At 39.7% G+C, this 67,938-nt stretch overlaps 1 long non-coding RNA gene and 1 pseudogene across 1 annotated transcript; both read right to left on the reverse strand.

The window, feature by feature from the left end:
* Positions 1-11,630: 11,630 nt before the first annotated feature.
* LOC127493948 (uncharacterized) lies at positions 11,631-60,312 on the reverse strand. Its single transcript, XR_007924576.3, has 3 exons — positions 60,249-60,312; positions 37,111-37,158; positions 11,631-12,308 (listed from the first exon to the last, which is right to left on the reverse strand). It is a non-coding gene; the product is annotated as an uncharacterized LOC127493948 (long non-coding RNA).
* On the reverse strand, positions 18,724-19,449 carry LOC149127111 (ribosome biogenesis protein NSA2 homolog pseudogene; annotated as a pseudogene).
* Positions 60,313-67,938: the final 7,626 nt, after the last annotated feature.

The following is a 67,938-nucleotide window of genomic DNA, read 5'->3' on the forward strand; positions in this document are numbered from 1 at the left end:
AGCCATGTCATGTCGCTGGCTTTTAAAAATATTTCACATTTTCATGTACTTTTATCACTGGCGTATTTCTGCTCATGTTAAGACCCGAAAGTAGTCAAATATGGTCATTCAGTAATAGAGTGGACACTTTTAAGTTATCAGTGCATTTTCATCAAAATGAGCAGATTACTGGACATCTTTTGAATAGACTTAGAGGAAACAATCCCCAATAAGCATAAATGCAATCTTGGTCATGAAGAAATGAGCCAAAATATTATTACCAGTAATTATTTTATTGTCCCTTTCTGAAAAGAATCTTTGGTTTCATTGATGGCAGAAAAATCAGAGACACCTTTGAGATTACAACACAAGCAATGACAGGGACAGATTTAAAAAAATTACAGATGAATTCTCCAGAAATGTAATGAAGAAAATTTTAAATCTATTTCTCTCCCTGAAAACATAAAACGAGTGTTTCTCCCCTAGTGTAGCCGATAAGATGTGTTTCTATTGTGTCATTACATTAAAGCATTTGTACTTTAGCAAAATTGACTAAGGAAGCAAGAGAAAAAATCATCTATTCACTGCTTCTAGAGCAAACACACAGGTAATTGAAGCTATGAATCACAACTGCTTCCAATGATGAGAATTTTATAAAGAATGAACTTAGAAGAAAATGTGGCCACATTTGCTATGCTTGGTTAACTTTTAGTGTAAATTCATGGCTTTTCTAATTGTAAACATTATTTTTTAAAATTAGATGTGGATAGTGCGATGGGACTGTGATAGAAATTTGTTGGCATCAAAGTGATCCAAGAATGGCTAGTTCCTTTCCTGATTAATAATTCTGTGACACCAAATGAATTTCAAATCACATTTGATCTTCTACTCCTTCTTCCATAGGACATGAGCAATAATAACTATATGCTAGTGTTAGGAGGATTCAGTTACATCCAACCATTTATTCTTTAGTTGACATAGGCAATGAGTAAATGTTACTCTATCTATTTCTATGAGTGACTTGCAAGTATTAGTCCAGATTCTCAAATAAAAATATAGGAAAAAAGCAAAAATCATCATAATATAGGACAATTTTAATTAAAATATTGATGTTTTCTATAGTTACTTAATCATCGTTGATAGGCTAGTGAAACATCATCCTTAAAAAGAAAAACAGCTTTTAAAATTATGTTTTCAACTTAGATCTGTTGTAAAATAAGTAGTCAATGGCTTAGGATAATATTTATGGCTTAATTTCTTTCCTTTTAAACATTTTAAGCATTCTGAGAATCGATGCCTACATATGGTATTAATGGCTGGCAGTTATAAATGCTTCTGGATTGATTTAATCACACTAAGCCCCCATGGCCTAACTCAGAGAAGTAAGCATTCTCAAATATAGGGTCAGGAGCTGGCTATTTACCTGCTTATTAAGACACCACATCCCACATCTGAGTTCCAAGGTTCAATTCTCAAGTCTAGTTCCTGATACCAGATTCCTGATCAGGTGCATCCTGGGAAGCAGCAGGTGATGATTCAAGCACTTATGCCCCTGCCACCATGTTGGGGACTGCAATGGAGTTCCTGGCTCCTGGCTTCAGGGTCTCCCATTTCTGGCTGTTATGGGCATTTTGGGCATGAATGTACATGTTGAAGACCTCTCTCTCTCTCTCTTCTCTCTCTTCTCTCTCTCTCCTCGTTCCTCTCTCTCTCTCTCTCTCCCTTTCAAGTAAATGAAAATAAGTAAATAAACTTTTTTAGTGAAAGGCATATTGAGAAGAAAAAGAAAGATTTTGGGGGGCTAGGAAAGTCTAATGAGAATGAATGGCTCGGTGGCTAAGAATTGTTCATTACTTTTTTCATTCTCTGTGTCAAGTAAAATCGCTCTTACATGGGGAATCCTGGAAGAAGGAAACCTTATGAAGAAGGAGCTAAAGCCAAAACAGATGAGCACATCTTCCGATTGACACCTCTCACCTCACCATTAGCTCTCTCCTCTTCGATTCCTTTCATCCTGGGGCTTAGGGAGCTTGCAAAAAAAAAAAAAAAATTGCTGAATGGCTGCCAATAACCATGAAACAAGGCTCAGATACTAACAAACAGGCAAATAAGCACTAAGCAAACTTTGCCCCGGTTTTTAAATGGGAAGAAAAGATATACACATAACTCTCTAAGTAAACATTTAGAGTTAATTAGCAAAGGAAATGACAAGGAATGCAGCCACCCTGGATTTAGTAAGGAGCAAATCATTCCGGCCTATAGTCTTTCTGAGTTACTACAAGAGAATTACAGCAAGAAATAGCTCATTACCAAAATGGAGATTAGAATAATCATCTTCCAGAAGAAAAAGGATTAATGAGAATAATAAAAACACCATTTAGATAGCACATTTATTAAATAAAAGACTATTTTTAAAAAGGTATTGGGTACCAGAAAAAAAATGTAAGCATAATAATCCTGTATTAAGCTATTCTCTGAAATTCAGTTCTCTTTCTTAAATTGTTCAGGAAAAAAAATTCTTTGCTTAGACAGATTCTTTCAGAATGTTTATGATTCACAGTTTTGTTTATTTCATTTTTGCAGGTTACATAAAATTTAAGGAATCACGACAGACTTCAGTAAGATACTAAAGTAAAAAATAAATGCATAAATTCAACAACATCTGTGAAGCAAAACGGACACCATTTAGAATGTTATGGGTAATTCACAATAGCACCAACCATATATAATTCTTACTAATGACAGCGATTAAAATGTGTAAGATTGGGGCCGGCGCCGTGGCTCACTTGGTTAATCTTCTGCCAATGGCACCGGCATCCTATACGGGCGCTGGCTTCTAGTCCCGGTTGCTCCTCTTCCAGGCAGCTCTCTGCTGTGGCTCCGGGAGGCAGTGGAGAAGTGCTTGGGCCCTGCATCCACATGGGAGACCAGGAGAAGACACCTGGCTCCTGGCTTTGGATCAGCGCAGCGCTGGCCATGGCTGCCATTTGGGGAGTGAACCAACGGAAGGAAGACCTTTCTCTCTGTCTCTCTTTCTGTCTATAACTCTACCTGTCAAAAAAATTAAAATTAAAAAAATGTGCACAATTAACATGACAGAGAATCTCTACTGAAGAACTAGATATGCATGAGTATTCAAAGATACAGTCATGGTCTCGAAAGGGAAGGCAACTCAATGCTTATGTTAATTCTCCCCAAATGTATATACTATGTATCATTTTAAGTCTCATCAGAATTTCACTTTCTACCTAATGTAAATGATTCTAAAGTTTAACTGGAAGAAAAATATATAACTGTGTAAGAAAATTCAGTTAAGAAATAATGAGGATAAATTTCTCTGCCATATAGTCATTTGTATTTTAAAAGTATAATAATGAAAATATACAGCAGATGATAGAAACAAATAAAAGCTCGGTAGAGGTTTTCTCTACGTTACAATCATCATCCTCATTGCTTATATATGTAGAGTCTCTGTTATGAGTCTGTTACTCTTCTGAGTGCTTTCATGTATGAGGGAGGTCCAAAAATTTCATGGAGGGACCCACCTTTGGACTACTGGTTAAGGCACTTGCATCCCATACCAGAGTGCCTGGGTTCGATTTCTGGCTCTGGCTCCCAATTCCAGTTTCATGTCAATGTAGACTGTGAGACACACCAGATAATGGCTCAAATAATTGTGTTTCTACCACTCACATGGGCAAGTGGATTGAGTTCCCCAATTCCCATCTTCAGACCAATCCAGTCCTGGACCTTGTTGGCATTTGGAACTTGAACAAAGGGATAAGACCTTCCTTTCCTCCTTTCTTCCTTCTTTCCTTCTTTCCTTCTTTCCTTCTTTCCTTCTTTCCTTCTCTCCTTCCTTCCTTCCTTCCTTCCTTCCTTCCTTCCTTCCTTCCTTCCTTCCTTCCTCTTCTTCCTCCTCTTTCCTCCTCCTCCTCCTCCTCCTTCTTCTTCTTCCTCTTCCTCTTCTCTTTCTTCTTTCCTTCTTTCTTATCTGTCTCACTCCCTGTCTCTCAAACAAAAAAATTTTCATAGAAAATCAAATTCTTTCCATTCAAACTCAACAAGCTTTTTGAATCCCTCTTGTACAAACTCATTTAATTCTTCTGACAATCCTGAAACCTATTCTCACCTTGTTTTTACTCTGTTTTTCAGTATGATTGTTTAAGCCTACAGCACAGAGCAAGTATGAATCTAATTAAGGAATTAAAGGGAAGAGTTGACATCAAGGGGATGGAATCAAACAAGAAAGCTTAGACAGGGATTTAGCAATAGAGTTCATGGTTTGATCTGGAAGTTGGGACAGCCACATAACCTCCAATTTCCACCCTGGAAGACTATTTTAGTACCTTTGGTGATTCACATAGAAAATGGGGCAACCAGACATAAGTTTACTTGTGACCACAGAGTACCATTCCTTGGATACTCATAAAAGGGCACTGACAGATGTCAGTGGGGGATCTTGATTGGTGAGGTAAACATATCCAGATGGTGCAGCACTCATGGCTGTGTAAGAAATCTCAGTCTAGTGACAAAGTCAGCAAAGGATTATGGAATTTGAGGAACAACCTCCTGGGACTTGTCTTCATAGACCTGTATGTGTCATAAAATAATCTAAATTTTCAATAATATCAATGATACACATAGTTTGAAATTTAAAAACAAATCATGGAATCCAAATGTCTCTCCCCTCTCACATCTTGTGATGAAAGTGTTTCATCCCTCCTGTCTTTCAAGAATTTTAATACCACTTAATAATTCTTAGCATTATACAATCTACCCAATTCAACACTGGTTTATGGGGCATATGGCTATAGTGAGACAAGTTAAGGCTGAGACTCAGAACACAGTATGTGAGTAGTGGGTTGTCTTTATATGAGTGAAATTTTGTTTTGTTGGTTCTAGTATCCCACTACTATAGGCTTAACATGACAAGAGAAAGAGGAGAGGCTCCAGTCAAAGTGAAGTGAGAGACAACACCAAGAGAAGGCATACACCCCCCACAATCTCCACAAGTACCGAGTTGAGGAGACAACAGTGATCTCAGGAAGCCAGAGAAACCCAAGACATAAAATCACGTGTGTTTATATGTTAAAATATTCTTGGATACTTACCTCATGGTGGATGCCATTTGCTTCTCCTTTTTCTTATCTCCCATTTGATGTTTTTCCTATGAACAGGCATCATTCCCTGGATCCCCAGGCCTTAGTTTCTATAATACTGCCTGAAATGTTCACCTTTCCTGGACTCTCAGAGCTGATGTTGAAACATTCCCTCTCCATAACCCTGCTACATGCAGACATGTCCACAGACATTTTTGTCAGCATTATTCATAAGGCCAAAAACTGGAAACAGTTCAAATGCCCACCAATAGGTGAATGTTTTTTTTTAATGTGTTATGTCCTTACAGTAGAGTACTACTCAGTTATAAAAAGAAAAACCCTGGTACACACATCAAAAATATTATAACAACTGAAACATATCTGATAGAAAAGACTACATATGGAATGCCCAGAAAAGGAAAATCTATTGAGATGGAGACTAGATCAGTGTTTACCTAGGGCTGAGAGATGGAGAAAGGATTGTGTAGACAGGGGCACAAAGTAACTTTCCACAAATGATAGAAATGTTCTAAGACTTAGATTCAGCTTTATAAATTTGCCAAAGTTATGAATTGTAAAGGTACAGTGGATAAATTGTATGTTGTATATGACAGGTCATCAATTCAAGGAAAATGCATATTATGAAAAAACTATGTCTGGAGTTAAATATTTTTTCTGAACAAGAATAATCTCATACTAACTTGTTAGAAAATGTTAAATTATATTTACTTTAAAGCAACAAGAAGGATAAGACATCAATTTGAAAAGAATCATTATCAGAGCAATCTGAATTCAGCTAAAATTAAAGCAAGAACAAACATTCAACTGATGGTGCAGCTTGGATGAAAGAATACGAAATTATTGATGTTTTACAAAAACTATTTTTATTATGCCAACACAAAATTAGTGGTTGACAAATAGAGAATTTGTTTTTGGAAGGATAAAATGATGTTGAAGATAAAGACCATAGCAGCATATCATCCACATGATTTTTCAAAAAAAAATGGATCATGCTATAATTCAAAGGGATCAATGCTTAACAGAAGAAACATTAGCCAACACCACAGACATCTCAATTAGCTCAGCAAACACAATTCTGACTGAAAAATTAAAGTGGAACAAACTGTCTGCTTAATAGGTGCCAAATCTCTTTGACCAGATCAGCTGCAGACAAGAGGGGAAATATTGAAACAAGTCGGGTTGTAACAAGGGTTAAAATAGGTTCCACCAGAAGAATTCTGGGCACAGAGCCCAGTGAAAGCAATGACCACCAATAGGTGGAAGCAGTCTGGTCAAGGCAAAAATGGGCTGGTAAAGAGCAAAGGTCATGACAAGAATTTTGGGGGAAGATCACTTGTTCACTTTCTGGGGGATCAGAGAACAATAACATCTGCTTATTCCAAGAGAATTTTGAGAGCATTAGCCAAAGTTTTAACAGAAAAGTTCCCAAGAAAACATCACCAGAGAATCTGTCTCCACCATAACAATGTACTTTCTCATTCCTCTCATCAAACCAGGGCAATTTTGTGAGAGTTTAGATGGAATAATCAGTCCTGATTTGGCTTTTTATGACTCTTTTTTGGTTCCTGGTCTTAAAAAAAAATCTTTAAAGGGGACCCATTTCTTAAATCATGGTAAAAAAAAAAAACTGTATTGTCATGGTTAAACACTCAGAAATATCAGTTTTTTAGGGATATATTAAACAGCTGCTTTAATTGCTTACAACTTATCTTAAACTTGATGGCGCTTATGTTGAGAAACATAGTTTATACTTTTTTCTGATAATTCCATTTTTCCATGAGGTTTTAAAAATCCTCTTATAATTTTATCTAAAGAAGACCGCTTTAAAAATGAATGTGGTAGTGATATCTATAGACTCTGGCATAGGGCCTCCTCCACTACAACAAACTTCGCAGCATAATCCCCAGGTCAACGTTGGCTTGAAGATTAGGGAAATGCAGACAATGCCTGATGGCAGGATGCAGAGAGTTATTTTGTGCTCTTGTGGGAACTATTAGCAATTCTTGACAAGTCCTTGGCATAGCAAGTGTAAATCCCTGTCCACAAACTCTTGTACGGAAGAATGATCACATCCTTTTTCTCTGTAACCCAAATCAATTTCTCTTTTCAACCTTCATCCTGCCTAGCTGCTAAAACCATTTTCCTCAGTGTTTATTGGTTTTAAGAATTCCCACTTCTTTCTCATCCCTAGAGTTAGGCCATATGGTCTAAACGTTGGTGGTAGAGGAGTCTTCTAGTCCTTCATCATCAATCTGCATATTTCCAAGGGCTCTATCTACACGGCCCATGCAGACCATGAAGAATACCTTCAGCTGTTTCAGGGCCACCCTCAAGCACAAGAATCTTTGCTGAGAGGGCCTGTGGTCCTGCCTAGACTCAAAGTTGCAAGTCAGTGGTGCAGAGGTTGCATCTGGCCTGCAGATGTGCTTTGTTTGGCATACTCTGTGTTTTAAAAACATTTAAGCCAACCTTTAAAAGTTCGACGAGTTCACTAAAAAAATAAAATTTCTGGCTTCTCTTGGAAAGCAGAAAAACCAGCAAGAAGGAGCCACCTTTCCACGTGGCAACAGTGGCAAGAGCTGAAAAGGGGCTGTTCGCTTTTCTCTCCTGCTTGCAACAAGGCTATCAACCTCATTCTCTCTCCAACATCGAGGCAGGGGCTAGCTGACATCATTCAAATATTTGCAAGTTTGTACTGTGTGATCCCTACCAGCTATTTACTGTGCCAACTGCCTTTGCCACAGTGGATGTTTGAGGTGTTCTGAGGTTTCCTTTACTGCCTCCCCAGGGCCACCCAGTAGACTGAGTGTTATAGACTGAATGTTTGCTTTCAGGTATCTAACTGTAAGGACTTATCAGTTATATGAACAAATTCCATCTTTTATTTAGTCAAAACACAATATGCCCAATGACTTCATACTCTCTGTACTGGTCTGGTGGCATGGCTGAGCTGTTAATGCTGGAAGAATGTATAATTATGTAACTAAATGCCAATATACCCTGAAATGGGAAGGATGGCCTCCAGTTCAGAAAACCCTTGCCATATATTGGGGACGCATGCACAGGAGCAGATCCAAAAATCCAGGCAGGGAAAGTGACTGTAGTCAACGCACATTCAAATCGAAGTCTTCAGGAGAAAGCCAACAAAAACTCCATTTCTGGGGCTCACAATAAAATAGCAAGGAGCCAGTGTGCAGGTAGCCAAGCACACTGGAGGGCACGGAGGGCTCTGCTGAATGCACTGAGATGCACTGTAAACATTTACAGATTGGAAAGCAGAGGGTTCTATGTAAACAGCCATGAAGGCCCAGTAACAAAGAAGCTGCATCCTGGTACAGAATGTCTTCAGGCCACAGAAAGGAGCTCTCTGGGCTGCGACATTGTGACAGAATGCCGGGCCAAAATGGAGGTACTCACTTAGCTGCTGGCTAGACTTACCGCCAGAGCATGGGGGATCTGATATCTGAAACTCATTACATGCTTACTAGTTCTCACTCCAGGGTTGCCTTCAAGGATTTTCCCTATTCTTGGTAAATTTAACTAATTTAAATAAATAAGTAATACTATTTCCTCCCAGCTACCTGGAGTGAACCTTCTAATCCCCCTGACTTTGGAAGTTAACATTCTAAGCCTCTTCAGAATCTTGCCTCCACAGGGTCCAGTTGTTTGGGCATGCCATGGCTCATATACACAACTCCAGGGACCACTGAAGGAGTCTTCCCTAATCACTTTTCTGCAGGATGATTTCTTTACTAGCAAAACTTTGGGCAATCACTGCACATTACTCAAAAATTAGTCATTGAATGATCAGTCTCTAGTTAACAGACAAATATTGTTATACTCATTTAAACACAAATGGCACAGAAGCAAACAAAGAAAACAAAAACAATTTATAGTTCTCTGGAGAGGGAAGAAATGTGTCAAAGACAAAGTTGTGGGAAACTAATAGTGCTACAAAGCCATTACATGTCTTTGGGACTGATATCTCCAGAAGTCAAACATAGCAAATTTATGAGTTGTTAAAATAATGCCGGATTTCTGTACTGTCTGGTAACAGTCTAAAAGCAATCGTATTAAATGGTATTTTCCAAAAAAAAAGAAAAATTAATCAATCAGCCAAGGAATAGCAATCATATCAGCAAGCCCATTGCAACATCCAGACATGCTTTCTCTTTGGAAATTAAAGATGATAAGTGCAGTGGCCAGAAATGAATACCCTGTTGTTTATTTCAGATTTGGTGGAGGTAGGGATGGCACCGTGTATTGAGGAAGACCTGTTTTTTCCACCCCTGAAGAGATCTCTCTTTTCCCACTTTTGCCTTTGTTCACATACTAGATGGACTGTGATCAACCAGACCCCAGCCTTTCATCAGAGGTCTTGCAAGGCACTGGCTCTGGCAATCAAGATGAGACAAATCCAGCCCAACTCATCTCTGATCCCAAAGGCTCGGCACCTCCTCCTATCTCTGGTCCTCAGTTCAAATGTTCCCAGCCCAGCTCCTGGCGTTTGAGCAGCATCTGGATGATGCACTAAATGTCAGTGTGGTCCATGGTGAAAGATTCGCTGGGAGGCCAGGAGAACAAGGGAGGAAACAGACAGCTGAGGAGGAGGGCAGCGTGTGAACTCGCTTGCTTAGGCGCCTGGCAGGGTTCCCGGCATCAGACTACAAACTCAGTAAGAAACCATTGGAAAAGATTCAGCCTAAACATACCTCAAACAAAAGGCAGAGCCACATCAGAATTAGAAATTCTTAGAACAATATGATAAATGACTTTTTTTTTTTTTTTGACAGGCAGAGTGGACAGTGAGAGAGAGAGACAGAGAGAAAGGTCTTCCTTTGCTGTTGGTTCGCCCTCCAATGGCCGCCATGGCCGGCGCACCACGCTGATCTGAAGCCAGGAGCCAGATGCTTCTACTGGTCTTCCATGGGGTGCAGGGCCCAAGTACTTGGGCCATCCTCCACTGCACTCCTGGGCCACAGCAGAGAGCTGGGCTGGAAGAGGGGCAACCGGGACAGAATCCGGCACCCCGACTGGGACTAGAACCCGGTGTGCTGGCGCTGCAAGGCGGAGGATTAGCCTAGTGAGCCGCGGCGCCGGCATAAATGACTTTTACTGCAACTTATATCACTTATTATACAGCTTCACAATTAATATAATTTAGACTTATGCTTTCTAATATGGTAGGCACTACTCAGACATGGCTATTTAAATGTTAATTAGTTGAAATGAAATAAAAATAAAAATTCAATACCTCGGGCCAGTGTTATGGCAAGGAAGGTTAAGCCACCTCCTGCAACACCACTGGCATCCCATATGAGAGCATTGTTCGGTGTCCCGGCTGCTCTGCTTCTGATCCCATTGCTAATGCTCCTGGGACAGCAGAGGAAGATGTCCCAAATACTTGGGCACCTGCCACCCACATGAGAAACCTGGGTGGAGTTTCTGACTCCTGGCTTTGGCCTGTCCCAGCCCTAGCTGTTTTGGCCATTTAGGGAGTGAACCAGCAGTTGGAAGATCTCTCTCTCTCTCTGTCTCTGTCTCTCTCTCTCTCTCTCTCTTTCTCTCTGTCTCCATCTCTGTGTGTCAATCTGCCTTTCAAATAAATAAAATAAAACTTTAAAAATGATCAATACTTCAGTTGCACATATATTTCTTTTTATTTTCTAAAAAGCATTTATTTCTTTGAAAGGCAGAACAACTGAGAAAGAGGAATATGTATACAGAGGATGAGAGAGAATTAACATTTAATACCATTATGTGCTATAATAGTATTTTATGTACCATTTAATTTGAAAAATAGGTGAAAAGTGTGTGCTTCCCCCTAAGAATTTACAATTCAGTTGTGAACATGGATATAGATACATAGAGTATGACATCATAATAGAGTCCCAAGACTGAAAATCAGGGAGACTATAATTAAATCTTTATTTAGTTTTGTGGTCCTCGACAAGATACATAATCTCTCTTAGTCTCACTATCACATCTGTAAAATTATTATAAAACTAGGATCTACCTCCTTACTTTTCCTCCAAGAGAGAATTTTCAGGTCTAATCTTTAAAGATGGATATATCCTTTGAATCACTTAAAGGAGTTAATAAATCAGGATACAGTCCATGCTGCTAAAACTGATCTAAATTTATCAATTATGTTCATCACGTCCCATCTCCACCATCCGTTCTAGATTTTGTTTTTTTAACTTTTGGCCAGTACTCTGAATGGTTGACAAATTGTTGTAACTTGCCTGAGACTGTAATACTTCTGGGATTCAAGAGTCAGTTTTGAATCCCATTTTTCCTGGGACAAAGGTATACCATGAGACGCAGGACTTTCAGTGTTTAAACTGACAAAGTCTCAGACAAATTGGGGTAGGTTCATCACTCTTTTGGGGTAACTCAGATGTTAAACCTCAATAATAAAATAATGAAAAAAGTAACTTTATTTTTTCCAAGTACCATCCTATAGTGAACATTAATGTAAAATATTGGTGTTTGCATACTTTGTGCTACCAATAAAAACCAATCAGGTGTAGGCAAGGAAAGATTTTATTTAAGAAGACTATTGCAACAGGGAGAATAATCTGACCATAAGATCCTCTATAAGACACATAAGCACCTCAAAGGTCAGACAGAAAATTGGAAGTACAATGAACAGGTGACATGATAGGAAAGTTGCTCAGTGAATGTTTTTCTTTGCAGTCAGTCACTTGTTAGGAGAGGTTGCTTAGAAGATTGCTTGCAGTAGATACTTGTTTAATCTCAGGGACAAGTCACAGGTCAGAGACTGGTAGTAGACAACCTGACTACAGTTTGTTTAAGCTAAGTTAATTGATGGAGATGAAGAGTTCAGCTAACCTGTTATAAGCTAAAGAATGGAAATTTCGAGGATCTTTGATTTGGTCATAGGTCAGCAAGGGACTTCTATGAGTCTTATCACTTTGACAATGATGGTTCTTTGCAGGAAACAGTTTTCTAGAACACTAAATGATGTGTGGGTTGAGGGGTAATTATCACCGTTTTCCAGATGCACAGGGCTCACTTAATGATCTTTCATCATTGAACAACTCAGTGAAGCCAAGCCAGATCTCTTAAGGACTCTTGTCGGTGTTGTTCCTTCAAAGTCACTTAAATAATCAATGGTGTGATGGTGCCAAAGGTCAATTGTTTTACAATCCTACAGATCAAGGCATCCTAAGAGACAGAAACCTAAAAAAAAAAAAAAAAAAAAAAAAAAGGCATTAACAGAACCAGGAGCTGAACACGGAGGGTATTCAGTCTAGTAGATTCCAAGAGATCAATGAATAGAAATCCCATGTAGCACTGCTCCTTCAGTATCTTGAGACTAAGATGTTGATGTCCTTGGCAATGCTGTCATCAGTGATGGGTACCTCTCTGAGGGCATGTCCAATACAAGCAAATTATCTGGCTTCCTTAGTGACCCAGACAACTCATCTATAGGGAGAAATCTGGTCCGGTCACAAGGCTTTTTCATGTTCTGTCTGGAAAGGCCAACTACAGAAACCATAGAGTCCCTATAAGGATCTTGGTAGTCAAGTTTTAGTCGTGGTGACACCAAGAAAGAAGGGTAGGAGAAAAATTGGAAATGCTGATTGAAATCTTATTGTCAGATGTCAAAGGATTGAAATTTGGGGGATAGGTTGAAAGTTTCTGCAAGGTAACATATTCCAATCCAATTTATGCACCAATTAATTCTACAGGACAAGCTACAATTTACAAATCCTTCAGTTACTTGAAATTTACAAAAAAGATACAAAATAGATAAAAGACAATGAATACAGCAATTAACTCTACCAGACAAGAGAGTTTATAAATCCTAAAGTTACTTGAAATTTACACACAAAAAAGATATAAAACAGATAAAAGATGATGAACAGGAGGAGAGTCTGGTAACTCAGACATTTAGCTCTGGGGTAGTAATAGTATTGAAGGAAAGCTTCATAAGAGTCGGAGAACTCAAAAGGCTTCCATAGCCTTGGAAACTCATGACTGGAGCATAGGGAGATTACCGATGCCATAAACAGGAGTGTCAATTTGTAAAGTCAACAACGGGAGTCACTGTGCACTTACTCCTCATGTAGGATCTCTGTCCTTAATGTGCTGTACATTGAGATCTAATGTTATAACGAGTACTCAAACAGTATTTTTCACTTTATGTTTCTATGTGGGTGCACACTGTTGAAATCTTTACTTAATGTATACTAAACTGATCTTCTGTATATATAGAAAATTGAAAATGAATCTTGATATGAATGGAAGGGGAGAGAGAGCGGGAAAGGGGAGGGTTGCGGGTGGGAGGGAAGTCATTGGGGAGGGGGGGAAGCCAACGTAATCCATAAGCTGTATTTTGGAAATCTGTATTCATTAAATAAAAGTTAAAAAAAAAGAAGGAAAGCTTCTCTATGTAGTGATCAGTTTAATAGTTTGATCCACATACTTCTTCAAAGAAATCTTCTTCCCCAATCTTTCAACTTTGCTATCTACAAACTCTTGTTTTTTTCTTTCTTAATTTTTTTAAAAAAATTATTAATACAAACAAAACAGATTTCATACGTTACACAGGTACAATTCTAAGAAGATAACCATACTTCCTTTCCTCCTTCCCTCAATCCTCCTCCTTCCTTCCTTTCTCTTTTTCTTTAATTTTTACAAAGACAAAATTTCAATCCACCCTGTAATCACAAGGCTTCCATAATACATGTGTCACTGAGTATCTAGGTTACTTATGCTTTCTGATCATCAAGTTCAGTTAGCATGATAGCATTCATCCTGGGCCAACACGATGTTCCAAGGGAAGTCAAGACAATCAAGATTCCTTCATTTTGACAAAAAGAGTTAGTACTAAAACTCTGAAGCAGAACAGTGAGTAGAGTCTCTGCCACATTGCTATATAAAGTGAACTTTTCTTGTATGCTGCCTTACTTAAGGAAAAAAAGAGAGAATGTGTTGCCCAACAGTTGCCAGAAGCCTTGCTGATCTGCTCCAGCAAAGAGACCACATCTGGTAAAGCAGCTGTCATTTGCCTACAATCTGATTAAGTTTTTTCCATTCCCAATCTGTTTTCTAACAGGGCAGGAAATGAATATTAGGGTTTTATCAGTAGCTATCTATCCCAATTATAAATTCTAGAGCTAGAGAAATAATGGCCAGTTGAATTCATAGACAAACTTATTCCCCAACAAAAAGGACTCAAAGCCATTCTTCAATAATTATTAGGCATCTGTAAGTCCTCACTCTAAGCAAAGGATGAGGATGACAATGTCAACCCAAAACTCTAACTTGAAATACATAGCTATTCTTTTTTCTGACATGTGCTATTACTCTATAAAGTCCAGGAGAAATCACAAACTATTGTATGCAAGGCAAGTTCACTATGGCATATGAGCTAAATGTGTATGTTTTGGGATTTGTTTCAAGACTCACCAAGTACTAGAGGTTTATTTTCTGTATCTCTGTGCTAATCCAGAAATACCATAATTATTACAGCTTCATTATTATCTATTAGAGCGTGTAAATTCCATGAATATTCTGGACCTTTTGATCTTTCATTTAAGCTTCAAAATCAGCTTGCAAACTTTTGTGAAAAAAATGTAACGTAATTTATGATGGATTTGCTTTTTTGAGAGTCATTGTTTACATATGAAACAGTAGTTTAAGGTTTTGGCAGCTACAAAACAGAAATTGTCTTGGGATTGAGGCAAGTGAATAAAAATTGAAGAGAATAAGGATACAGTTCTGACAACTGATAATTCCCTTTGCAAAGTTTTTACTGTTTTATAATAAAGGTAAACTCTTGGATGGATAGATAGATAGATAGATAGATAGATAGATAGACAGATAGATCTTTTGAAAAGAAAGGTTATAAGGGAAAGCATGAAGGGAATATAGCTTTAAAACAAACGTTGAAGGATTATATTTTGGTTTTCATTATCAATCAGCTAGAAAACTTTTAAGGTATTTGAAGATTGGAGGAAAGAAACAGAAAGGGTGAAGAGAAGACCATAAACACTGTAGAAAGAAATAAAAGACTAAATCAATGAAAAAACTATTCCATTTTTTCTATTTAGGAGACTTGATAAGGTTATGATGGTACTACTTCCCAAACCGATGCACAAATTCAACACAATACCTATCAAAATGTCTGCATTCTGTTTTTGCAGAAATTCATAAAAGATCCTGAAAAGTGTATGAAAATTCAAGAGACCCATAATACCAAATTTTTTGAATAAAAGAACAAAAGTTTAGGCATCATGTTTCACAATTTCTTTTCTTACTTAATTAATTTATTTGAAAGTCAGAGTTACAGAGCAAGAAGGGGAAAGAGAGAGAGAAAGAGAGAGAGAGAGAGAGATCTTCATCTGCTGGTTCACTCCCCAAATGACCACAACGACTAGAGTTGGGTCAGGCTGAAGCCAGGAGCCAGGAGCCAGGAGTTTCATCACAGTCTCCCATAGAGGCAGCAGGGACCCAAATAGTTGTGTGGGCTCATCCTGCGAGGCCCACACTGTCAGGATGGTGGAGTGACAGCATTCTTCAACAAGAAGCATCAGAGACAGTTTCAGTGAACATAAGCATAAAAGCATAAGCTTTTATAGGGTAGGCAAAGGGGAGTAGCTAGCTCAGGGTAGCAACACTAATTCTATAGGATAAAGCCAATACTGTTGCTGCCATGCTTTTCCAATCAGCTTGATAGTCACATAGCCCACGTAGCCTTCCAGGCAGTCTTATGGGTCTGGGCCACACCCAGGAGCTGTTTATCTAGCTGACAGTTACAAGGTCCAAAACAGGAAGCAGGGGTGGGGGAAATGTCCCTGGCATCCCTGCCGCCTGCCAGCAGTCAGGCCATATGTGGGTCTCAGTGTGCTGAGTCCTCAACCAGGGTTTTTCCCAGTGTGGCATGGTGTGCCATGCGCTTTTGACCTCCTGCATTGGCTAGGCAGGCAGTCTTTCAGCCAGGCAAAGGACCACCCACATAGTTGGGCCATCTTCTACTGGTTTTCCCAGGTTGTTAGCAGGGAGCTGGATCAGAAATGGAGCAGCCGGGACACAACCTGGCACCCATGTGGGATGCCAGCATCACAGGCAGCAGCTTTACCCTCTACACCACAATGCCAACTCCACAATTTCAAAACTTAGTACAATGCTACAGCATTAAGAGAATATAGTTCTAACATGAGGATAGACATAGAGACCAATAGGATAGAATTTAACTAAAAAGGAAAAGCTCTCATATTTATAATTAATTGTTTTTTCAACAATGCTGCTGAGACAGATCAATGGTGGCACACTGGACATTCAGATGTGAAAGAGTAAAGCTAGACCCTTCCCTTACACATGCACCCAAAAATAACACCACATGGAAGCTAGACATAAATGTAAGAAACACATAGCAGAAAACACAGAAGTAAATCTTAATGACCTTGCTTCACAAAGTCCTTTTAAATATGCCATCAAAAGCATAAACAACAAAAGAAAAACTAGACAGTTGGACTTCATCAAAATTAAAATATTTGTGTTTCAAATAACAGTATCAAGACAGTGAAAAGACAACCCTAAACATAGGAGAAGATGAATTATATCTCAATAAAGCTGTTTTAAAAAGGATTTTAAAAGAAAATACCATGACCTAGGCACTGAAAAACCTTTTGCCTGGTATCTCACCTGTATCAGGACTTGTCTCTCAGTGTCAAGTCCCAGGCTTACTTGTGTATTCAGCCATTCTTTCACTTTAACTCTCACAGCAATGATGAAATGTAGGAACCAAGGACAGCTGTTTCTGTACTTAACTTTCACTGTGAATATTTATCTGGGTCATGTGAAAATGAAAAGAGCTCTAACTCAGAATTATATTAGACTTGGAGAAAAATTTGAAGCATATCATTTACTTATTTTCATAAATAAAAATTGGCCACACAATTACTATGCAATTATTCTGTAATATAGCATATATATAGCTGTTGGGTTTTAAAAATCAATAATTCCCCAATACAATCCCATCAAGGTTGCATGTACCAATGCCATTTCACTAGTCCAAGTGATCAATTTCTGTTCACAATTGATCACACTGATAGGTCTAAGAGTCAAAGGGATCACACAAACAGATTAGTGTCTGCTAATACTAACTGATATAATCAAAAAGTGAGATAACGATCCATCATGGGAAGCGGGATACACAGCAGACTCATAGAATGGCAGATGTCCTAAGTAGCACTCTGGCCTCAGAATCAGCCCTTAAGGCATGCAGATCTGGCTGAAGAGCCCATGAGAGTATATTAGGCATGGAAAGCCTAGACACTCTGGAAAAAAAAAAAAAAAGACCTAAATGAAAGATCTCCACGAGTGAGATTCCAGTGGAAAGAACAGGTCATCAAAGAAGGAGGTACTTTTCTCTGAAGGGAGGAGAGAACTTCCACTTTGACTATGACCTTGTCCAAATATGACCAGAGTCGGCAAACTCAAAAGGCTTCCATAGCCTTGGCAACTCATGACTAGAGCCTAGGGAGATTACTGAGGCCATAAACAAGAGTGTCAAATTGTTAAGTCAACAATAGGAGTCACTGTGTACTTACTCCTCATGTGGGATCTGTCCTTAATGTGTTGTCCAATGTGAAGTAATGCTATAACTAGTACTGAAACAGTATTTTACACTTTGTGTTTCTGTGTGGGTGCAAACTGATGAAATCTTTACTTAATATATACTGAATCAATCTTCTGTATATAAAGATAATTGAAAATGAATCTTGATGTGAATGGAACAGGAGAGGGAGCGGGAGATGGGAGTGGTGTGAGTGGGAGGGAAATTATGGGGGGGGGGCAATGTAATCCATAAACTGTACTTTGGAAATTTATATTTACTAAATAAAAAAACTATAATTCCACCTATAATATTCTCAAAAGAGAAAAAGACAGTTCATTTCTTAGATCTGTTTTATATAGGTAATAGGTAATTAAGTTATATATATAGCTTGTAAAATATTGCCTCCAGGTGGTAAATTAACTTTGTTTTTAATATTAATATTTGAGGGGCTAGCATGGTGGCACAGTAGGTTAATCCTCCACCTGTGGCTCCGGCATCCCATATGGGCACCAGTTCTAGTCCCGGCGGCTCCTCTTCCAATCCAGCTCTCTGCTACGGCCTGGGAAAGCAGTAGAAGATGGCTCAAGTCCTTGGGCCCCTGCACCATGTGGGAGACCTGGAAGAAGGTCCGGGCTCCTGGCATCGGATCAGCGCAACTCCGGCCATTGCAGCCAATTGGGGAGTGAACCAGCGGATGGAAGACCTCTCTCTCTTTCTCTGCCTCTCATTGTCTGTAACTCTACCTCTCAAATAAATAAAAGCTTTGAAAAAAATTAAAATTTGAATAAATTATTCATTCTGGAGTACTAAGAGAGTAGATTTCTTTAAAAAAATTTTTTTTTACCTTTATGAATAGTTCTCTTCCTGATTGCAGGGAGGTAAGGCTATTTGGTAGTATACAGAAATATCACAGTAATCATAGTTGTTCCACTTAGTTTATAGTCTTCAATAATGGTACGGGCTTACTTGTGCAAAACTGCTGCCAAAAAAGTAAGACTTTTTATGCATCCTGCATCTTCAAGCTTGTTAGTAACCTAAGCATATTTCCCCTGTTATCACCTTGCCTTCTTGGGTCATAAGACCCAACTCAAAGCAATTTCACCTCAACGACAGTAATAACACTCAACATTGTATAAAGTGAGGATGATGAATCCCTTTTACACCAAATATTGACAGGTAAAAACTGGCTTTCAGTTCAGGATGTATTATACAGGCCTTCTTGAAACGTAACTCCATGGGCCTAATGAATCATTCTTATTTAAGTGGCTTCCATGTAAAGCCATCTTCAACAAAGCCAACCTTAGCAACTATTCTTTTCCATGGCTTCTGTTTTCTCTCTCCAGTTTAAATAACTTTTAATACTTCTGTTTCTCCCCCGGTGGAAACTCTAGACAGGAGGGTCTTCCCATTTTCCTGCTTTCTCTTCTAATGTGTATTTAATCATACTGGAGAGTACTTCAGCTAAGGTTCGCCCCTCTCTGTCCCACAGATTTGCAAGGACTTCTTCCTGTGGGAGTCTTTCCCTTGTTCTTTTGTTGGTGTTTTCCTTCTTATGCATCTTGATTGTGTTTCTCATTTGTATTTTCTCAGCACAGCACTGCTTATGGTAGACTTTGGCCTTCAGACCACTAATCTTTGTTTCTCTTGAACAATCATGAGCCCCTTGACTTTCCTTTTTTCTCTTCTTCTGTGATAATCCAAATAATACCACTAGCATTTGATGTCTAGTTCAATATATTCCTCTTGTGGCATGGCGCCAGCCTTAGGGCTACTGGGCACAGCCTCCCAGATGTGAAGAAACTCCCCCCAATTTTTTTTCCAAGAGAGTAGGCTTTAAGAAGTTTCCAAATTGGCCGGCGCCGCGGCTCACTAGGCTAATCCTCTGCCTTGCGGCGCCGGCACACCGGGTTCTAGTCCCGGTCGGGGCGCCGGATTCTGTCCCGGTTGCCCCTCTTCCAGGCCAGCTCTCTGCTGTGGCCAGGGAGTGCAGTGGAGGATGGCCCAGGTGCTTGGGCCCTGCACCCCATGGGAGACCAGGAAAAGCACCTGGCTCCTGGCTCCTGCCATCGGATCAGCGCGGTGCGCCGGCCGCAGCGCGCCGGCCGCGGCGGCCATTGGAGGGTGAACCAACGGCAAAGGAAGACCTTTCTCTCTGTCTCTCTCTCTCTCACTGTCCACTCTGCCTGTCAAAAAAAAAAAAAAAAAAAAAAAAAAAGAAGTTTCCAAACTTAAAATACTTAAAATATCTTTTTAATTATTTGACCAGGATTACTAATACTCCCTAAAGACCTATTCATTTTCTAATTTGTTGATTTTCATTATTTAATATACCAGTGGGAATACTTTATCTTTGGCCATGTCTAGACTTACAGATGGTTTTGATAAATTCATTTGAAAAAGAACTGAGTTCAGGAAAATGGCCAATTAATTTTTTTTAGATCTAAGCATATTTTTGTCTAAAGAGACCCCACAAAATCATCTTGATAGAATTATTCGCCTCTCAACTGGTCACTTTGGCACCATGTAGCCCAGAAATTTCATGTCATTATCACAAGGGTCTAATAGTAAACAGATTCTTGCGTTTGGGGGATGGAGGGAGGCTTCCTTGTAAAGAATCAGATTAAATATTGCCAGAAGAATGTATCTATCACTTTTATCAGGAAAGTCATATCCAAAACCGAAGAACTTTATTTTGAAAGGAATAGGCGATGCTGAAGAGGCCACCTAGGAATTATTCTCTGAACTAAACACTGAAAAATTCTCTAAAGAGGGACAAAAAATACACATGAGGAACAAAGATGCAGTTTTCTCACATGGCAGGAAGCAATGTTTTATTTGCTGCTGCCAAAAGATAAAGGTCAGAACATAACAAGACTCACCGCACACCTCTCTGCAGAGACAAACAAGATCACCTCTTGTTCGCTTTATCCGACCTTTGCCTGGATTCCAAATTGAGAATCCATGTGCATTACTCACTATCGTGATCCTGAAACGCAAATGTCACACTGTTCCTTTATGCATTCGTTTATCCAGCAGATGTGGGAATAAAAAGTAGTTGAGCATCCATCTACTGTATGATAGTTGAAAATTAGTGAACAATTCATGGAAATTCTGCGGCATAAGGAATTGGGACCTACTGAAGTTATGTAATCCACCCAATGAGCTACGTTCTCCTTAGCGGCAGAGCCAGGATGGAAATAGTTCCCTCCGACAGGGAGGGCATTTGTTTTACTTTGCTGACTTATTACCTTAAAGATATTCTGTTATTGTAATTACAATATATTTTATAATTCACAAAATGTAAAGAACATTTCATCTAATACATAGGTTTAAGAGTTGGTAACACTTAACTCTTGCTTTAGATCTTTGTTGAACTCTTTACTTAGTGTAGGGTTAATCTTATGAGCATAAAGCAAACTGAAAATAGGTCTTTGTAAAAATTAAGAGTGGGCAGGCTGGCGCCGCGGCTCAATAGGCTAATCCTCCGCCGGCACACTGGGTTCTATTTCCCTGTCGGGGAACCGGATTCTGTCCTGGTTGCCCCTCTTCCAGGCCAGCTCTCTGCTGTGGCCCGGGAGTGCAGTGGAGGATGGCCCAAGTGCTTGGGCCCTGCACCCACATGGAGACCAGGAGAAGCACCTGGCTCCTGGCTTTGGATCAGCGCAGCATGCCGCTGCAGCATGCCAGCTGCAGTGGCCATTGGAGGGTGAACGAACGGTAAAAGGAAGATCTGTCTCTCTCTCTCTCACTGTCCACTCTGCCTGTCAAAAAAAAAAAAAATTAAGAGTGGGAATAGAAGAGGGAGGAGGAAGAAGGGTAGGAGTGTGGGCAGGAGGGAGAGGAGGTTGGAAGCATCACTATGTTCCTGAATCTGTATATATTAAATACATGAAATTAGTATACCCTAAATAAAATTTTTAAAAAATACAAATTATGTATTACAGATGCAACTATCACTCTAATTGCATTCTTTCCCCTTTCTGGCTTCCTAAAAGCATCCACTGCCATGAAAACATTTTAAGTAATTCCTATGCATGTTATGTTAGTGGCTTTGTATTTATAGATACAGTAGTAATTCTTGTTTAAATTTATAGAAATGGTACATTACAAATCTGCAACGTCCTTTTTCATTTCTTATCTAACATACATTTTGATATATGAATATTTTATTATTTCTTTTTCAACTAACATTATATTAGCATATATTTTAAAACTTCCAAATGCCTATGCTTTTGCTATTTACTTAACACTTTACTGTTCTTTATTTCTAATTTTTTTCACAGTTTCTATGCTTGTTTTTTGTGGTTTGTTTTGTTTGTTTTTTAAAGATTCATTTATTTATTTGAAAGAGCTACAGAGGGACAAGGAGAGACAGAGAGAGAGAGAGAGACAGGTCACCCATCCGCTGGTTCACTCCCCAGTTGGCCGCAATGGCCGGAGCTGTGCTGGTCCGAATCCAGGAGCCAGGAGTTTCTTCTGGGTCTCCCACATGGGTGCAGGGGCACAAGGACTTGAGCCATTTTCTACTGCTTTCCCAGGCCATAGAAGAGAGCTGGATTGGAAGTGAAGCAGCCAGGACTCGAACCAGTGGCCATATGGCATGCCAGCACCGCAGGCGGCAGCTTTACCTGCTATGCCACAGTGCTAGCCCCCCTATGCTTGTTTTTTAAAAGATTTTGTATGCTTGGGAATCATTTGTTCCCTAATCATTTTGTGTACATTACATGCATGGCTACTACATTGTTTTGTTCTAATCTTCTGTATTGATAGAAATTTTTGTTTGCTCAAGCAATTAATTTTCTAAATTACACTTAATAAAGTTACAAATTTCTGATTGCATACTTATCAGTTTCTATGTATAATTTGTGCTTTATATGCACATTTGAGTGTGTTGTTAGGATCACATAGCATCATAATACCTTCTTTTTTGCATACAATGCTCTCAACTGTAATAATGTATTTAATGTAAAATCCATTTTGCTTGATCATCTTTCTGTAACACTATCAGTATATCTTTTATAAACAAGGTATAGCTGAATTTTGTAGTTGTAACCAAGTAGAATTCATGTGTTTTAGCCTGTGTTTTCATCTGCTTGTATTTATTGTGTTTGTTCATAACAAAAGTATTACCATATTATTGTGCACTGTTAACAATGGTTTTCCTTTCCCTTTTATTTTGCCTCTGTTCCTCTAGTTTATTAGTTTGATGATTTTCTTTAATTCTATTTTTCATAATTTAAAAAAATAAACAGTTGACTTGCATGGCTTTAAATGAAATTAATACCTCTGTTCACCTACTGATTAACAACTTCCAGTTCCGCATATTGTTCATATTGACCACAGGCCATCACGTGGACTGGGAATCAATTTCTCCCTGAATATAAATGCAAATGTAAAGGGACCAGTGCTGTGGCATAGCAGGTAAAGCTATCACCTACAGTGCCGGCATCCCATATGGCGCCACTTCGAGTTCCGGCTGTTCCACTTCCAATCCAGCTCTCTGCTTAGCCTGGGAAAGCAGTAGAAGATGGCCCAGATGCTTGGGCCCCTGCACCCACGTGGGAGACCCAAAAGAACCTCCTGGCTCCTGGCTTTGGATCAGCGCAGCTCCAGTTGTTGTGGCCATCTAGGGGTGAACCAGCAGATGGAAATTCTCTCTCTCTCTCTTTCTCGCTCTCGCTCTGACTCGCTCTCTCTCTCTCTCTCTGCCTCTCTGTAACTCTGCCTTTCAAATAAATAAATAAATTTTAAAAAGAAAAGAAAGTAAATGTGAAAGTAGCTGTTCAAAGATGAGCAGACATATAAAATGGAGACAAAACCCTGGTAACATTCCAATGTATAGCTTTAGCTAGCTCCTTGGGTCCAGTGAAATCCTTTTCTTTGGGTTCTTTAAGAAAATAGTACATTATAATAAACTCTGGTTTTGATTAAATTTGAGTAGAATTATATATGTGTTTGATTTCTGTTACTTAAAAACTGAAATATAAAGCAAAAGAAATATGGAAGTGAAAAATAAGATTAAGTTTGAGATAGAACATCCAAATAAAATTAATACTTTGCTGCCATGCACAAAATTTCTGGAGGTGATCCAAAATTTAGCACTAATTTTTCTAGATGCTAAAGGAAAGAAGAATTTAATTTCATTTTCAGGATAAATCAGTGGGGTTGACACTGTGGTGTAGTAGGCTTAGCCTTCACCTGCAGTGCCAAAACATCATATGGGCGCCGATTCATGTCCCAGCTGCTCCTCTTCCAATCCAGTTCTCTGGTATGGCCTGTGAAAGCAGTAGAAGATGGCCCAAGTGCCTGGCCCCTCCACCAGCTTGGGAGACTCAAAGAAGATCCTGTCTCTTGATTTCAGATCATCCCAGCTCCAGCTGTTGCAACCATTTGGGGAGTGAACCAGCAGATGGAAGAACTGTCTCTCTCTCCCTCTCTCTGTAACTCTACCTCTCAGATAAATAAATAAAAATCTTTTGAAAAAGTAGCATTGACCAATAATTAAAAAAAAGATATAACTGTGTCCATAACATAGAAAATACATTAATTTTGAAAACAAACATAGGTTATCTAATGACTAACAATTCGAAGAAAATATCCTACAGCTAACCATGAAGCAACTTCCATGTCATGTGATAAACTTCATAATCAAAAATATTCCCAGGATGGGTGTTTAGGGTCAAGGACATCTCTTGGTTACACCTGCATCCCATATTGGAGTTCATAGTTCGAGTCCTGGCTCCTCTGCTTTAAATTCATCTTCACACTAATGTACACCCTCGGAGGCAGCAGGTAATGGCTCAAATAACTTGGGTCTCTCCCACCCACATGGAAGAGCTTAATTGGACTCTTGGCTTCAGCCTGATTCAGTCCTGGTTTTTGTAGACATTTGTAGAGTGAACCAGTGATAGAAGCTCTCTCTGCCTCTCTTGCTACCTTTCCAACTAGATGAAATAAAGAAATAAAGATTTTACAATATTTCTAAAATATCAGTGAGTTGTAGCTTTGATTACTCCCATGTGAATTAATGTGGCACATGTGATAGTATGAGTTGAGCCAAGATGAAGTTAGAACTAGATCAATTGTTATCATAATCTAATTCCTGTTAAATTCAAATGGGAGAGCATTTAAAGTTTTAATTGTAAAAATTCTAAAGCCTCATTTAAGAGATTGATAAAGAAACTGCATTGGAAAGTTTAAGTTCCATGAACAAAAACTCAAATGCTTTATTATCAGGACACATTTCTCAGAAAAAGAAACACAAGCTTTATTTTTATCTAAAAAAAATTTGTATTCATACAAATACATAGACAAATGTTTGATTAGGGTGCCTAACTTTATTCTAAAAAGAAATATTTCAGAGTATTTAAAAGTATAGGAATCTCTCTTTAGTATGTATCTGTTTATCTATATCATCTATCTATAATCTAAGAAAGAAGACTATGTAAAGAATGAAAATAATAATGAACTTAAAATATTAAAATATAAAATTCTTTTTTTTTTTTTTTGACAGGCAGAGTGGACAGTGAGAGAGAGAGACAGAGAGAAAGGTCTTCCTTTTGCCGTTGGTTCACCCTCCAATGGCCGCCATGGCTGGCGCACTGCTCTGATCCGAAGGCAGGAGCCAGGTGCTTCTCCTGGTCTCCCATGGGGTGCAGGGCCCAAGCACTTGGGCCATCCTCCACTGCACTCCCAGGCCACAGCAGAGAGCTGGCCTGAAAGAGGGGCAACCGGGACAGAATCCGGCGCCCCAACCGGGACTAGAACCAGGTGTGCTGGCGCCGCAAGGCGGAGGATTAGCCTAGTGAGCCGCAGCGCCAGCCTAAAATATAAAATTCTAATACAAATGTTAGAATTGATGTGAAAAAGTTCAAAGGAAAATTTATAACTCTAAATAATATCAACAAATATCAGGAAAGAATGAGATTAATTTGCTACAGCTTCAGTATTATTAAAATTGTTTCCAGGATTAAAACTCTTAGATTCATTTATTTTGAAAGATTTTTTATTTTTATTTGAAAGTCTGAGTTACAGAGAGAGGAGAAGAGACAGAGGGAAAATCTTCCATCTTCTGGTTTATTCCTCACATGACCACAATGGCCAAGGCTGGACAAGGCTAAAGCCAGGAGCCAGGAGCTTCATCCAGATCTCCCACATGGATTCAGCGGCCCAAGCACTTGGGTCATCCTCTGCTGATTTCTCAGGTACATCAGCAGGGAGCTGGATCAGAAGTGGAGCAGTCAAGACTCGAACTGGCATCTATATGGGATGTTGATATCACAGACAGAGGCTTAATCTGCTACGCCACCACACTGGTCCCAACTTAGATGCATTTTTAAAAAGCTAAAGGAACATCTACTTCAAACCCTAATAAAAATAGCACTAAAAGTGGAAAAGTACAGAACAATCTCAAATATTAAGTCAAAAATAATAAACAAGGCATTATTAGGTGATTAAAAATATTACATAAATGGAGCTTGTTTGAAGACTGCAAAGATTATTCATTTCTAAGAATTATATTACTATAACACATAAAACTTGATTAAAATGCTATTAAAAGGTGATAAAATTCAGTGTTTTAAAGAAAATTATAAACAGATAAGACAAAGAAATGCAAATTTCTCCTAGCTGTGTGTGTGTGTGTGTGTGTGTATGCTATACACAGATAGATAAACATATTAAACTATGGCTCAATCTATCTAATGAGTTATGGTATATGTCAATACAAAAGCTAGGATAAAATTTTTTAAAGATTTATTTATTTACTTGAAAGGCAGAATTACATAGAGTCCGAGGCAGAAAGAGAAAGAGTTCTTCCATCCGCTGATTCACTTCCCAGATGGCCACAGTGGCCGGAGCTGTGCCAATCGGAAGCCAGGAGCCAGGAGCTTCTTCTGGGTCTCTCACGTGGGTGCAGGGGCCCAAGGACTTGAGCCTTCTTCAGCTGCTTTCCCAGGCACATTAACAGGGAGCTGGATCAGAAGTGGAGCAGCCGAAACTCAAACCAGTGCCCATATGGGATGCCAGCACTGCGGACGTTGGCTTTACCCACTAAACAGAGTGCCAGCCCCCCAATCAGGATCAATCTTAGGAGAAAAAAAACTAAAACTTTCCTTTTAAATTCAGGAACAATGGAACTACAATCATTATAAATTATCACAGCCATTTGAAAATTTTGGTATGGAGTTATCAGACAATAAAGGTATGTAATTGAAAGACAGTAAGAATAAAATTTGGAATGGGAGGTTAATTTTTCATTTTTATAGTAAATTTCAATTGCATACATGAAAAGTACCCGGAGGGCCAGCGCTGAGTCATAGTAGGCTAAGTCTCCACCTGCAGCACCGGCATTCCATATGACACCTGTTTGTGTCCCAGCTGCTCCTCTTCCGATCCAGCTCTCTGCTTATGGCCTGGAAGGCAGTGGAAAATGGCCCAAGCTCTTGGGCCCCTGCACCCACGTGGGTGACCTGGAGAAAGTGCCTGGCTCCTGACTGGCCCAACTCTAGTCATTGGGGTCATTGTAATTCAGTAGCAACTAGATAGAGGATAAAGGAAAGACAGGATTTCCTTCATAACAGCAAAAAACAAATTAACTGAATAAAAATAAATGTAATAGAAACACACAGTCTCTACATGACTATCTGTGTTGTGAATCCCATCTATTCTAATAGTGCCAATAGCAAGGTATAATTCAATAGGATGCAGTCTACCACTCTTCCCCTTATATCAATGTGTTTATGAAAACTTCTTTATTTCATATGCTTTATTCATCATGATTTCTTCAGTTCTTCTTGCCATCCATCCATCCACACACTCATGCAGGCACCTATAAAACAACTATATAAAAGATTACATTTTGCATTAACACCACAATGTAAACGTGTAAATAAAGTTCATGGGAAATTTTTCCTTCAATTCAGCATATGACTCTGTCATATATGCATAATTGCTCAAAGGAAAGCAAAAATCTTTTATCTGTTGTCAATGTGACCCAACAAAATTAACAGCATTGATATACAGAATTACAATGATTGAAGACTGTCAAAATGTATCTATATGAAAATAGATAGTATGAACCTGTCAGGGAGAATATCAGGACAGAAACAACTATCATCTGACTTCATAGGAAACCAAACAGGAGATCAAGTAAATGACCCAGAGAATTCAAAGTCTTGGTAATAGTTGCCCTTCTCTTACTAACTCCAAAACCAGCCCTTACCAATTCCACCAACTGACGGAATTCTGGCCGGCTAGTCCACCAGCACTCTCTTACATTGGCCACAATGTGTCCCCCTTAGACAATGAGAAGGAAAAAATATGAATTATTATCTATGCAAACGAAAATGAAATTTTTTTGACAGGCAGAGTGGACAGTGAGAGAGAGACAGAGAGAAAGGTCTTCCTTTGCCGTTGGTTCACCCTCCAATGGCCGCCGTGGCCGGGGCACCACGCTGATCCGAAGCCAGGAGCCAGGTGCTTCTCCTGGTCTCCCATGAGGTGCAGGGTCCAAGCACTTGGGCCATCCTCCACTGCACTCCCTGGCCACAGCAGAGAGCTGGCCTGGAAGAGGGGCAACCGGAACAGAATCTGGCGCCCTGACCGGGACTAGAACCCGGTGTGCCGGTGCCGCAAGGCAGAGGATTAGCCTATTGGGCCGCAGCACCGGCCCGAAAATGAAATTTTAAACTTGGAAATTTCATGACTTCCTGAACAAATGCTCCAACCATATTTTGATTGCTGGCATCACTGGAACACCATTTTTCCTAATCAAGGATGAGATTTCTCCCCCTTGTGAACAATAATGGATCTTCCATTCACCAGGGAGCAGAGAAGGGACTGTGAAATATGGGCCAAATTTTTTGTTCTGACTCTAAAATATTACACTATTGAGGAAAATTAACAGTACTTTTAGAAAGCAGGGCTCTCTGGGGCTTTCCATAAGGATTTATTTCTCTCATATCCCAGCCATAGTTTTCTGTGAATCTAGGCAGTCTTTCCTTATTTTGGCTATTATACTTTTATACATTATGTATGTACTTATGATAAATTACATACAGTTTAATATTATAATATGTTTTATTTAAATTATAACATTGTGTTTAATTTATATAGTATTAGGCTTGTTAGATCACTTGCAACACACAAAGTCCCTGCAGCAGGAGAGAAGAAAAATGTTGAAACTACCTGGCTCTTAATTTCTTATGTCTGGAAGAAATACATGACACTTCTTCATACAGGCCATTCAAAACAGCACTGTCACACGGACTCATCCCAACTGCAAGAGCAGATAAGAAATGATGAGGGGAGAATGGGTACTGAGTTAATGCTAATGATCTGTACTATAAGACATGCTCTTGGTTTAAAAGATAAAACTACAAACTGAATATCTTTTTAGCTTTCAAGATATCAGGTAAATTATTCTCAGAAGTCAATGTTGATTTTTGTGGAATAAATGAAAATATCTTCCTCTCAAAAGCAACTTTCTGCCTAAAAATTAAAAAAATCTCTCCCTGTACATGATAAAATTCTCTAGCTGTAGCCCTACTTAAGACAATGGGTATTGATTACAGTATTCAACCAAAAGTATTAAGTAGAACAAACCAAAAAAAATACTAAGAGGGATAACATATTAAGTTGTTCATCAACAGTCAGGGCAAGGGCTGATCAAGTCACCGTTTCTCATAGTGTTCATTTCACTTTAACAGGTTTCCTTTTTGGTGCTCAGTTAGTTGTTATTCTTAAGTGCTGAAACTTAACTGAAAAGTGATCACTGTTAAATATAAGAGTGGGAATAAGAGAGGGAAGAGATGTGCAATTCGTGACATGCTCAAGCTGACTTACCTGAAACAGTAGAGTTAGAAACATACCAGGGGATTCCAATTCAATCCCATCAAGGTGGCATGTACCAATGCCATCTCACTAGTCCAAGTGATCAATTTCTGTCCACAATTGATCATAATGATAGGACTAAGAACCAAAGGGATCACATAAACAAGAATAGTGTCTGCAAATACTAGCTGATAGAATCAAAAAGGGAGAGAACGATCCAACATGGGAAGTGAGCTACACAGCAGACCCATAGAATGGCAGATGTCCTAAACAGCACTCTGGCCTCAGAATCAGCCTTTAAGGCATGCGGATCCAGCTGAAAAGCCCATGAGAGTATTTCAGGCATGGAAAGCCAAGACACTCTGGGGGGAAAAAAAAAAAAACCTAAATGAAAGATCTCCGCGAGTGAGATCCCAGTGGAAAGAACGGGTCATCAAAGAAGGAGGTACCTTTCTCTGAAGGGAGGAGAGAACTTCCACTTTGACCATGGCCTTGTCTAAATATGACCAGAGTCGGCAAACTCAAAAGGCTTCCATAGCCTTGGCAGCTCATAACAAGAGCCTAGGGTGATTACTGAGGCCATAAACAAGAGTGTCAATTTGTTAAGTCAACAACAGGAGTCACTGTGCACTTACTCCCCATGTAGGATCTCTGACCTTAGTGTGCTGTACATTGAGATTTAATGCTCTAACTAGTACTCAAACAGTATTTTTCACTTTATGTTTCTGTGTGGGAGCAAACTGTTGAAATCTTTACTTAATGCATGCTAAACTGATCTGTATATAAAGATAATCGAAAATGAATCTTGATGTGAATGGAAGGGGAGAGGGAGTGGTAAAGGGGAAGGTTGCGGGTGGGAGGGACGTTATGGGGGAAGCCATTGTAATCCATAAGCTGTACTTTGGAAATTTATATTCATTAAACAAAAGTTAAAAATAAATAAATTTATTAATTAATTAAAAAAGACAATGGGACATAATTAGCAAAAGCCTCATTATAATAATATATAATTTACTTATACACTAACTCATGGTAAGGGGAAGAATTGGCTGTTATAAAAGTGAATAGAGTGTGTGCTTTGGACATGTATTTTTATGCCAATTTTCTAAAAAAATATAAGTGATCCAAGACTTAAAAGATCAGTTGATGATCTAGTAAGGGCTAAGGAACTAACACCTGGATATCTTACTTGAAGTCCCAGACTTTCACCATTAACATAGCTTAGTAGTCAAGTATGTCCTTAGTTTCTTAACAGTGCTCTCCATTTTTCGCCTTTCACTTAGGTTCCCTTAGGAATTCAGTGTCACAGAAGAAGGGCCCTCACCCTAGGCACTCCCACACTTGCCCCACAGCCAGGACTGGCTTTTTCTTCTTACCACCATCAAAATCTTTTATCCCACATCCCCTTCCAAAGATTACTGAGGCCAACAAAGACACACCAAAAGCAAACACATGAACAAAGGCACAACACAGTCTGTTGTCTTAAAGACCGAGAACACGACTGAGGAAATGACTCAACATTTATACACAATAAAATTGTGGGCAATGTAGTCGGTGCTGTGAAGGAGCAGGCTAAGCCTCTACCTGCAGTGCCAGCATCCCATATGGGTGCAAATTCGTGTCCCTGCTACCCCTCTTCAGATCCAGCTCTCTGCTAGGGCCTGGGAAAGCAGTAGAAGATGGCCCAAGTCCTTGGACCCCTGCACCCACGTGGGAGACCTGGAGAAAGCTCCCGCCTCCTGGCTTCGGATGGGCTCAGCTCTGGCCATTGTGGCCATTTGGGGAGTGAACCGGTGGTTGGAAGATCTTTCTCTCTGTCTCTCCCTTTCACTGTCTGTAACTATACCTCTCAAATAAATAAATAAATAAAATCTTTCAAAAATTTGTGGGCAATATGACAGTGCAGTAATGTGAGCAACCTACAAATCTCATTAGGTGAGTTGTGTCTTCACATAACCTGAATGTTATGATAATCACATTCCCATAAAGTCACCACAGTAATTTTGATATTATAGGAATTCATCTGAAATCATATAATAATAATTAGTTTTAACTAGACATTTTAAATATCTCCATAGATAAAATTAAATTCATGGAACATTTAACCAAGTGAATAAAAGATTGTAAAGATTCTATCAAATATTTAGATTTTAATTCATGGTAAACTCAATGAAATTAATCCTGAATATTTAGTAGATATTTGCAATGTAAACTAAGAACCTAGACAAAATGATAAAAGTAATGTGCTTTTGTTATGTTATGCATTTGTTATAACAAATGAAATAGTATCATGAAAAAGTTCATCAGACTACTATTATCAGATACTAACACGAAAAATAAAGTTTGGGGGCTGGCACTGTGGCGCAGCAGGTTAATGCCCTGGCCTGAAGTGCCAGCATCCCATATGGGCACCGGTTCTAGTCCCGCTGCTCCTCTTCCGATCCAGCTCTTTGCTAGGGCCTGAGATAGCAGTAGAAGATGGCTCAAGTCCTTGGGCCCTGCACCCATGTGGGAGACCCAGAAGAAGCTCCTGGCTCCTGGCTTCAGATCGGCACAGCTCCGGCTGTTGTGGCCATCTGGGCAGTAAAGCAGCAGATGGAAGACCTCTCTCTCTCTCTCTCTCTCTCTGCCTTTCCTCTCTTTGTGCAACTCTGACTTTCAAATAAATAAATAAATCTTTTTTTAAAAAAGAAAGTTTTTTTATTGTATACTAGTGCACCAATTATATTAATTAATGTTTCCATATTTATAACTGTCAGATTTTATTTTCATATCATTGGGATATTAAATTGATACATTTTATATAAGACACTCTGCTGTAAAAGTTGCAGGCATGTGAAAAATCTATTGCAATGTGCATTTTCACCATTAGGTGGCAATAGTTGTCCCTCTGTAAATCATAGGGGAAACTAAGTTTACCTTTTTTTTTTTTTTTTTTTTTTTTTGACAGGCAGAGTGGACAGTGAGAGAGAGAGACAGAGAAAAAGGTCTTCCTTTTGCCATTGGTTCACCTTCCAATGGCTGCCGCGGCCGGCGTGCTGCGGCCAGCGCACCGCGCTGATCCGATGGCAGGAGCCAGGTACCCATCCTGGTCTCCCATGGGGTGCAGGGCCCAAGCACTTGGGCCATCCTCCACTGCACTCCCTGGCCACAGCGGAGAGCTGGCCTGGAAGAGGGGCAACCGGGACAGAATCCGGTGCCCCGACCGGGACTAGAACCCGGTGTGCTGGCGCCACAAGGCGGAGGATTAGCCTAGTGAGCCGTGGTGCCGGCCCTAAGTTTACTTTTAATATTATTTCTGTACTGCAGAAAGATTATGCATCATTTCGCTTCAAAAAATCTTCTATCCAAATGAGCCAACTGTGTTAAGGTTTTGAGAAGCTCTACATCACTGAAAACATTTGATAAACATACATAGATAATAAAATTTGGGTTTTGCCCCTATATTTTCTGCTTGCAATATTCTGAATAAATTATTTGAAGCTAAATTATCTCTATCTCTTCCCCTCAATCTCCTCTCTCCTGCTTTTACTCTTCCTTGTTATTTATCTACCTATTTGCTTGTATATTTACCAGCCCTTTCTGTTCATGCCCTGAACACATGCAATAGCAGCTGTATAATCTTACTCCACCCAAAGTATGCATTGCATAATAACAATTCAAGTTTATAATTCAAAGTTTACCTGTTTTCAATTCTCTGATGGTTAGTGCTAAATTTTCACCGGTTCAGTTATGGTTTCTCATACCAAAACACACACTTACACAGTCTGTGACTACTTTCTTTATAATAACTGGGGGAAAATATGTCATATCTATTATAGTCAGGAAAAATGTATTTAGGTCCACTGTGGCTATATCAGAAATCCAAGCATATTTATTATATTGAATATAGTATGGCATTACTAATACTTCTAATTGCTTTTGATAACATTAATAACACAAGTATATTTTTATTTAATACCATAAGGATTTATATCTCAGGTTCTATCTTTTATTCTGGAAGGTGGAATCCATGTCTATCTTGTCCAACATCAGATACTCTGAGGTTAGATAGTGCTAGACACACAGTAGGGCCTCACTAAATGCTAGTGGAGAAACTGAATGAGAACTTCTGGGGCTTCTAGTTTCAACAACCACGTAGAATTTCAAGAATGTGGTCGGCGCCGCGGCTCAATAGGCTAATCCTCCACCTTGCGGCACCGGCACACTGGGTTCTAGTCCCGGTCGGGGCGCCGGATTCTGTCCCGGTTGCCCCTCTTCCAGGCCAGCTCTCTGCTGTGGTTCGGGAGTGCAGTGGAGGATGGCCCAAGTGCTTGGGCCCTGCACCCCATGGGAGACCAGGATGGGTACCTGGCTCCTGCCATCGGATCAGCGCGGTGTGCCAGCCGCAGCGTGCCGGCCGCGGCAGCCATTGGAGCATTGGAGGGTGAACCAATGGCAAAAGGAAGACCTTTCTCTCTGTCTCTCTCTCTCACTGTCCACTCTGCCTGTCACTAAAAAAAAAAAAAAAAAAAAAAAGAATTTCAAGAATGTACCCTTTGTGTACCCTTTGTACCCAAAAGGAACTAGATTAGAGAAAAAAAAAAACTAACTCTGAGATGAACAGCTGAAGGTATTCAGCAATAAATAGACATCTATAACTTTTCAACTTCTTAATATTTACTCATTATTCTCATGGAGCCTTGTTTTCCTCATATCAGAGAGCACCTGATATGAGGGCACTCAACTGATGATTCTTAGTATAATTCACTTACAATTGCACCAATTTATTAATCTGAATCCTGTTTAAAAAAATAATTCATGTAGACAATCAGCTATTCCTCTCCCCTCCCCACCATAGCAGCATAATCCTGGGTCCCCTCATCATTATCTTATCCCTTATTTAAACTGATCAACAGGATTCTGCAAATACAATTTTACCACCATGGTGAGGCCATGATGCTACCACCAGGAGGAAAAACTTGGGATCAGCAGCAGCTGGACGCACCTGAATTGAGGTTAATACTTTGCTTCAGTGCATCCAAAGCTCAAGTGAAATACCTCCTCCTGACTTCTCACTCTCCTAATAAGCTGTAAATAGCAAGCAGGATTGCAGAAGGGCCCCTGTATGGCCTCCTCCCTTTGAGTGTGGGTAGCCCCCATCTGGGTGTAAGGTCCCTGGTTTAGACCACGCAAGATAGACTCTCTTACCATGGATGGGAGAGAGAGATTTCAGGCTGCAACAAATGCATTCCTCGTGTCTCAAAGAAGCAAATTACATCTTGTGGAGAGAATTGCATCTTGTGGCAAGGAACAGCAGGCCTTGAAGAGCTGAGGGACTCAGCTCTGCAACCGAAGGAGCTCGAAAGAGAATCAAGTTCACAACCAGTGAACTTGAAAGAGGATCTCCCTGAGCCTCAGATGAGGTTGTAGCTCCATCAGATGTCTTGTCCTCAAGCTGGTGAAACCCTGAGCTGAAGATCCTGCTAACTCATGGCTTTATTCCTGCAGCACAGCACCTATTAGTTAAATTTGTGTTTTCAGCCACTGAGATTGTGCAGCAATGGTAAAGTAGTACAGCATCTACAAAATGAGTAAATTATTAAAACATCGATACAGATAGTTTGGTTAATGATAGGAAGCGCATCAGGATTTCTAACCCGAGGCAATGTAAATATCATAAACACATGTAAAAGAAGCAATTTTTAATTAAAGCCAAATGGCAGAACAACAACAAATTAATTATATTTGGGGCTGCTGTTGTGGTGCAGTGGATTAAGCCACTGTTTGCAACACTGGCATCCCATATTGGAACCCAGTTCAAGTTCCAGATGTTCAGCTTCCAATCCAGCTACCTATTAAAGATCCTGGGAAAACAGCAGAAGATGCCCCCAAGTGTGTGGGTCCCTGCTTCCCATGTGGGAGACCTGGATGGATTTCTGGGCTCATGGCTTCAACATGCCATAGTCTCTGCCATTGCAGCCATTTGGGGAATGAACTCAGTGGATGGAAGATTTCTCTCTCTCTCCCTCTCTCCCTCTCTCTCTCTTTCTCTCCCTCTCTCTCTCCCTCTCTCCCTCTCTCTCCCTCTCCCTCTCTCTCTCTCTCCCTCGTTCTCTGTGTCTTTGCCTTTCAAATAAAATAAATATTTTAAAAATTTAGCTACATTTGCAGAATTAAATTTGATCTCTAGCTGTCATGAATGCTCAGAGAGGCAATGTATATTTCTAAGGAAATAAACCTAAAAATCACCCAGTTTTCTGGCTTCAGAAGCTGTACTTTGCAAGCTGAACATTTTCTTAGAATTTGGCTGCAAATATTAGACTTCCGGGAAGAAATTATGGTCATCTATGAAATCTGGTGTGTTGGTCTGTTTGATAATTAATCATATTTTTCATTGTAAAAGAGTAAATTGGAATTCTCTGGAAACTGAACCTTCTCTCAGCTGTTATTATTGAAGGATTTCATTCACTTATAATTTCAGATGGAATAACAATATGATTTCATAAACAAAGTACATATTTTATTTTCTTGTCCACAAGATGCACTTCCTAATACTCATGTAAAATATTTGACAAACTGTGAAATATAATTTGTCTGTGCAGGTGTTCATCAGATGGCATATAGCTTGAAGGCCAAACACTTCCATAAGGCAACAAAATTGATCCCATTCTGATATTTCAGCATGGTTTTGTCATAATCTTCAAAATATGCCTGACAAAACCTTTAAATATGAATATGTGACAGTTGTCAAATAGTCATGTCCGATACTATCTTAACACTTTCTCTTCTCTTCAGTGACTGTTTTGAGGTTTCAAGCACAGACTCATGCTTGTGTTTGAAATACAAGAACTAGAAAATGAACAGCAAGAGTGAAGTCTCAATATCACTCACATTTAACCCATTCCATGTGTCAGATGCTATATAAAGCACCTTACATGGATGAGCTTATTTAATTCTCAACATAGCTTCATTATTTTGACCATTAAATAGAAGAAACTGAGGCGTAGAGATTTGCCCAAACTCATTGAGCTAAAAAACTGTGGAAGCAGGATTCCACCGAAGCAGACATAGTTCAGTTGTGCAATACACTCAACAAGCTAGATACGATATTGATCTGGTATCAATATATGATATCATATATGAAATATATATTTCAGATCAAATACGAAATATATGATAAACAATATATGATAAACAAAGCAAAACCAAACATTGAGGGTAGTGTCTGTTATTGAGGAAATTTTCTACTTTTTCATTACCAGGTTCTAACAGAAACAACAAAATAAACCAATATAAGGTTTAAATGATGTTTTCCTCCATCCTCAGATATCCAAATTCAGTTACAACTTCTCCCCAAATACTATTACGAGTTTTTTGCATATTCCTGCAAGAACAGTCCATTTGTATACAACAAATAAGTACAAGATGACACTTTTTTTAAACAAATGGAACATTTACACACTGTTTTGCATGGTCAGGTTTGTTGGGTTTTTTTGTTTGTTTGTTTGTTTTTTATTTAACATGTATTTCTGAGCTCATTCTGTATTAGCTTGCTAGATTCAGGTTTATCTGTTTTTAGTTGGAAACCTAGCAACTTACCACCATGAAAAAGAGTTCTCAGAAGTAACAATCCTTGCTTTTTCAGGCCTGCCAAAGAAAACACACAAGTGAGAGAAGTGAAAAAGCATTTTCTTTTTCCCTAATGGTCTGGTTTAAATTTTTCATTTTACAAACAGAAGAAATAAGGACAAACCATGAAACCAGGTTAAAGGCTCTATTTTTTTTCTCAAATTCTGATTATGTCTGTGGGTTACTATTTTAATTTCCAGTTTTAAACAAGACTTCTATTTGCTTTAAGAACGGGTTTTTTGGTGTTTTTTTGTTTCGTTTTTTTTTTTTTAGTTTCACTCCCCACTTGTGGTGTTAAAAAGGCAAATTCCAATTATTCACCGAAAGAGCAAATGACAAAATCTTTTCCTCATGCCGACTGCAACAAATCAAGAATTGGAACACCATGCTCAACAACAACAAAAAAAATGACTTGATAATTCTTAAAATCATTATTTTCTATATAACAATTGTGTGTGTAATTCTATATCCAAATCATTTGGATAACCAAGACCCTTAAGTATAAAATGTGGCTTTTATTGCTTTTACTGGTCCTTGCTCATTAAAACCTTGTTCCTCATATGTTTTATAACTTTGGATGGTGAATTTAGATTGAACATCTAGAAGCCATTCAGTAAGTGGGAATTCAGGGAGGTCTTTGATGACTGAACGTCTCTGCAGAAAGTATTTTACTTCTATCAGGTGTTCTCTGTTGTAATCTAGGACCGCAGAGTTATTTGTCTAGTGTTATTTGTCTGCTAATGCACCTGGGAAGGCAGTAGATGATTGCCCAAAGTGCTTGGACCCTGCTACCCTTGTGGGAAACCAGGATAATAGAATTCCTGGCTCCTGGCTTTGGCATGGCCCAACCCTACCTGTTGCCTGTTGTGGGCACTTAGAGAATGAACCATCTGATGGAGGATTTCTCTCTCTCTCTCACTCTCTCTCTCTCACCGATGCTCATCCTTTTAAATAAATAAATATTTTTTAAAAGTTAAAAAGCTAATATTACTTGGCTAAATCCAAAAAGTCTTTAGGCTGATTTTGCAATCAACCTTTGAGCGTCAGATGAACCTCTAAGGATATCATCTTATTGTTCCCCCTAAACAAAAAGCAGAATGTGATAAGCACTGTGCCCCCAACAGCAGTGTTAGGAACAGGGGAAATGAAAGAGACCAGAGGATTGGAGAAGAGTCTTGTGTATTGTCTCCAAAAAGTTCACGGAAATGCAAATTACGAAAAAAATATGCAAGAATTTCAAATTTTTTGCACCAAAAAAAGTATCTTCTATTTTTTTTTATTTGACAGGTAGGGTTGTAGCCAGTGAGAGAGAGAGAGACAGAGAGAAAGGTCTTCCTTCCGTTGGTTCACTCCCCAAATGGCTGCTACAGCTGGCGCTGCGCCGATCCAAAGCCAGAAGCCAGGTGCTTCTTCCTGGTCTCCATGTGGGTGCATGGCCCAAGCACTTGGGCCATCCTCCACTGCCTTCCTGGGCCACAGCAGAGAGCTGGACTGGAAGAGGGGCAACCAGGACTAGAACCAGGCACCCATATGGGATGCTGGCACCGCAGGCAGAGGATTAACCAAGTAAGCCATGGTGCTGGCCTCCCCCCCCCCAAAAAATTCCATTTCTCTTTCACAAACTTTTTGAAGTACTCTTATACAGTGTAGAGGAAAGGTTAAGCTTTGAAGTCAGAGGCATGCATGACTTTGAACCCTGGTTTCACTTTGGCTTTCAGATGTTTGACCAGCCATTTAAGTTCTGAGTGGGAATAATAGAATTTAGTCTACAAGATTGTTTTAAAAACTAAATGGAATAATCTATAAAACTTTTTGTGAATACCAGCTACTTACTTACATTAAATGAATTAATTCCATGGTGCACATATTGCGTTGACTTAAAGGGTTTAGGTCCTGACCAAGGAGTAACACATGACCACAAGGTGGCAGTAGCATATAAGGAGCTGTGTTGATTGGCACTTTGACAAGGCTGAGGGGAAGTCCACAACAGAAGACCAACTAGAAATAACAGGAGGTGGTCACTGAAAAAGAAGTGGCAAGGGAATCTTGGAGAGCATCTGGGTCAGACAATTCTAGGGAGCAACGTGGGTCTGGAGTCTTTTATACCCCCAGGGTTCATGTTATCTACGGCTGGTAGATGTTGGATATAATTGTGCATGGTATACAAAGCAGGAAGCTTTTATTTACTTACTTCTTGATTAATTTACTTAAGAGACAGCCAGACAGATCTTCCATCTGCTGATTTACTCCTGACTGCTAGTTCACTCCCCAAATACCCACAATGGCCAAGGCTGTAGCAGGACAAAATCTGGGACTAGGAATTCAGCCTATATCTCCTACATGGGTGGCAGGTTCCCAACTACTTGATCCATCACCAATGCCTCCCAGGATCTGAATTAGCAGGAAACTGGAATCAGGAGCCAGTGGTGAGACTTGATCCAAGCACTCCAATAAGGAATAAGGGATGTGGGTTCACTACTAGGGAAAACATCCATCCTCTGCAATCTTAAAGTGACTAAAGGTAGGCTTAGTTGGGTTATGTTTAAAGCAACTGAGTATGCAAAACTTTGAATTTGGTCTCACAGGATTTAGGTTAATGGGCCTAGCCTGATGTTAAGACATAAAAATAGAATCAATATCTAGAGCCATCTTTCACCCTGATATGGCACATACCAACACGTATGGACATAAACAGATGGCTAGGGTGTCAGTTGCCACCCTAATATCCTGCTCTGGTCATTTTCCATTTGTTGCCAGATCCATTCTCCACCTTCTCAGCTTCTTTTGTCCCTCAGGAACATGGCCACTAGAGGGCAAACGCCAGGTTTCCTTGCTTTCCGGTTGCTGTTTGGCACAGGGCAGGATGAAGGGTAGCAGGACAGCAACGTTGGGATGTGCATTCTCTCTGCCCCTCACTGCCATGTTGCTCCTGGCACTGCTGCCCTCTGTAGTGCAGAGCTCCTGTCCCTGCAACACCGGTGAGGGCTCCACCCCGTTTACCCTTGTGAACTTGTTGGGGTTCTGACAACCTGCTCTTCCTTATTCCTAGATGCCTCACTCTCCTGTGTGGTTTCCCATAAATCTGCACCTATCTGCATGTGGTCCCTTCCCTAAACTCTCCTCCCTTCAGTCTTTGAGTGAAGGAGCCTTCTCACAGTCAGAACTTATCAGATTGCACTAAATTATGTCTCTATTAATTGAAGGCAAATTTCTCTCTAAGTATTGCAAGCTAAGTGTATAGGTTGAAGGGGTTTTTTTTGTTTTTAAATATTCAAGAAACAGTCGCCAGTGATGACATTAATTTTTTTTAAAAGATTTATTTTATTTATTTGAAAGAGTTACAGAGAGAGGTAGAGACAGAGAGAGAGAGGTCTTCCATCTGCTGGTTCACTCCCCAGTTGGCTGCAACAGCCAGAGCTGTGCCGATCCAAAGCCAGGAGCCAGGAGCCTCTTCCAGGTTTCCCACGCAGGTGCAGGGGCCCAAGTGTCATTCCCCCTCTTCGTGGAGGAACGACACTAGACCCTGCGTTGTTCTTTCGTCTGCTCGGCCCTTCCCCGGTTTGCTGCTGGTCCTATCCGGGTTGGCTGCCGATCCCTCCCACCTCCGTGGAAGGGCGGCTCCCCCTGCTACTTTCCCCACTTCCGCGGGGGAGCGGCACACCACAGGCCAGCTATCTCGGGGGCTGCTCAGATGTTATCCGGATGTTCCCCTTAGATGTTCCCTGGTGCATGTTGTCTCTCTCCTCCTTTATAGTCCTCTTCCCCCAATCCCAACTCTGCTACCCACACACAGAGTATGCTGCTCTCCTCCAATCAGGAGCAGGTTATTGGTCGAACTGGAGGCAGCTGTGTAGAAGTTGTTTACTCCTCTCCCAGCGCCATATTGTGGGAGAGCAGATGCATAGAATAAGTCTTAATTTCAGTAACTTAGTCTAGTCCGAGTTGCTCCCCACACCCAAGGATTTGGGCCATCATCTTCTACTTCTATCCCAAGCTATAACAGAGAGCTGGATGGGAAGAGGAGCAGCCGGGACTGGAACCGGTGCCCATATGGGATGCCGGCGCTTCATGTCAGGGCTTTAACCTGCTGCACTACAACGCTGGCCCCCTGAAGGGTTTTTTTTTTTTTAAGTACTGCATTCATATGACTCAAAAAAAAAATGAAAACTGTTAGAGCTAAAAATAAAAAAAAAAAAACAATGCTCCATTCCTTTCAGCTGTGCCCCTCATCTTGCCAGAACCTCTCTCTCCCACATAGAAGTCTCTATTCTCAGATTCTATGAATCCTTCCAGAATAATGCATATGCAAGAAGATACAAATATAGGTTTATATCTTCTCTTATTTTATATTAAAGGTATATGATACATACTGTTCCGACTCATGTTTCCATTTTTCACTTTTTAGTTCCTAAGATTATTTATATGGCTACGTAATACTTCATTGTAAAAACAAATCATAACTTATCTAACCTCTCCTCATTGATGAATTTTGAGTTTGTTCTTCTAAGTATTTCTTATCATGCAAGAATGTTACAGAAGAACAAATTGGCATATAGTTGTTCATTTTGCATATATACAAGTATGTCTATATAACATTCCCAAAGGGAGAATTACTGGATCAGAGACAGTACACATTACAATGCTAATTAGTGTTGTCTTGTCTTCATTCATGGGTCACACTGAATGCACGCCCCTCCAAGGTGAAGATTGCTCGCTTCTCAACACCCTCACCAAGGGGTACTTTGTTGAACTCCTAGCATCATCTCAAACCACAGACAGTGTGGCAGAAGGTTCACTTAACTGCAGGTAGCAAAGGAGAATGTACTCAATGTGAAATCGCAAAATTAGCTTTAATTCAATAGATTCAATTCAGGTGCCAGAAAAAGAAAGGAAATAGCAAAGTACCCTTTCAAGTGATGCCCACTACATTGTATCATTTATTCTCTGTGTAATATTGCACTTTTACTTCCCCCAAAATGTCTCATTTTTTTACCCTCCAAAGAGTGACAATCAGTGAATCACTGCAACATTTTTTTTCCCTTCTGAAAGTGTCTTTTTCCTGAGGAGTGCTTGGAACTCAAAGCAAACTTATTAGTCCTTAGGGGAAAGCATGTAGTAGCTCCTTTCCTTGCCTATATCCTGAAGGGGTTAGTCACAGAAAAATCATTTCTTTAGCTCAGAGCTGACATAGCTGGCTGCTGGTGGCAGTGGTCCCAGGAGAGTCATTGCAAGGTATAAACAGAGGAAGAATAAGTTCATGCCTTTTCTGCTGTGTTCACTGGTTAACTTTCTAGATGCAATTATCATTTTAGTGCAACACATTGAATGTGTTCCTACCCTGAGCTCTATATTGGCTGACATTAATACAGCAAACTATTTTAAAAATTTTGCAAATGTGAGAAGGCACAACTATTCCGATAAATGTTTTAAACCTATTTCCCAAGGAAAAAGCCTTCACATCTCAATGTGTGTCAACTTCTGAAGGATAAGTAATCTTTCCATGACCAGTTTTAAGTTGCCAAAATGATGCCACTGAATGAAGAATTGGAAAGAGATGCACAATAAACACCATTATATGAGGCAGGGGTGGGGAACTTCCAGTCCCAAGAAATCATTTGTTCTGGTCCTGACGAGGGAACCATTGGAAGGGCTTGCAATTCAACAAATCTATAGCAGGCTAATGTTTAATTTGATAATAGTGTATGGCCTGCAAATGATGTTCTAGATATCCAAATGGCTTTTGGCAGAAAAAAAATATTCCCATCCCCTGAGAGAGTACTTCCAAATGCCCAAGGGAAATGGAATTCAAGCTTGAATTTATTTTGGTGCAAACATTTTTTAAATCCAGGCAAACAAGGGGGTCTTCAGAAGCTTAAGGGAAATGTATGTTATTAAAGAAAAAACACTATGTATTGATTTCAAATACCGTGCACCAAGAAAAATTTATCGTTTAATTGCATTTTTCATGATCTTTGTACCCTTGTATAGGTTTCCGTTATGTGGTATTTTCGCTGTATGGTACAATAAATATATATAACCTCAACAGCAAAGAAAATTGTAAAATAATTAGGAAATTATCTACCTTACCGACTTACTGTCTTTGTTTTCAACATAATTTGTTTAATTTTGCTTATATTATTTATTTTTTAAAGATTTATTTGTTTACTTGAAATTCAGAGTTACACAGAGAGAAGAGAGGCAGAGAGAGAGAGAGAGAGAGAGAGAGAGAGAGAGATCTTCCATCCGCTGGTTCACTCCTCAGTTGGCTGCAATGGCCAGAGCTGCACTGATCCGAAGCCAGGAGCCAACAGCTTCTTCCTGGTCTCCCACGCCAGTGCAGGGGCCCAAGGACTTGGGCCATCTTCTACTGCTTTTCTAGGCCACAGCAGAGAGCTGGATCGGAAGAGGAGCAGCCAGGTCTTGAACCGGCACCCAAATGGGATGCCGGCACTTCAGGCCAGGGTGTTAACCCACTGTGCCACAGCGCCAGCCCCACTTATCATTTAATGTTTAAATAATGGCTGGGTTAGGGCTAGCACTCTGGCATAGTGGGCTAAGCCTCTGTCTGCAGTGCCAGCATCCTATATAGGAGTCGGTTCAAGCCCTGGCTGTCCCTACAATCCAGCTCTCTGCTATGGCCTGGAAAAGCAGTAGAAGATGGCCCAAGTCCTGGAAGAAACTCCTGGATCCTGGTTTCAGATAGGCCTAGCTCCTGCAGTTGTGGCCATTTGGGGAGTGAAATGGAAGATTTCTCTCTCTCTGCCTCTGCCTGTCTTTAACTCTGCCTTTCAAATAAATAAATAAAAATCTTAAAGAAAAATAATGGTTGGGTTTAATTTCTGGTTTGCAAAGTTCTTGAAAATTTCTCCATTGGCTATTGCAAGCTGGTATAGAAGACTCCAGCTCATTAATGAAGGGAAAATATAACAGTCACATAGAAAAGTAAGCCAATGAAGAAAAACTAGTTTATTTTTAGACTTCCAAATCAATCACAGTGGAAAAAACTGCTGGTTTTTCACTCAAATGCAATTTGCCTTCTTTCTTAACAAGAGCAACTTCATTTTGCTAAAGAAAAGGGAAGGTGTATGACTGAGCTCAGGCCAGTGAAATCGGAGCAAAAGTTACTAGATAGGTTTCTGGAAAACCTTCTTTAAAATGGCATTGGGCAGGAGTTGGTGCTGTGGCATAGCGGGTAAATCCTCTGCTGCAGTACCAGCATCCCATATGCACACCAGTTCCGGCCCAGCTGCTCCGCTTCCAATCCAGCACTCTGCTATGGCCTGGGAACATAGTGGAGGACAGCCTAAGTCCTTGGGCCCCTGCACCTGTGTGGGAGACCTGGAAGAAGCTGCAGGCTCCTGGCTTCAGATGGACGCAGCTCCGACCATTGTGGCCAACTGGGGAGTGAACCAGCAGATGGAAGACCTCTCTCTCTCTCTCTCTCTCTCTCTCCCCCTGTATAAATCTGACTTTCAAATAAATTTTTTAAAAAATGGCATTGGGCAGGCATTTGACATAGTGATTAAGACACTGTGTGGTATGACTGTGCCCCACATCAGAGGCTGTGAGTTTGAGTCCTGGTTCCTGTCCCTAATCCAGCTTCCTGTGAAGGCACACCCTGGGAAGCAGCAGGAGATGGTTCTAGTGGTTGGGTCCCTGTCACCCATGTGAGAAACCTGGATTGTGTTCCCAGCTCTCTGTCATCTGGGAATTGAACCAGCAGATAGAAGGCCTCTGTGTCTCCCTCTCTGCTCCTCAAATAAAATAAGTGAATAAAAGTTAAAATGGGCCGGCGCCACAGCTCACTAGGCTAATCCTCCGCCTTGCGGCGCCGGCACCCCGGGTTCTAGTCCCGGTCGGGGCTCCGGATTCTGTCCCGGTTGCCCCTCTTCCAGGCCAGCTCTCTGCTGTGGCCAGGGAGTGCAGTGGAGGATGGCCCAAGTACTTGGGCCCTGCACCCCATGGGAGACCAGGATAAGTACCTGGCTCCTGCCATCGGATCAGCATGGTGCACCAGCCGCAGCGTGCCGGCCGCGGCAGCCATTGGAGGGTGAACCAACGGCAAAAGGAAAATCTTTCTCTCTGTCTCTCTCTCTCACTGTCCACTCTGCCTGTCAAAAAATAAAAAATAAATAAATAAATAAAAACTTTTAAAAAAGTTAAAATGGCATAGATTCTACTGACATTCACCATTTTGCACAGCCAACTGTTTTTCCTTCTCTCTACCTGTATGTGATGGGTGTCATGGCAGCCACTTTGTGAACATTAGGTGACTCTGAGGGTGTCCTCTATTCAGCAGAGAATGGCAACGCAGGAACTATCAGTGTTCTAAGATGTGGATGCTATGATGGAGTCAACACACCCACTCTGAGCAGCCTGCTCTGGACTCCACCTTACTTGAGGAAAAACCTAATGTGATTTTTAAGCCATTTATCTTTAGGTTTTTATAGCTCACATTCAAATAGTATTTCTAGATGATAATAGAGTTACCATTAATTGAGCATCTACCATGTTTCAGATACCATACTAGGTAATTTAACAATGTTGCACCTGGAAAAATTATGCTCTTCTGTACAAATTAGTCATAATTAATTTGGGAAGGTAATAGACTTTTTTGTCCCAGGAAGTATTGATCACCTTTAAATCTATGAGTGCGTACCTTTCCTTCAACAGAAAGTAGATGCTCTAGGAGCTAGATGTATCCTTTCATGTCACAAGGGGCGTTTATTCAAATTCTACCCAAAGAAGTGTTATCAATTTAAATAACAGTATTACATGAGACTTTTACACAGTATTCAAGTACTTGGTTGACTGTGCTAGCAAATATCAAATATGACTGACTTCCTATAGGAAGTACTGTCCTGATGTTCTATAGCTTTGTTATACAGATTTAATTGGAGTAATTCTACTACATTTCTCTATACAGTTTCAAAAGTCTCTAGAAATGTATATTATTAAGTAGACTTATGGGGCTGGCACAGTGGCTTGCAGTAAAGCCACCACCTGCAGTGCCAGCATCCCATATGGGCGCCGGTTCAAGACCCAGCTGCTCTACTTCCCATCCAGCTCTCTGCTATGGCCTGGGAAAGCAGTAGAAGATGGCTCAAGTCCTTGGGCCCTTGTACCCGCGTGGGAGACCCAGAAGAAGCTCCTGGCTCCTGGCTTAACTGGGGAGTGAACCAGCAGATGGAAGACCTCTCTCTCTCTCTCTCTGCCTCTCTTCTATCTGTGTAACTCTGAGTCTCAAATAAATAAATAAATCTTAAAAAAAAAAAAAAGTAGACTTATAGCACTCAGACATAGAGTCCCTGCTGGAATTGCGGGCACAAGGAACTGGCTTATCCACTTCCTTCCTTCAAGTGTGTTGCACCACCTCTGAGTAGTACAACTCTTCCTGAAACTGGCTTCTAGGAGGAGCAGCTGTTAACCAGCCAGAGTAATGAAACTTTTGGCGTGCTGGTCTATCACTACCGTTGCATCCTGACAAGGAAGGTAATTGATTCTGAGCAGTATCTCTTACAAAGAAAACTAGCTTTTATTATAATCAGGCTTGGAAAGTTAACTGTCAAAAAACATCTCTGAGAGGTGGGCATTGTGATGTATGGGATAAAGCCACTGCCTGTGACACCAGCATCCCATATGGGCACCAATTCATGTCCTATCTGCTCCACTTTTTATCCACTTCCCTTCCAATGCACATAGGAAATCAGCAGAAGATGTCCCAAATGTTTGGGCCCAGTACCCACAAAGGAAACCTGGGAGGAGCTCCTGGCTCCTGACTTCTGTGTGGCCCAGCCCCGGGCATTGCAACCATCTGGGGAGTAAACCTATGGATGGAAGACTCTCTCCCTTCTCCTCCTTCTCCTTCTCCTTCTCCTTCTCCTTCTCCTTCTCCTTCTCCTTCTCCTTCTCCTTCTCCTTCTCCTTCTCCTTCTCCTTCTCCTTCTCCTTCTCCTTCTCCTTCTCCTTCTCCTTCTCCTTCTCCTTCTCCTTCTCTCTCTCTGTAAATTTGCCTTTCAAATCAACAAAACAAATCTTAAAGAAAAATCTCTATTATTTTCTTAATTTCTTAAGAGGACTCTTTTTTTGATTGTTCCATCTTGTCTTATGTTTCAGATCATATTTTAGATTTTATAATTCTTATTCTTTTAAAATCCCTTTTCTGTCCTTAGAGACTCTCTTATTCGTGTGTGTATTTAATTTCTTTGAAAGGCAGGGCAGGAGACAGAGAGAAGTATCTTTCATCCCTTGATTCACCGTCCTAATGCCTGCACATGGGTGGCACATGGGTGGCAGGGACCCAAGTACTTGAGCCATCACCTGCTGCCTCCCAGGATGCCTATTAGCAAGAAGGCTGTTGAGAAGCAGAGGAACCAGGACTCTGATACAGGATGTGGGTGTCCCAAGCTGCAACACAACTGCTGCACCAAATGCCAGCCCCTCTTTTTTAATTCTAAAATAAAAATGGAGGAGACTTTCTTGTTTGGTTTGCTTTTGTGAATCTACAGATGAAGCCAATAATAGTTACTAGCACCTGATGGTGTTCACCAATTGTCTTGATGGCCTCGCCTTCCCCTAGGAGAATCTCCCTACTTTATAGCAGTAACAGAAGCACACCAAAGTCAGAATTCCAAAATAAACTATAAAGACATATTCTAAGATTTGTATTGATTTTTTTACTATACGATGAAATGTCTTTTAAAGATACTCTCTCCTAAGTTACTCATATATTTTTCAGTGTGTTACATTTAAAGAGGGGGAAGTCCTATAAATTAATTATGCCTTTTGTGCTTTGGATTTTCCTCCATTGAACTATGAGGTTTCTAAAGCAACAAGCGAATACCTACATCTACTTGAGGGTGTAGGTAATGGTTTTTGGTTGTTGATGAGAAAAATAAAAATGTATTTGGAAAATGCCAAGTTTGAATGAGTTAACTAATTTTGTAAAATAAGAGTTGTTGCTTTTCTGGGTGCCAGTTCACAGCTGCCAGAGAGCATGCGATCCAGGGTTGCGTTGTTTTTTTTTTTCTCTGTGGTTCACACGATGTCTTACTCAGGGCCTGAGACAGGCAGTAAATGGCAGTTTCCACTTACTGAGTCCTTACTCTCGCTGGACATGTATGACATCACTTCAACATCACAATGAAACTAAGAGGCTATCATTGTTATTATTTTTATTTCACAAATGATAACTAGAAGCTCACTCACAACTGCAGGCACAGCTCTGAAGCTGAATTCAGTCTTGTCTTACTCCAGCATCTTTGCACTGAAATTTCATGGCCATATTGTGAGTATCAGTAGATAGTCAAGGAATGCTTGAAGCTGGCATGGTGGAGCTACAGGCTCTTTAAAGTGCTCCCCTTAGGGTGGACATTTGGCACAGTGGTTAAGGCACCACTTGGGCAGCCCACACCCCTTATCAGAGTGCCTAGTTCAAGTCCCAGCTCTGCTTCCAATCCAGCTTCCTGATTATACACACCTTAAGTAGCAGCAGATGGTGGCTTAAGTACCTGGATCCCTGTCACCCATGTAGAAGACCTGGATGGAGTTCCTAGCTCCTGGCTTCAGGTTGGTCATCCCAGATATTGTGGGCATTTGGGAACTGAATCAGTGGATGGATGATATGTTTGTCTTTCTGCCTTTTAAATAACATGAAAATAAATGTTAGAAACAATAAAGTCCTATCCTTCAAAAATAAGTCCTTGCTTAATTCTCTGATTGCATTTCTGTTTAGTTTACCTAGCCCCACACTGTACCCATTAAAACCATCACCTAGGGCCAGTGTTTTGGCACATCAGGTAAAGCTGCCGACTGCAATGCTGGCATACCATATGGGCACTGGTTTGTGTCCCAGCTGCTCCACTTCCAGTTCAACTCCCTGCTAATGGCCAACAAAAGATGGCCCAAGTGTTTGGACCCCTGTCACCCACATGGTAGACCCAGATGAGGCTCCTGGCTCCTGGCTTCTGCCTTGCTCAAGCCCTGGCCATTGTGACCACTTGGGAAGTGAACCAGTGGATGGAAGATCTCACTCTGTCTCTCCCTCTCTCTATAATTCTAGCTTTCAAAAGAGAGACATGGATAGAGAGAGAGAGAGAGAGAGAGAGAAAAGAAAAGAAAAGAAAGAGAGAGAGAGAGAGAGAAGGAGGAAGGGAGGGAAGGAGGGAGGAAGGACATCATCTGTTAAAGTGAATCAGGTTTTTTTTTTTTTTAATTTTTTTTATTTGACAGAGTTGGTGAGGGAGAGAGACAGAAAGGTCTTCCTTCCATTGGTTCACCCCCAAAATAACCACTACGGCTGGTGCTGCGCCGATCCAAAGCCAGGAGCCAGGTGCTTCCTCCTGGTCTCCCATGCAGGTGCAGGGGCCCAAGCACTTGGGCCATCCTCCACTGCCCTCCTGGGCCACAGCAGAGAGCTGGACAGGACTAGAAGCCAGCGCCCATATGGGATGCTGGCGCCGCAGGCGGAGGATTAACTAAGTGAGCCACAGCGCCGGCCCCAAAGTGAATCACTTTGATCTAACGATTTCCTACCTGCTAGAGAAAAGAACTTCAGTGTCCTAGCTATTTTGTTATTTAGAGAAAAAAAGAAAATGAGGGCAGACTGGGAAGATTTTATAGTAGGATCAGCTTTATTCAATGACATGCCCCATGTGGAGTTGTAAGATAGCCCTGAGGCAATGAAGGATGCAGGAGGGAAACTGAGAAGACACCAAAAGTCTACTAATTTTACTTTGTAAATGTGCCTGAGGCATTGTGTGTGTGTGTGTGTGTGTGTGTGAGAAACAGATCCACATGCCACTGATTGTCATGTCTGGCTTCTCAGCAATAGATTAGGAGCAGTTGTTCTGAGACTTGACAGATAGAAATTTTTTAAATAATTAGAACCCAATCAGAATACTCTTTGTGAGTAGACCACACTAAACCAGTGCTGAGGATCATAGTTTTAAATTGATGATTTAAAAACGCCTTTCAGGTCTTGCTATATCCCAGAGTCATCATTCAGAAATCCATTACATGTATTTTGGTTATCTCAGTCATTTTGGTTGTTTGGAGAAACCCAGATCTACACAGTAGAAGGACAGTGAAGCAATGCAGACACGCACATTCTGCAAGAGATGGCTGCTCTCCCCTCTGATATTTGTACATTCTTGCTAACAGGCAAAAAGAAAGCTAGGTGGCTTCATAGATGCTATATTAATTTCTTATTGTCTCCTTATATGAGCACAGTGTAGTGACTTAAAACAACACAAATTTGTAATGCCACAGTTTCTCTAGGTCAAAAGTCTGACACAGGTACCACTGAGAGACCTGCCACCAAGGTTGCTAAGAAAGGATGCCATTCAGGAGGTTGTCATGGAAGAGATATTATTCAGAGCTGACAACCCTCCCTTCCCAAGATGCAACAATAGATACTGATTGACAAGCATCCCAAAGGCTTCATTCTCCTATCATTCATGTGTCTGCATTCATCTACTCATATCATTCAAGGTGTTGGCAGGGCTGCTTATTTTGGTGGAGGCTGTAGAAGGGATTCCATGTTCTGGACTTCTTCAAATTCTAGAGCTGCCCACGTTCCTTTCCTCATGGGCATGTTCCACCTGCTTCAAAGTTTATAACACACCATTGCTCTGACCTTGCTTCTGTCCTCAAGTCTCTCACAACATTGACATACTCTTCATCCTAGATTTGAGCCCAACTGATTAATCTCCCCATTTCAATGTAATTAATACTTTTTTAAGATTCTATTTATTTATTTGAGAGGTAGAGTTACAGACAGTGAGAGGGAGAGACAGAGAGAAAGATCTTCCTTCCATTGGTTCACTCTCCAAATGGCCACAACAGCCAGAGCTGCGCCAATCCTAAGGCAGGAGTCAGGTGCTTCCTCCTGGTCTCCTATGCGGGTGCAGGGGCGCAAGCACTTGAGCCATCTTCTAGTGCTTTCCTGGGCCACAGCACAGAACTGGAATGGAAGAAGAGCAGCCAGGACTAGAACCAGCACCCTGGTTCATGGAATGATGGCACCACAGGCAGAGGATTAACCTACTGCGCCATAGCACCAGCCCCTCAATGTAATTAATCTTAATCATATCTGCAAAATCCCCTTTTGCCATTAAGTGGCATATTCAATGATCCCAGAGACAGGACTTGGACATCTTCAGGGGTTATTATCCTGCCAACCACAAATAGCTGAACTTGAAATATTTTTGAATGACTTTACAAGGTTCACCCTCCACGGGGCAATGAAGAAATTCTCTGTGAAGATAACAGAGTAAGGCTTCATTCCCAGTGTGACCCAAGAGTTGACCCTTCCGTGGCAAACTCAGAGGCAGTAAGTTCAAGAACAATTCACACTGGCCAGTGGACTCTCTTTGTGAGTAGACCTTGTAGCACTGGGAGGAATAAAAGCAGCTTTGTTGCTTCAACTTGAAGATTTTTAATGTAAATTTGAAAACTTCATGATTTTAAGGGGCATGAAATCCATTCCACACAGAGAAAAAGTCATAGTAACAGGATGAAACATCAATTCTTGCTCTAAGCATAGCAAGGGATGGTAACTCACTATTCATTTAAACGCTGTGCGGTTGTAATTGCTTGAAGTTTCTTCTGCCATCATGCTGAAATGTGCCCATGTTAGGTTCACATGTGGTTCATGGGTTTCCCTTATGGAAGTGCACAAGCGAAAAATCTAATTCAGCTCCAATTTGCTGACTGGTTTTTGAGGGGACATAGAACCATGCTGGGCCACTGAGTTGCATTAGTCAGGATAAAGAAACTGAGAACGTTTTACAGTTTGTATCAAGAATAGCTTAAGCAACAAAGAAACCTGTGAGAGTTAAAGAGATATAAAACATAATTGGATCCCCTCAATTTTTCTTAAATCACACTACAATTTTCTTACTCAGATGTGTCACAAGGAAAGAAAAATAAAAACAAAATTCCACAATGAACTTTAAGCCAGAGAGTTTAAACTTGAAATTTCCTTCAAAACATTAAAGATCACCTCAGTTGTTAAAACTTTTAAGAAAACAATTTTTCATTTTCTTTATGAAATATAATTTGAAATAGTGTAATTTCGCATTAAAATAATCTAAATAGCTTTGCTCATGTTCTCAGTTAAGATAAATTTTAGGGGCAGACATTTGACACAACAGTTAAGATGTGGGGCCGGCACTGTGGCACAGCAGGTAAAGCCGGCGCCTACAGTGCCAGCATCCCATGTGGACGCTGGTTCGAACCCCAACTGCTCCACTTCTGATCTAGCTCTCTGCTATGGCCTGGGAAAGCAGTAGAAGATGGCCCAAGTCCTTGGGCCCCTGCGTCCATGTGGGAGACCTGGAAGAAGCTCCTGGCTCCTGGCTTCAGATCAGCGCAGCTCTGGCCATTGTGGCCAATTGGGGAGTGAACCATCGGATGGAAGACCTCTCTCTCTCTCTCTCTGTCTCTCTCTCTCTCTGTCTCTCTCTCTCTCTCTCTTCTCTCTCTGTGTAACTCTGACTTTCAAATAAATAAAATAAAATAAATCTTTAAAAAAATGCTACTTGGGATGCCCACACCCCATGTTGGAGTGCCTGATTCAATTCCTGGCTCTTCCACTACTAATCCAGTTTGCTGCTAATGTGCACCCTGGGAGACAGTAATGATGACTCAAGTATCAAGGTCCCTGCCACCCACGTGCAAGACCCATGTTGAGTTCCATGCTCCTGGTTTCTACCTGGCCCATCTCTGGCTGTTGTCAGCATTTGGGGAATGAACCAGTGGATGGAAGATCTGTCTGTCTCTCTCTACCTTTCAAATAAAATGAGATGAATTAATTAAAATTTTTAAAAATAAGATACAGTTTTATCCTAATAACAATAAGAAATTAAATGCTGAAATTCTAAAGAAACAGAGAAAAGATCAGCAATTTCCAAAAATCTGGTTAATAGACAATTCAGATGCATTATGTTTTAAAACCAACGAGTTTTTTTAAAGCATATGTCTCCTATTTTGTACTGAACTTTTAAAACTCATTAAGTGAGGCTGGCATTGTGGTACAGTGAGTTAAGTCGCCACATAGGACCAGACATCCAATATGAGAATGCAGATTCAAATCCCAGATGCTCTACTTCTGATCCAGCTCCCTGCTAATGCACTTAGGAAAGAAGATAATGATGGCCAAGTGTTTGGGCCCCTGCCACACATGTGGGAAACCCACATGGAGCTTCAGTCTCCTTGCTTAAGGCTAGACCTTGCTGTTGGGGTCATCTGGGGGGTGAACCAGTAGATGGAAGATCTTTCTCTCTCTCTCTCTCTGCTTTTCAAATAAATAAGTAAATCTTTTTTAAAAACCTAAGTAATGAGTTTTCTAATGTATCTCCCTTTTTGTAGTCATGCTTTTCTTCCCACATTTTCAAAAAACATTTACTTTAATATTTGTAAATACATAATAAAAGTAAAGGAAATCCACTCAACAGGTTTAAATACTTTAAGAATTTAGAAAGATGAAACATTCTGTTTCTTAAAGTTTGTTGATTTATAAGAAGTCTAGTAAACAAACTGAATCTATCAAAACACCATTTATCAGTGTTTTTTAAAAAATACTGGAAAACATAGGAAATCAGGGGAAGATGTTTTTAAAAGAGGGAATAATCTTAATCATAGAAGTGTCAACTTTTTGAAACGATGAAAAGCAACATGTTCAGAAAATGAGTATTTGATTGACAGGTGGGAATTCGCACAAAAGCTTTCGGAGTTTGATCCCAGTGTCTTCTGTGAAGGTTTTGAATTATAAAAATTATGAACCGATCATGTTGTTCTGAGGTAATTTTGCAATTGGACTGTTATTTGGCTCAATTTATTTTCTGCTTTTGTTAAGTATAATGGCTGTTAAAATGTACTTTAAGTGAAATGGCCTGTGGTTTCACCTAAAATTAAACTTTAAACACAACATAAGGCAAATGACATCCGTATTTGCCACAAAATTCTGGTTCTGCCTAGACAAATTACATTTGGTGAGATAATTCTGAACAGGATATAGGTTAATTGAATAATATTCTTTAATCAGTAATCTTGGATAGTTACTACAAAAATGCAAATAATCCCAAGTTCAATTGTATCATTAGTATTCCTATCACCTTTTTTTTCAACCTCATATCATTTTATTTTTTAATATTCACTCCTATAGGATATTTCTGGCCTAACTTGGGCCTGCCTGAAAACCAGATTCTGAGACAGAGACGTGTGTCTCAGAGGTCTCACGCTCTCAGGAACACTTTGTGCTGTACAGTGGAAGAAGCAGAGGAAGAAGTTGAAATGCGATGCCCATGTAAGAGTCCTCAAATTGAGGCAAAGGGCCCCTTTAAGCCCCCTTCAGAAGGAAGGGCTTACCCACTTGCCTAGAAGTTGAGGCAATAAATGCCTTCATTGTGAAGGCAGGGGTTACTCTACTACAAGTCTCAAACTCAAAGAAAACTTTTTTTTAAGATTTATTTATTTACTTGAAAGGCAGTTACAGAGAGGCAGAGGCACAGAGAAAGAGGTCTTCCATTCACTGGTTCACTCCCGAGTTGGCAGTAACGGCCAGAATTATCCTGGTCCAAAGCCAGGAGCCAGGATCTTCTTCCAGGTCTCCCACACGGGTGCAGGAGCCCAAGGTCTTGGGTCATCTTCTACTGCTTTCCCAGGCCATAGGAGAGAGCTGGATTGGAAATGGAGCAACAGGACTCAAACAGGCACCCATATGGGATGCCAGCACTTCAGGCGGTGGCTTCACCTGCTATACCACAGCACCGGCTTGAAAACTCTTTCAATGTATGTTGACATTACAGTTATTCTATTGTTAATACTGCAATTTAGATCTAAAAAGAACATTTGGCATCAAGACCAACCAAATAATGTTAAAAGACACTGGGCTAATGCTGTTCCCCTGAATTACAATTGATCTATCTACCTGCCTATGCTATATTCCCATTTGGATACCAAAGTGGCATGGCAAAACATACATCAAAAATTTGATTTCCCCAGTTCAGTAAGTGGTACAATTACTCTTCTAAGTGCTCAAGTTAGTCATCTGATTCATTATATTTTGTTCCTTTCTGAACATCCAATCCATTTGTGCATCAAATAGGCTCTTCCTTCAAAATATAACTGGAATCAGATCACCTATACACTATTATTACCTTGGTAAAGCCACAGTCTCCACCCTGCAGTCCTCTGGTCTCTCCTCTTTTTGCGTATAATCTGTTTTCCACATATCAGGTAATGGTTCTTTTAAATTTAGGAACCGTCCTGCCACTCCCTTGCTCAAAACCTTGTAAAGTCTCCATAACCCCTCCCAGTCTCCCTGAGTATCTCTTTGCCTTAACCACCTACCGATTTCCTGTAACTGACTCTTCTCTGGCTACTCTCCCTGCTAGTTTTTGAACACACCCTCCAGACTCCCTCCCTCCACGGCCTTTTCACTTTCTGTTTTCTCTGCTTTTCTTAGCACTTGAAAGACAATTGTATTTACTTGTTTATGAATCCTTGAATTAAGTTAATTCACATTCAGCTCTGTCTAGGCAATTCATCTCAACTTGCTCATGGTTTGCCATGATGATGACTCTTGTAAACAAGGCAAAAAACAGATTTGCTTGAAGCGCGTTCATTATGCATATGAGCACTTGATTAGAAATATGGCAACGGGAAATAAATAACCTCTTAAAAGTTCATTACTGAATGATGCTATCATGGTCTAAATAAGCATAGTGTGAATTTCAGACTGATTCATTAATCATTAGAAGACAACTCTAATCAGTGGAATGTGACTCTAACTTTCAGGCAATTGTACTTGATTGAAAATAGCAGCCGATTAAGGAAAAAAAAAAGTACAAATGATTGGCTAGAAGAAAAAAAAAACTTTAAATCTTAAACATAATGACTGCATTGATTGCTAAAAATTGAGTTGTTTAAAACATACAAAATATTACGGCTACCCTGAAGTAATCCTGTACAATGAAGTTTATGAGAGCCATTTGTAGGTTCTGTGGAGACAGTATTCACTCTCTGAAAAAGAAACCTGATCGTACATGCTCTGATGGGACTTGAAGCCAGCATCTTTAGCAGCTGGGTGTGCAGTCTATTTCCTGGTCATTTTAATTTGCGGTTCCCTAATATCATATGATATTGGGTATCTTTTCAAATGCTTATTTGCCATTGTGTATCTTCAATGGGCTGTCTGCTCAGATCTTTGCCCATTTTTAAACTGTGTTGTTTTGTGCTTTAGTGTTAAGAGTCCTTTGTGGGGCTGTGTTGTGACACAGTAGGTTAAGCCACCATATCGTATGGCATCCCATAACAGAGCTCTGGTTCCTTTTCTGGCTGCTCCACTTCAAATCCAGCTCCTGCTAATGTTCCTGAGAAAGCAGAATATGGCCCAAGTGCTTGGGCCCCTGCTACCCATGTTGGAGACCTGCATGGAGTTCCTGACTTTGGCTTCATCCCAGCTCAACCCCAGCTGTTGAGGCTACTTGGGGAGTTAACTGCAGTTGGAAGATGTTTCTTTCATTCTCTCTCAGATTCTCCCTCTTTCTCTCTGTCACTCTGCCCTTCAAATAAATATATCTTATTTTTAAAAACAAGAGTCCTTTGTGTACTTTCAACACAAGTCCTTTATCAGATGTTTGGCTTACAAAGATTTCCTCCCAGTGTGTGATTTGTCTTTTCATTCTCTCATTAGTGTCCTTTACATAGCACAGGCTTCTATTTCCAATGGAGCCCAAGTTCATAATTTTTCTTTCATGTTTCACACATTTAGTGTTGTATCCAAAAAGTTTTCTAAAAACCCAAGGTATATTCTACTATATGTCTTATTGAGTTAAACCAGCTCAAGTAGACAATATACATTGCTACATCTAAGCCACAAACAAAATCTTAGTTACAAAAATAAAAAACTATTTAGGGGCTGGCACTGTGATATAGCAGGTTAAACCTTGTTCTGCTGTGCCAGCATCCCATATGGGCATCGGTTTGGGTCCTGGTTGTTCCACTGCCATTCAACTCCTTGCTAATGCACCTGGGAAAGCAGCAGCAGATGGCCCAAGTCTTTTGGCTCCTGCAGCCATGTGGTACACCCTTGAGGAAGCTCCTGGTTCCTGGCCACAGATTATCCCAGCTCTGGCCTTGTGGCCATTTGTAGAGTGAACCAGTGATTGAAAGATCTCTCTCTCTCTCTCTCTCTCTCTCTCTCTGTAACTCTGCCTTTCAGATAAATAAATAAATATTTTTTAAAAAATTTTAAAATTATTCAAATTCAACTTAAAATTAAATATGAGGATACTTTAAAATTTTGTGGAAAATTAAATTAAAAGTTGTTTATTTTGGTGGAAAAAATAGAAACCAATGCATAGTTCTTTTTACATTTTTCATAAACTTTTTGAAGATCCCTCATATTTGTGATCCTATTGATAATTTTCGTTAACAGTTGATAGCTTCATCTATGTGCTTTTTTTTTCAATTAAAAAAAATAATTTATTTGACAGGCCAAGAGACAGAGAAAGACAGAGAGTAATCTCTCATATATTGACACACTCCTCAAATGCCTGCAGTAGTGGGGGCTGGAGCAGGTAGAAGTCTGGAGCCAGGAACTCTCTCCAGGTGTCCCATTTGGGTGGCAGGAAGCTGAGTGCTTGAGTCATCATCTGCTGCCTCCTACTGCGAGATTAGCAGGATGCTGGATAAGAATCAGAGTTGGGACTTGAACTTGGGCACCCCAAGAGGTTTCTTAACCACTTTGCCAAATGCTTACCCCCACCTATGTACTTTAAAAAAAAAAACAAGTGTACAGTTGAATACCTTCTGTAACAAAAATCAGTTCCTAAAAATAGAAACATGAATTGGCTAGAGAAACTGCTTGCTGCCTCCCTCCAAAACAAGAACTGTAATAGATCATTACAGCATTCCTAATAAGTGACATGGAAACAAATCTCCACTCTTTATTTAAGTACTCTGCTCAGTTTAATTCAAGAATATTTCAAGGATACAAAGTGACTGAATAAAAGATTTTGTTAGCTGCAACTGCTTTAAAAATGATCCAGAGCTTCATTGGCTGATGGAGCAGATTTGTTTGTCACTATAATCCTTGACTGTAGTTTTCAACAGTTTTTGTAAAGCATAAATTCATTGTCATTAATAAGTAAATGTCTTAACTAAGCATATAAATGGAAGTTTTACTAGTTAAATAGTTCTTTAATCTGATTTATATTTTTGGATTCTACTGAAAATTTTGTTTGAAAAAAGTATTTACTCCTTAAAATACTTGAAAATAATATAATCTAAATATTAAAATAAAACAAATATAGCATCATCCCATCATCATCAACCTAGAATTGCAATGTATGAAGTAACACAAAATTTAATAACTGTTGGGGGCCTGCGCTCTGGCATAGTGGGCTAAACCTCCATCTGCAGTGCTGGCATCCCATATGAGAGCTGGTTTGAGTCCTGGCTGCTCCTCTTCTGATCTAGGTCTCTGGTACAGCCTGGGAAAGCAGTGGAGGATGGCCCAAGCGCTTCGACCCCTGCACCCACATAGGAGACCTGGAAGAAGCTCCTGGCTCCTGGCTTCAGATCGGCTCCGCTCTTGCCATTTTGGCCATCTGGGGAGTGAACCAGTGGATAGAAGACCTTTCTCCGTGTCTCTCCTTCTCTCTGTAACTTTACCTCTCAAAGAAATAAATATCTTTAAAAAATTTTAATAACTTTAATTGGAACAGTTCAAACTTTAACCTAGTCAAAAGAAAAGAAGAAAAACAATAAATGTAGTTGAGGAAATAGCCACAGATTTAAAGAAAGTTTAAATAATCAAAATTGACTGTGATTAAACTCCATGAAAAAATATTTTAAAACAATAATGAAAAGATTAATTTTCCAAGAAGATATATATTACTAAAACTGAACTCTCCAATGAGAAAAAAATACTCAAAAAGGCAGATGAAATCTGTCAAAGAGCTACTCCTTTGCAAATGTGGCCAGTGCTGTGGGCTTATGTACATAAAGCCATTTCCTTCAGCAGGTCATCCAGGAGTGGCATTTGACTGTAGTCACTTTACATGTGCAAGGCAGGGTGACTACTCATGTGGCTCTGGGCTTTCTGGTTCAAGCCTTGCCAAAGGGCATAATACCCACATAGAGATTAACATTTCTCTGAAGCTGTGCTCAACTTCCCAGGACATGTGGAAAATATCATGTGATTATTTTGGGGGAGTAAAGTCTGGCGACAAGTTCACTGTGCCCAAAAGCCACCTCAAGTTTCTGTTTCTTCCACTTGTTTCTTCTCTTTGATTTCTCCTCCTTCTGTTTCTTAGAAATTGAGTAAAATTTCTCATTCATAATGACCCCTTCCTTATCCTAACCTCCCCAATACTTGCATGTACTATTATAAGTTTACTGTCTCTTTTTTAAAAAGTTCTTTTCTTTTTTTAATTAAAAAACAATTTGAAAGAGACATACAGGGAGCCGGCACCGTGGCGTGCTAGGTTAATCCTTTGCCTAAGGTGCCGGCATCCCATGTGGGTGCTGGTTCTAGTTCTGGCTGCTCCTCTTCCAATCCTGCTCTCTGCTGTGGCCTGGGAAGGCAGTGGGAGATGGCCCAAGTCCTAGGGCTCCTACACCCGCTTAGGAGACCAGGAGGAAGCAACTTTTTCCTGGCTTTGGATCAGTGCAGCTCCAACCATTGCGGCCATTTGGGGAGTGAACCAATGGAGGGAAGACCTTTCTCTCTGTCTTTCCCTCTATCTGTCTGTAACTCTACCTCTCAAATAAATAAATAAAATCTTAAAAAAAAAAAAAAGAAGAAGAAGAGGGAGAGACATACAAACAGAAAAGGCTTCTATCCACTGATTCACTCCCCAGATGAAGCCTGGAGTCAAAAATTCAAAATCCAGATTTCCCATGTGAGTAGCAGGAAGCTTGTTCCATGAACCATCACTATGACCTCCTAGGGTTTACATTGGCAGGAATCTCAAGTCAAGAGACAGAACCAGGAATCAAACCCAGGGATGCAGGTGCCTTAACTTCTGGGTTACACAGACACACCCCATGAGTTTATTCTTATTCACATGCTTTCTTTGTTTATTTATCAGTCTTACCATGCATATGTATGATTATGGTCCACCATTTTTGCAGAATATTTATCTTTGTCCAGAGCTGTTGAAATTTAAGTATTGAAAGGTAAGTAAATATATATATATATTAGAAAAACAATTTCTATTAAGCATTTATTTTAGATAAATAATATTTATAATTATGGATAAATGTAGAGACATGATAGCTTCAAATTGTAGCAACATAGTCATCATATCTGTTTAAAGTCAATATAACCAATATTAATATACTTCATTGTGTTTCACACATTAGTGATAATTGTAAAGATAGTTTATAAATACAAAAGTTTACTAGCTTGAATACGCACATTTATGTTAATGTTGGCTACATATCAATGATTTTTTTAAAAAAAGTTTACACTTTCTTACTGAAAATATACTTCTCTTTTCCTAAATGTCCACCTCAGGCTGCTATTAGGAAATCTTCCCCCGTTTTAGCCCCTGTCACCAGACAAAATGATTGGATGATAAGGGGTTTTGATCCAGATTTGGGTTCTGCAATCTCCAGCCTTGTATTCATTAACAAGCAAATAAGGAGTCTATCCTTTAAAAACTCTGGCATGTCCATATTTCACATTAAATCAAAATATAGTACCATACTCATGTAAAATATCCATGATTGAAGTCGTATCTATAAAAGGTCATGTGAGGAAAGTTTTTGGTGTATTCTGCTTTGCTTTATTTTTAAATCCAGTTTCAGAAATTCAGCAACCGACAAATCAACCTGCGGTCATGCATTGCTTAACAGTGAAGACATGTTCTGAAAACTGCATCTTTAGATAAACTTGCTGTGTCAACATCACAGAGTATACTTACAAAACTAAAATGGCTGTCTTACATCACTGAGCAATGTACTCTTATGCAACCAAAGTGATATATACAGGCTGAATTTGGTCTAAACATCATATGTGGAGCATGACTGAATTATAGAACAAATACTAACAGAAAACTAATGCTTAAAATTTTTTCAACAGGTAAGACATCATTTGCTTTTATAGATAGTTGGGTGGCCAGTGATATGGCACAGCAGGTTAAGCTGCCATTGAGATGCCAACAGCACATATGAGACCACTGGTTTGGCTCTCAGCTGTTTCACTGCCAATCCAGCTCTCTGTAAGGCAACCTGAGAGGCAGCACATGATGAGTCAAGTGCTTGGGCTCCTGCCATTCACATGGGAAACCCCGATAGAGTTCCTGGCTCTTGGCTTTGGACTGATCTAGCCTAGGTCATTGGGAACATTTTCAGAGTGAACTAGTGATGGGAGATCTCTCTTCCTCTGTAACTCTGTCTTCCAAATATATAAATAAATATTTTTAAAATATATATTGGATTTCTAAATAATATTTTAAATTCTTTCATAAATTGATTCTAAATTCACACACAATCTAAATATTATATATATAAAATTAACACATATTGATATCAGTGTCCATTATAAATAAATTGAAATGAACATGTTTTTAAATATTTGGCTCACAATTTCATGACAATTAAATTAATATATTCTGGCTGTGCATTCAATACATACAAGGAAAATGTACTGTGGTATTGCCATCCTGATGACATGAAGGCAACTGATCCTTTACTAACACTGAAAAATGACTTAAGCTTGTTTGAACTGTCAGAACGAGCAGGTATTTCACACAATAGGATTTCAAATCCGAGTAATTAGAAGTAATTTGGTTTATTTAGTGGGAAAAATAGCCAAACAAATTGCTTGACATCTCTGACCTTTCCTTTTCTAACTCATCACTCATACTCTCACCTTCAAAAGAAGTTTATCCTTGAGTTGCACATCCACTCTCTTGGCCCACAGACATGCCTACTTTCCGAATCCAATGATCAGTCAACTCTGCATAGAGCTTTCCATCTTCCCATGACTTTTGGTGGCAACAGTGAATAGGAGACAGTTTGTTTCTTCACTGTCTCTTGCCATTTATTTTAAGGTCAAGTAATTTAACATATATTTAATACATGTAGCAAATAGCATGCTAGACTTAATAACATGAATATTTCTTTTCCATAAATATGGCAAGAAAATAAAGATATAAACTGACTCATAGCTTGTGAGGACTTCATTTGTGGCAGAATTCTTTCTACACTTTGTTCACTTTGTTATTTTCCATCTCTAGCTAACACCTGATATTTTTCTTGACATATTTCTTATTTTGTTGACTTTGTCATTCAGCAGAGAAAATACAGCTCAGCATCTATCTTTTGATTTGTGCAAAGAGCAAAAATATTCTGAGCCAAGACAGACAATGGTAGTTTTTCTTTTACTTAGGAACAATGCAACCTGATATAAAAATCCTGCGAAGGAATTGGAAATTAGAGTTGAGTGATAGCAGAGAGACAAAGAAAGGGAGAAAATTGACAGCAAATCGAGGGAAGAAAAATGAGACACTTTGGTTGGGAAATTAGAGAACATTGCAAAATTCACCTTGAGAGTAATGAGCCTATTGACCATTTTGGCATTGGAATTGAAAACAGGATGTAAAGAGCCATAGAGACAATAGATAAAATGCTTTATTCAATTCATGAGAACATCTCAGTTGACAAGTAGCCTCTCTTCTGGGAAAATTGAAGCAGGATGAAGTTAGCCTAGGCAATTCCTATGTCTGTAAATTAGTAGAGGTCATGTTTAATGACTTGGCCATAGGAGAAAAATATAGAACATTTCAACAGAAATTATTGTTTGTCTCATCCCATTTCTTTAGAAGAAAGAGCAATGATACAGGGCAGTGAAGCAACAGCTCAAATTAAACAACATTAGAATGCAGATCTATTGAGTGCAAGTAGAAAGGTCTTTCCAAGATTTATTTAACAGTAGAACCCTTTAAAAACAACTATTTAAACTTCAAGTCTCAATGTCATTACAGAAGGGAAAGGCAACGGCAGCTATAGAAATTGGTCCATGAAGGGGACCAAATATGGGTGGTCTGTGTTGGGTGTTGGGTGGTTTTCTGATAATGGTGGCAAAGAGATGTCCCAAGAATCTTCCCACAAATGAAACTTATAAAATCTAGACATAATGTTTTTAAAACCACACAGCTATTCAAAGATAATAGGAAGTATTCAAATGCAAATAAAAGCCTGAGGAAATTTTATTCTTGAATCCAAGTACTTACAAAGGGTAAGAAATACCTGAGAATGTCCCCTAGCACACACTCCAGAGAAGGCATCATCTTACTGCCTAGCCAGCTCCAGGAGGCAAAAGAAAGAACTCAGTCCTAGAGGGGCAAGTGCGTATTTCACAGGTAAATTCTGTAAATGAGAGAACTGCAGAAGTGGTGAGAACCAAAATGTGTATTAAGTTCTGCAGAAATCCCCAACTGATGGCCTGATTTACAAAGCAGAGTCCTGAATGTCTGGCCAATAAAGCAGACAAAGACCACAGGGGAATTCAATCTTGAAAGAGTCATGACGTGAGATTGTGCATGTTCTGGTTTTTGTTTTGCTTTGTCTTCCTTTTTTTTTTTTTTTTAAACTAAGTGCACTCCCTAACTCATACACAGATCAGACAAGGGAAAACATAAAGACTTATTAGATTGAAACAGCAGGGCAATGGGCCTGAAGCTGCGAGAACATCTGGAAATATAAGAATGAATTTCCAGAAGCAGGGTAATCATGGTAATGTGAACTTAAAATTGTGAAAATATGCTTTGCCTGGGTCTCCAGCTGATTACCATGCAGTGACAGTGGACAGCCTCAGTGGACAAAGCCAATAGCAGCAGCTGGATGCTGTGAAATAATAAGCTGTTATCAGCTGCCGCTTTCCATGGGAAAAAGTGAGGTTACAGTTTGAATACAGGAAAGTTACAATTATTTTTTAAAATCCATGGAAGAACACAATATAATATCTTTAATGTCCGGATTTCACAGATGTTATTAGATCTGCAAATAAAGAGGAACGTGAGATATATAATCCAGAAAAATAGCAACGAGAACTCATTCCTGGTTGGCTTGATGTTGTACTAGTCAAGATAGACACTTCAGAGTTGCTGTTACAAGTACGAAGTAACAAGAAAAAGCCCTTCCTAAGAATTAAAGACAAAGTAGCCCAAAAGGGATGAACAGAATGACATCTTTTTTTTTTTTTTTCCTTTTTAAATTTTTTGACAGTCAGAGTTAGACAGTGAGAGAGAGAGAGACAGAGAGAAAGGTCTTCCTTTTTCCATTGGTTCACCCCCCAGTGGCCGTTACGGCCGGCACATTGGAGCCAGGTGCTTCTCCTGGTCTCAACAGGAAAATAGTAACTGTTAAAATATAATTTTTGGGGGGCTGGCGCTGTGGCATAGCAGTTAAAGCCACTGCCTGCAGTGCCAGTATTCCATATGGGAGTCAGTTCTAGTCCTGACTGCTCTACTTCCAATCTAGCTCTCTGCTGATGGCTTGGGAAAGCAGTAGAAGATGACCCAAATGCCTAGGCCCTTGCACCTGTATGGGAGACCTGGAAGAAGCACCTGGCATCTGGCTTCAGATCAGCCCAGCTAAAGCCATTGAGGCCATTTGGGGAATGAACCAGAGGATGGATGACCTCTCTCTCTGTCTCTCTCTCTCTGTCTGTAACTCTGCCTTCAAATAAATAAATCTTAAAAAAATTATACTATAATAAAAATCTGCATCTACAGTGTCTTCTCATCCTGTGGGTTATATCCTTAGTGAGAGTTCTCGGAATTAGAACTGATATTTAGTTAATATCATTTTTATATATTTTCTGAAAAACATTTCATTACTATCAAAAATTTTAGTCTTTGTCAGCAATGTATAAAATTACTTTTTTTTGGACTCTTTTAGTCACTGAGTACTATCTTTCAGGAGATGATTAATGTATAATAAATTAGAGCTCAGTGTTATTTCATTGTACATTTATTTGATTACCAATTTAATTTAATTTTTCATGCATTTCTTATTGTATTGGTTTTTCAAAAATGATCTTTTTGTGCTGTATGTTTGTAGCAATAAGCTCTTAATGGATCTCTTTGACACTCAATAAAAAATATTTACAATCATTCTTAAAGAACCAGATGAACAACTTTTTAAAATTCTTGGAATCTTATTTTCAGCAATACTGCTTTTTGCCCATCAAAGTTAGATTTTTCTAAGTCTAGTTGCTTAACATAAACACAGAGTAAGAACCAGCCACTTTACGTATAGTGTCTCACATAATTTTGTTGGTCCTGTGAAGTGAGTACTATTATGATTTTTCCCAGTTCACAGGTGACTGAAGAAACATTTAGAAAGGATACATCACCAAATATCATATAGCTGGTTAGTAATCTTATTAGAGTTCTTCAGAGGGAAAGAACCAGTAGGAGATAACTGATGATGATTGGTAGATAACAGAAATGATACCCAGATAGATAGATATGTAGATACATAGTTTGGTAGATGATATATAAATGATAGAGACAGATGATAAATAGATAGATGATGGATAGAGGGTAGATAGATAGATAGATAGATAGACAGATGATGAATACTAGAGGAGATTTATTAGAGAATTTGCTCATGTGAAAACAGAAACTAAGAAGTCCTATGACAGCCTATTTGCAAGCAGAATACTGTTTGCACAGTTCAGGCCAAGTCCAGTGGCCACAGAACCATGGAAGCCAATGGAGTAACTCTCAGTTCAAGGCAGAAGGTCTGAGAAGCCAGCAGTGTGCTGGTGTTATGTCCCGGCATCTGAAACCAAAGAAGCTGGAATGCTGATTTCCAAAGGCAGGGAAGAAAATTCTATCCCAGCTCCAAGTTTGTTCTATCTGGATCCACAGATGATTTGATGATGCCTGCCCACACCGAAGGTGAACCTGCCCTACTCATTCCTGTAACTCCATATTCATCACTCGAAATCACATGCCATTATCTGGAAACATCTCTACAGGCACAGCAAAAGTGATGCTTTACCAGTTCTCTCGTTATTTCTTAACCCAGTCAAATATTCACCTAAAATTAACATCACAATGGTGAAGTAAAAAACTGTACTCCACATACCACATACATTTACCACTACAAATCAAAGTACCAAATGCTGGGAGTGTTTATAAAAACAAACTGTCACATAGAAGCTGTCAGACAGGCCCGATTGATACAGTCACATTTCTGAGCTTTAGCTTTTGCCTTTTGTCTTAATCAGTTCTGCAGCTATAGAAAAAATACCCTAGACTGAGTGTCTGGGACATTCATTCCTAATAATATTGAAGGATGGGAAGTCCAAGATCGAAATCATTTTCTGGTAAGGTCCTTCTTGTTAGTTTATAAACAAATATCTCCTTGCTACATCCTCATATGAGAAGGAGGGAGCTATGGTCTTATTCTCATCATCTCCTTATAAGGTCATGAATTCCATCATGGGGACTCCATACTCCTGACCTCATCTAACCCTAGTACCTCTCAGAGCTTCAAATATCATGGAAACTACAGCTTCAACACAATAATTTGGGGGAACATTAATATTCAGTTCATAGCACCTATGTCCAGAAAAAAAAATGATGTAAGATTTACCTCTGTAAATGATTGAAGAGCTGGAGTTACTAAAGACAGCTTCATCACTTTCCATGTGAATCTACAGAGGAGAGTATGATGGAGTAAAACTGGTCTTATATCAATTCTCAGCCTTCTAGTAAACCACTGTGTGATCTCAGGAAGTTATTTAAAGTTTCAGAATTACAATATTCATATCTCTTAATAAGACTTTATAATGCTTTTTTTGGACTAAATGAGATTTTACAAATATATATAATTGACCTAACAGAGTGCTTGGTGTCTAACTTGTGTTCAATAGATAGGAGATATTCTGGGGCCTAGTTCCCATGAGTTGATGGCTGTGTTATGTGTCAAATGTCTCCAGATGATGTACTGAGGCTCCACCAGTCCTGAGAGTCATTGTCACGACTTGAATTGAAATAAAATAGTCCATTTTTGAAATTCCAACAAATGCTTTTACATTGGAAACTTTCTAATGTAGACTAAATTATTTTTAGTGCATCCCTGGACAATTTCATGTCCTCCAAAACCTCTGTACCTTGACCATATTCATGGCATGAATACCTGAAATCAGCTTAAATAATTAAGGAAAAGAATAAAGAGCCTCATACTGTTAATGCAATTGGATTCTGACTCCCAGAACCCTAATTCCATGCTTGGAAAGTACTTTCTTCTTCCCTTTAGCCCTTGTCTTTTAAAACAATTACCTACAGTCTTGACTTTGGCTTCTGCTCATTATCTGCACATTGTGTCTTCAAAGTAGGTGTGGATAGTGGATTATTTTTCATTCACTATTGTTATAGGCACATCACTGCTTCTTTGTAAGAAATTTGTTTTGTGAAGTTGCCTTTATGATATGAATCATTCCTGCCTGCATGATTTTGCTTCAGGAAATGCCTGACAAAAGATATTTCTATCCTTCTGTCCTATGTTGGTTCGTATTCTATCGCCTTCATCAGGGGATTGTAAGTCACTTAATCCTTCCACTCAATCATAACCTTTCTCTTGATGTAACTGGAACGACCAAATATAGTTGGTGCCAGATGTAGGCGCTAAAATGACTTACTTACTTTCCTTCAACCACTTAGAAATGACAGAAAGAATATTCAGAACAGGTAAGGTGTGTTAATGGTAACAATTTAGGACTAGCTATTTTTTAAAAACAAATATTTATTTATTTATTTAGAA

This window comes from Oryctolagus cuniculus, chromosome 4, assembly GCF_051225735.1.
Source record: "Oryctolagus cuniculus isolate XC-2025 breed Fujian yellow rabbit chromosome 4, ASM5122573v1, whole genome shotgun sequence".
Taxonomy (NCBI): Eukaryota; Metazoa; Chordata; class Mammalia; order Lagomorpha; family Leporidae; genus Oryctolagus; species Oryctolagus cuniculus.